The 72,089-nt window shown below is 39.5% G+C and overlaps 1 protein-coding gene across 1 annotated transcript; it reads right to left on the bottom strand.

Annotated features, from left to right (window-relative positions):
* Window positions 1-36,745: 36,745 nt before the first annotated feature.
* Window positions 36,746-55,288, bottom strand: LOC128222314 (uncharacterized). The gene is made up of 15 exons (XM_052931295.1): window positions 55,246-55,288; window positions 53,811-54,067; window positions 52,775-52,861; window positions 51,918-52,296; window positions 50,176-50,213; window positions 48,892-48,971; window positions 46,957-47,035; window positions 45,648-45,731; window positions 44,513-44,670; window positions 42,982-43,134; window positions 42,171-42,347; window positions 40,508-40,646; window positions 39,298-39,411; window positions 37,447-37,675; window positions 36,746-37,236 (listed from the first exon to the last, which is right to left on the bottom strand). Exons 1-15 carry the CDS (start codon window positions 55,286-55,288, stop codon window positions 36,995-36,997), a joined length of 2,259 nt encoding a protein of 752 aa, XP_052787255.1. The 3' UTR covers window positions 36,746-36,994.
* Window positions 55,289-72,089: the final 16,801 nt, after the last annotated feature.

Below are 72,089 nucleotides of genomic sequence, written 5' to 3' on the forward strand. Positions count from 1 at the left end.
TTCATATGATGAACTTACATACTATAGCAAACTATCAACATAAACATACTTTGTGAGATTAAACAATCAACTGAATCGATGTGAATGTATTCACATTCATATGCGCACGTATCATTCGTGCTTATAAACGCCACCTGGCGGTTATTACACAATAAAAATGATTTCCTTCTCAAAGGAAACACAAAACCCGAACGTAAACAGTTAAACATAGTGTTATTCAAAATCTTGTGTGTTTTTACTCATTTTATCATTCAGTTATAATGGGATAAGAGTTGATGTGCAGATACATAATGTGACAACCTAGCTTAGGACTGCTTTTGACGGAGTGAGATTAGGGTCAAAGTCACTGTAACATAAAAAAAAGGTTTCGCCCAATTGCTTTAGGCAGCTTCCTTTTCCTGACTCATACAAGAATATAATTTCGAAATTCTAATCACCCATATTAAAAGCCTTGTTTCGTATTGTGGCGTTTCAAGTTCAATATTAACATTTGTATTTAAATAACATTCTTGTTGGCGATCTTTGTATCATAGCTGGAATTATATATGTTTGTGAAATGTTTGGGAATAGTGTTCCTTATTGATCGATGTACATAAGAAACATGAGGACAGACATACGCAATAAAATATCCCGGGTAGGAAATGACGTTTAGCGTTCCGTGATGTCATATCCCGGACTATTATACTGATTTGTGGTGATATAAACACATAACTATATACATTAATGTATTACTAGAGATTAAATGTATGTGTGCATATACGTGACAGAGGCTTTCAACTATCCGGGAATACGGGATGATGTTAACCGATGATAGATGTCATATCCCGGATTGCAATGCTGATTCGTGATAAGTACGTATGCAAATATTTGATGTAGGGTTATAAATAACAGACATTTTGATAAATAACCGTTTCAAATGGCAACATTCAAGAAATGATACTTATTCATTAATAGAATAGTATTTTGTCAACATATAATTCTATTCTTTTTTAACATAATTCATTCAAGAATGTACATATTGGTTACATTGGTTAATGATAATGGTAATGTTAGCACACTCAAACTAAAAGTAAATATATTGGATACTCAACAACACTATTTAACTAAAAATCCTTTGTTCCCCTCAACGCCCACCATTTACTCTACTACACCTGTGTTTAGCATTGAAGGCAAATTTTGGCATTTTCTGTTTTTAAAAATATTTTATGCTACTGTTTCTGCTGAACAGGTAATATTTTGCTACTGTTTCTTTTATTTTGAGCATTTTTTTCGAACGTGGTGGACACACCCTCGAATTCGAATCTGCGCCTAGGCTTCGAACCTGTTGTCTGCTAGCCGGTGTTTATCAATCTCGTACGCAGTATTTACCCTTGAAAAGCAGAATGGACAACTGCATATGGCTCGAACTCAACTATAGTCATTTTAATTGCCTTTTCTTCCCTTTTCTGTTTTGGTAGTTTTGACCAAAGCGCAATTATCCTTAGGATTTTTGTAAAAAAAACAATAGAAAATACATTACTTACAAGTCTTTAACAATTTTATTTACCGAAATGATTTCGGGATTTGCATGGTGTATGCTAAAACACCTTAGAAATGCACAAAGAAATATTGACATACTTAATGCACCCAAACCAGAGTTTTCCCAGCACATGTGAGGTTGAAGTGTTGCCAAATGCCTTCCACCCTGGCATAGTGGCGATACCCATGATTGTCTCACGTGCACGTGTCAATGCCTCGAACATGACCCATAGCAGCCTATTTAGCGATGCATAAGGCAATGTCACGTGCTTAATGCGCCCAAGCCCATTCGCGACACCCATGATTGTTTCACGTGCACCTGTTACGACAGGCAACATCGGCTACATAGACTGCACGTTGCACGCTGTTTACTACACAGGCTAAATCGGCTGCATAGGATGCACGTTGCAGCCTGTTTACTACACAGGCTAAATCGGCTGCATAGGATGCACGTTGCAGCCTGTTTACTACACAGGCTAAATCGGCTGCATAGGATGCACGTTGCAGCCTGTTTACTACACAGGCTAAATCGGCTGCATAGGATGCACGTTGCAGCCTGTTTACTACACAGGCTAAATGGGCCACAAAGGCTACATAGGCTAACTTCACAAACATATCAGAAACTTGAATAAACGTGTTTGCCAAACGAAAATGATCGATAGATAAACGTGTTTTCGTTTCGTGAATAGCCAATTAACTATTTTGTATGGCCTAAATCTAGGAATTGTGTTATATTTATATAGCTATTCCGTTTATCGACGGCTTTCCTCGATTACCCCGTGCAGTTCGACCAAACCATTTTAGAACTTAGGGTAAAGTGAAAATAAAAAAATAGATGCAATGTCATTGAATTTACACAAAAGTTGAGTTAATCTTCTTTATAAAAGATAAAGTAAGTTAATCCATTTACCTTGTCTTTATTATTTCACTAGTTGTTCGCAGAACTTTGAAGTTTTCAAAAAAAAAGTGAAATATTCTGGCACCCCTATGCAAAATAATGGAAGTGTTCCGCCTGATTATAACCAGTTTTAATGTCATCATAGTTGCCGGGTCTGTACGTGACGACGATAAGATGGAGGGACTCCTGTGTATGATCATACTGCTGGGTTGTTTAGGTAAGTCCTTGTTTGTACCTTTATAATGCGTTTACCTTGGTTCAATATTCAACTAGGAGTCTATTTTTTATAATTATACAGGTAAATATATCTTTTTTGCGTATCGTCTGCAACATAATACCGTGTTAATTCAGCTGTTTCATAGAATTGGTATGGTCTACCATTGTACACTTATCATAAAGAAATGTACTCGAAGGATGTAAAGAATAATTCATATACAGTATTTTGATAAAATTTATCAAATTATAACTGTTTGTTCAGTCTATGGCCGATTCGATGATTTGAAATTAGAAAACGGGGTGGGTTGAGTGAGGGGTGGGGGTGGGTGTGGAGTGGGGGAGGGAGTACGTTGTACAAACTCTAGTCCACAATGGTGTATTTTGATGTTATCATACTTTTGTTTCTACTATAAGTTATAACTTCAAGTCAACTGAACAATTTTCGAAGGCGCCTACTGCAAGCTATTAACGAAAAGCAATCATTCTGGCATTTATTTTTCAATGCTCATTTGGTTAACATTTTCACGCAAGGGGGACGGGTGGGAGTGGGGCTACACCATCATATAGGAATACAGGAGTTCACTGCCGTCAATTTAGGATGAACGGGTAGGGGGAAGGTGGCTCATATTGTACTTACCCTTTTACAGAACCATTTTAACGGTATATTTTTAACCAGGTTTTCACATAGTGAAACCTGGTTATTAGAATGGCGAACGTCGTTGTTCGGGCGGGCGGGCGGGCGGGAGGCCGGGCGGCGTCAAACTCACCTTTGACACAGAATAACTTTATTAAGGGTTGATATATCTTGACCAAACTTGGTCTACAAAAAGAGCTTATGGGTACCTTTCATGGGATTGCGTTTGGGGTCCCAAGGGTCAAGGTCAATGTCACTGTTACTAAAAATATAAAAACAGTTGAAACTGAATAACTTAAGTTGGGATTGACATATCTTGACCAAACTTGGTCTATAGGAAGAGTTTAGTGATACCTTTCATGGGATTGCATTTGGGGTCCCTAGGGTCAAGGTCACTGTTACTAAAAATAGAAAAATGGTTCAAACTGAATATCTTTAGTTAGTGTTGACATATCTTGAGCAAACTTGGTCTATAGTAAGAGTTTATGGATACTTTCATGGGATTGCGTTTTGGGGTCCCTAGATTCAAGGTCAAGGTCAGTGTAACTAAAAATAGAAAAACAGTTGACACTGAATAATTTAAGACAGGGTCTACATATCTTGACCAAACTAGGTATAAAGGAAGAGTTTATGGATACCTTTCATGGGATTGCGATTGGGGTCCCTAGATTCAAGGTCAAGGTCACTGTTACTAAAAATAGAAAAATGGTTGAAACTGAATAACTTAAGTTAGGGTTGACATATCCTAACACAACTTGGTATATAGGAAGAGTTTATGGATACCTTTCAATGGATTGCATGTGGGGTCCCTAGGGTCAAGGTCACTGTTACTAAAAATAGAAAACAGACTGAAGTTCTTCTGTCAATCATTAAAAACCTGGTTTCGTCGCATTGCGGCGTTTCTTGTTATTCTTAAATTCAATAATTTCCTTTCATAGGTTTCTCCTGGTAAAAAGTGTCATGCGTATATTCTGAATTTAGTCCTAAAGCTTTTGGAAATGAAACTATCATTCAGTGACATTATACTTAAAAATGCTTTCGTCAAAAACATAACAATTCAAAAGTGTGTTTTTGAGTAAAAATATCTTAAGATTTTCTGAAGATGCTTCGTTAACGTGCAATGAACTTTATTGTTTTTTAAAGATGCACTATTACTCCCAAATACTGTTTAACACATTTTATACTATTGTTTTAATATTCCAAAAAGGATTAATAAATGTCGTAAACAATGGTTCTTATGAAGGATACTGGGTTTAATTTGAAAGGAATGAGCATAATACACGGTATTTCTACCATATGAGACTATGGTAGACCGCAGTAAATCTTTTAGCATTCACCAATCATTTAATATTTTTTGCGCTTTCTGCTATTAAGTATACGGTTACAATTTTTTTAACAGTAATTAATATTTTCCATGTATGCATTATTCAGTAAGTAGTTAAAGGTGTGAAGGATGAGTAAAAATGTATGTTTGTTATACTTGTGAATGTGTGGATTTTGAATAAGAGTGTCACTTTAACTATAGCAGATAATTTTCTGACCAAAATTTGGCGAACATGCCCCATTCGTAGTGCTAAAACGTACATGTTTTACCCAATGTATGTATATTAAAAAAAGATAAATTAAAAGCATGGATTTTGTTTTGTTTTATAAAAGGAAATAAAACAAACTCATTCTCTAATATTTGTTTATAGCTTTAAAAAAGTACCATGCACAATTGAAATTCCCAGTTTAGTTCAAAAATGGCGCATTTTTCCTAATCATACCCCCACCCCCTCCCCGACCCCATTTAAAAGAGGTGGAGAAAACAACACTAAAACTAGTTAATAATAACGAATCGTTAATATCAACCTCCAATATTGATATAGGATCAATATATCCTATATTGAGGGATATAGGATTAACATTTTAATCCTATAAATTTTTCGATTTTCATTTTTCACTATGTAGGTTTTAGCCGCCAGGATGAGACCGTGTATTTGCGCGAGGTCGACTCTGCGGGTTCCATGGGGGCTAGACAGTCGGGTCCTAACCGCCGCCACTTTCCGGCCAGTCTCCAGCTGGCGTTCTACAAGCGCGGACGGATGGGCCCGGTGATGCTCACGCTGGAGGAGAATAGACGCTTGAATGCGAACGCCCCTGTATACACGACGGTGACCAGAAACGGGAGACAAATGGTGGAACGTGTAGCCAGCGGACCTTTAACGGTGAGACATGAGTTTCATACCTACTCCATGCGTTGATCAATAGTGAATTTGTAAATTAATGTTGTAATTACGATGTAGCAAAGCCAGATAAAATGTAAACGCAAGTTCCGAGAGAGATGAGATGCTTCGTCATACCGTTTTTCATCAAGGCGTGCATTTCTATGTTCGCGACAACTGTTGTAATCCACCAGATATGACAATTTTGTTAAATAAGATGGTAAGCGCTATTTACCTTTCATGCCTGCGCGACGCACACACCCAGCACATTTGATACTGTTAAATTGTAGCATGCATGAGGTTGTTTGAGGTAGCAAAGGTCAGATTTAATGTTTGGTAATGTTGTCCATGAAAGATCATTTAAACTTTGTCAATTCACCTAATCCACGAAAGCGTACATTCCTAAAGTCAAATTTCTTTATATCGAACTCTGTTATCTCGATGTTCTGGTTATGTCGAACTGTTTTCCAGTGAACTGTGTTTAGTTAAACATTTTTTTTGTATTTCGGTTATATCGAATGTTCCGTCATTTCAAAGAAGTTCCTGAGGTCCGACGGACTTCGACATAGCGAGTTTTGACTATGGACGCGTTTGTTTTTTAAAGTTGCACTCTCACAGATATACCGTTTTTCCAACTTTTTTTATTTTTTGTCTTGGAAAGAGCAATATTTTGCGTTTATATCTGCAAACCAATGAAAAAAGATTGCTGACAGAAGATCAGATCGCAGGTTTTTATATTCTGTTCGAAAATTAATGTTTTATTGCTAACGGTTTAAGAAAAATGCATAAAACCTCATTTTTTTTGTTCTTAAATATAAAAATCTGCGATCTGATCTTTTGTCAGCAGAATTATATAACTGATTTTCATATATTTTCACAAAAAATGCCTCGTTCCAAGACAAAAAATAAAAAAAGTTGTCGAAACGTTGAATCTGTGAGAGTGCAGCTTTAACACCAATTACGATTTTATTAGTTATTTAAGGTATGAACAGGATTAATACCAAATTGTTTGTTTAGCGCCAACCCTTAGTACGTTAACCTATCAAGCTATCCTGAAAAAACAAACCCCTCGAAAAAACAAACCCCTCGGAAAAAAACCTCGAAAAAAACAAACCCCTCGAAAAAACAAACCCCTCGGAAAAACAAACCCCTCGAAAAAACAAAGCCCTCGAAAAAAACAAACCCCTCGAAAAAAAAACCTCAAAAAAAAAAAAAAAAACCTCGAAAAAACAAACCCCTTAAAAAAACAAACCCCTCGAAAAAACAAACCCCTCGAAAAAACAAACCCCTCGAAAAAACAAACCCCTCAAAAAAACAAACCCCTCGAAAAAACAAACCCCTCAAAAAAAACAAACCCCTCGAAAAAACAAACGAATACCAATGCTCTGTTTCATTTTAGGATGTCCGGTTTTACCAGGACATGCGCCACGGCGGATCGTTCATGTACCGGAAACGATGTGTCGGATCAGCGTGCCCACTTTATGTAGTAAGAAGTCCTTTTTATTTAAAGTGACACTCCTATTTAAAATCAGTACATACACATGTATAACAAACAAAAACTTTAGGTGATAAAGCTTTATTTCCTTGCTAAAAATGCATTTGAGAAAACCATCAATTACTGATAACAAAATTGTAACAGTGTATTTTTAGTATATGAAAACGCACAAATATTAAATGACTGGTGGGTCCTAAAAGATTCAGTGGTCAACTATCGTCTCTTATGGTAGAAATACGGTGTTTAAAAGCACGCACTTTGGGGGTATATGCCTGTCGAAAATTGCGCATCCCCGCCCCCTTAATTTACACTCGCGGACCCCGTGGGACGCACCCAGCGCTAGCCCTCCAACACTGAAAAACAAACTACCCAACTTACAAAATACTAGTAACGACTAAAATTCTGTATATATTGCATTGCAGGAGGGTAACTTTTACATGGACGGTACAAATTACGATATCTCCCCCGTGGTCCGGGGCGGGCGCTTATCCACGCGCATGAGTGGTCGTCACGGAACACCGCACGTGCTGAGGGAGGCACGTGTGGATGTAGACCGGAAGTACACATCTTACTTAAAAGCGAACAGAGAGTTCGTGGATGATACTATGATCCCACCACCAGGGTCGGGAAGGACTGTCGTCGATGATACAAGGATACCGCCACCAGGGTCGCGAAGAATAGTCGTCGATGATACCATAATACCGCCACCAGGAGTGCGAAGGACTGTCGTCGATGATACAAGGATACCACCACCAGGGTCGGGAAAGGACTTCGTTGATACGATTATACCGCCACTAGGGGATCGAAGGACTTTCGTCGACGATACAAGGATACCGCCATCAGGGTCTGGAAGGACTTTCGTCGACGATACACGGATACCGCCATCAGGGTCTGGAAGGACTGTCGTCGACGATACACGGATACCGCCACCAGGGTCAGGAAATATCTTGATTGATGATACGAGGATACCGCCGGAAGCCGCAAATAACAGTATGTATTTTTAGATACATGTACTATGAAAAGCTACGGTTGCTTGAGATGTCATGCTTTTGAAATAACAAATCCAGGCACTGTCGTTGCATTGATGCCGTCGTTGTTGTTTGTGATGGTGTCAGCATGGGGACATTTAAAAAGTTGTTTAAAGTGACTTTCATTCAAACTCAATACATAAACATTTATAACATACATCAATTTTGACTGTTAAACATTTGACTACTTACTAAATAATGCGTTTATGGCAAACTTTTATTACTGATGAAAATATTGTAGCCTTGTTTCTAATAACAGAAAGCGCAAAAAAAAACATTTTAACGTTTGGTGAATGCTTAAAAGAATTGCAGTGGTCTACTTTAGTCTCATAGGTAGAAATACCATGGTTTATGCTCTTTTTTAAATAAAACACGGTGTCCTTCATAAGAACCATTGTTTTGACATTTATTATCGTTTTGGAATATTAAAACAATATTATTAAATGGAATTCGATCTTATTTGGGAGTAAGAGTGCATCTTTGAAACTGACCTTGTGTTATTGACACGAAACCTTGAATACATGTTTATTCCGTTAATTAGTGTATATGCGTATCAAGGGTCGAAGTAACTTGGCGCATGCGTAACACGGGTAGAAGTAACTTGGCGCATGCGTAACACGGGTAGAAGTAACTCGGCGCATGTGTAACATGAGTAGAAGTAACTTTAGGCTTGCGTAACACGGGTAGAAGTAACTTGGCGCATGCGTAACACGAGTAAAAGTAACTTGGCGCATGCGTCACACAGTCAGAAGTAACCTGGCGCATACCTTACACGGGTAGAAGTAACTTGGCGCATGCCTTACACGGGGAGAAGTAACTTGGCGCATGCGTCACACGGTTAGAAGTAACTTGGCGCATGCCTTACACGGGTAGAAGTAACTTGGCGCATGCCTTACACGGGTAGAAGTAACTTGGCGCATGCGTAACACGAGTAGAAGCAACTTGGCGCATGCGTCACACAGTCAGAAGTAACCTGGCGCATACCTTACACGGGTAGAAGTAACTTGGCGCATGCCTTACACGGGGAGAAGTAACTTGGCGCATGCGTCACACGGGTAGAAGTAACTTGGCGCATGCCTTACACGGGTAGAAGTAACTTGGCGCATGCGTAACACGGGAAGAAGTAACTTGGCGCATGCCTTACACGGGTAGAAGTAACTTGGCGCATGCGTAACACGGGTAGAAGTAACTTGGCGCATGCCTTACACGGGTAGAAGTAACTTGGCGCATGCGTCACACGGTTAGAAGTAACTTGGCGCATGCGTCACACGGGTAGAAGTAACTTGGCGCATGCGTAACACGGGTAGAAGTAACTTGGCGCATGCGTCACACGGGTAGAAGTAACTTGGCGCATGCGTAACACGGGTAGAAGTAACTTGTCGCATGCGTCACACGGGTAGAAGTAACTTGGCGCATGCGTAACACGGGTAGAAGTAACTTGGCGCATGCGTCACACGGGTAGAAGTAACTTGGCGCATGCCTTACACGAGTAGAAGTAACTTGGCGCATGCGTAACACGAGTAGAAGTAACTTGGCGCATGCGTAACACGGGTAGAAGTAACTTGGCGCATGCGTAACACGAGTAGAAGTAACTTGGCGCATGCGTAACACGAGTAAAAGTAACTTGGCGCATGTGTAACGAGAGAAGTTGCTCTAAATTTTATGATAACTTATTTAGTTCATTGATCCGGTGGAATAAGTGAACGAGCAATAGCAATTTGCTACCTTTTGTTACGCTTTCAAAATATATCCAAATTAGACGGCCGAAGGAGAGAAAGCATTTGGTCATAGAAACGTCGTGTCATAATTAAGTGTTTGATACATAGACAATATGCTGGAAGGCGTTATTCTAATAAATATCTGTTGTATATATTAAGTAAATGAATCAAAACAAATTGATAATAATTAAAGCAGTGAAATACTAACATGTTCAATTGCAATATGTTTCAAAATTCTTTTGGATAATTGAACAAAGATTATTTTCTTGTTTTCTGTTCCAGCATTTGAAGATCTGTTTCGCAGAAAATATGGAATTCAAGTAAGTGTTACACGTGAAAAGCAGACTTGGACCAGAACAAAGCTAAGAACCCTTCTACCTACATTTTTACAGCCGTTTTATGCTGAAGAACATGTTTAAAATTAGTACAAAAATTATTTGGTGTAATACACATTGCATAAATTCATAAATATGTTCAATATGTAAATTTAAAGCTACACTCTCACATATTGAACGTTTTGACAACTTTTTAGCTCACCAGAGCTCAGGGTGAGGTATGGTGATTAGTCTTTGTCCGTCGTCCGTCTGTCCGTCCGTCCGTCCGTCCGTAAACAATTGCTTAAAAAAACAACTCCTCTGAAACGACCTGGCCAAATTCAATGAAACTTCCTTGGGTGTCCCTTTATAAAAATATAACAAGGGGTCACAATTTACAGCAACAACGAAATGGCCACTTCCTGTTTTTTCTTTAAAATACATCTCTTCTGAGACTACCATTCCAAATTCACTGAAACTTTACAGGAAGACTCGCCACATGAACCTGTACAAAAATAAATCTTCTAGGCTTCATTTAAGGAATGAATTACGGGTTGATGTCATTATCGGGGTATGAACGCAATTGGGCTGGTCAAAGTGTGTGGAGTCCGCTTCTAGGCTTCATTGCTTTATAATTAACTTTGTAACCTCATTAATTAAGAACCTACATCAAATAAAACTGTAAGGGCATATAAACCATTATGTTACACAAAAACCAAATTTAAAATAATAATCTCGATTCTATCATAACTAAGCATTGCCATCGTCTTCGCCGTATTTGTCTTCCGTAATCACGATAAGAGGACCTGGATGTATTACAGTTATAGACTAGACATTACAAACATGTTATTCACGTAACTGTAACGAACGTGCTTCGATTCGTTTGTTTGAGCAATATTGTTCACATGATCACGTGATCCTTAATTTCACAATTGTAAACATGCGCTCACGTGTTCCCCACTGGTAACTATCTATTACAGTCGAACCCCCTTGGCTGGAACTCTAGGGATCGGCGAAATTACCTCGAGCCCCGGAATATTCGAGCCAAGCGGGAATTCTTACCTTCAGTATAATGAAATGGGTCCTTTACATCCAATTTGAGCCAACGATGCATTCGAGCCAAACGAGTTCGAGTTAATGGGATTCGACTGTATAGGACTATTGCTGTCTCACAGTGCGGTACGGGATTCTGTTTCAGGTCAATGAGTACAGAAACAAGAGGCAAGCAAACGGAGACGCCCTCGCTGTTGAATTGCTGGTGGTTTTGGACGAATATATCTGGAGCAAGTAAGTTTGTGCCTCTTGCGTGGGGTTGTGTTTCTGTGGGGTTAAGGTGGTGGGGTTATTACTGTGTAGTTATAACATTAAGTTTAGAGTGTATGCCCAAATGCCGGATATCTTGTTCCGTAAACGGACACCTACATATATGTAGGACGGATTGTAATCCTGGTTACCGACCCCCTTGTTGTTTTCACAGTAGATTGATTTGAATGATCTCCAGCTTTGATGTCATATCTAGATATTCAGATTTTTCTGACTTTATACGTTACTTCATGTCAGATAATCTCGCAATGCCTATATATCAAATATCAGTTACTTAATGTTGACAGGTCATAACACACCATAAGCAGAAGTTTATTCCAATCAAACTACTGTGGTTATTTTCGAAATCTTTATCACTTGCACGCGTGTGTCCTGATTAATGATCCCTTTAACATTTCAATAATTGTGTGACGGGGATCGAATTTGTGATGTCGGTAATAGCAGTAATGATGTGACGTCAGTTATCGTCAATCGTGTGACGGGGATCGAATTTGTGATGTCGGTAATAGCAGTAATGATGTGACGTCAGTTATCGTCAATCGTGTGACGGGGATCGAATTTGTGATGTCGGTAATAGCAGTAATGATGTGACGTCAGTTATCGTCAATCGTGTGACGGGGATCGAATTTGTGATGTCGGTAATAGCAGTAATGATGTGACGTCAGTTATCGTCAATCGTGTGACGGGGATCGAATTTGTGATGTCGGTAATAGCAGTAATGATGTGACGTCAGTTATCGTCAATCGTGTGACGGGGATCGAATTTGTGATGTCGGTAATAGCAGTAATGATGTGACGTCAGTTATCGTCAATCGTGTGACGGGGATCGAACTTGTGATGTCGGTAATAGCAGTAATGATGTGACGTCAGTTATCGTCAATCGTGTGACGGGAATCGAACTTGTGATGTCGGTAATAGCAGTAATGATGTGACGTCAGTTATCGTCAATCGTGTGACGGGGATCGAATTTGTGATGTCGGTAACAGCAGTAATGATGTGATGTCAGTTATCGTCAATTGTGTGGCGGGGATCGAATTTGTGATGTCGGTAATGGCAGTAATGATGTGACGTCAGTTATATCAGAAATCGTGTGACGGGGATCGACCTTGTGACGTCGGCCATGCCAGTAATAATGTGACGTCAGATATATCAGAAATCGTGTGACGGGGATCGAATTTGTGATGTCGGTCATGTCAGTAATGTGACGTCGGCCATGCCAGTAATAATGTGACGTCTGATATATCAGAAATCGTGTGACGGGGATCGACCTTGTGATGTAGGCCATGTCAGTAATGTTGTGACGTCAGATATATCAGGAATCGTGTGGACGGGGATCGAACTTGTGACGTCGACCATGCCAGTAATAATGTGACGTCAGATATATCAGAAATCGCGTGACGGGGATCGAACTTGTGACTAAGGCCATGTCAGTAATGTTGTGACGTCAGCCATGTCGGTAATCACGTGACAGGGCTCGAACCTATGACGCACTCGGAATGCAACCAAATACTATATATCGCTGCACAGTGGACCACGGGCCAACTGGTAAGATAGAAGGGAGAGGGTTGACGTGACCATAGGAATGGGATACCGACAAGTTCCGACTTTTTAAGTTTTAACTAGGCCAAAAATGGTTTGGTAAGGGTTACATCCTTCTCAATAACAGGTAGGATGGAATGGCTTTCTGTTAATTTTAATATCCCCCGCCGATTCGTAGGTTTCGGGAGGGGGATTTGTTTTGGGTTGTCCGTCCGTCCTTCCTTCCTTCCGCCCGTCCGTCCTTCCTTCCTTCCGTCCGTCCGTCCGATACAATATCTTGGTAGGCATTGATCAAAAATGTTCAAACTTAGTCAGAATGTTCCCCTTGATCATATCTCGACCACTTGTAAAAGTGGGTTATATGGGTCAAAAACTAGGTCACTAGGTCATACCTTACATATATCTTGGGGACTCTCTAGAGGCAATACTTATGCACTAATTTCCATGAAATTTAATTAAAATGACTCGATGAAATCATGGAATAGTTTGAAACTTGTAGGTGATGTGGGGTCAAAAATGAGGTAACTGAGTCAAATCTTAAAAAAAACTTGTGGACACTCTAGAGGCTATATTTTTTGCAATATATCTGGACCAATTTTCACGTAACTCGATCAGAATATTTGCCTAGATGAAATCATTACATTAGTTTGGAACTGGGTAACATGGCGTCATAAACTAGGTTTCTTGGTCAATTCTTAATGTTACATTATATACATTTTTTTATATTTCAAACAGTTGCAATTAAACTCAAACTCATATATATATATATATATATATATATATATATATATATATATATATATATATATATATATATTTCACCAACAATTGATTTCCATTCCTTGACTTAGCCCAATCAGGCGGGGATATCAATTCAATGAATTTGCTTGTTATATTAGGCTTTGAATAAGAAGGTAACTCATCTTTAGAATGGTTTAAAAGTAATCTTCTGAATAACGGTTTTAAAGTTTTAAACAACATATTAAAAGAAGACTTAATTATTCTTATTTTTTTACCAACTGACTATAAAAAACGGTAGGATCGGCGCCGATTTCGTAGGTAGGGAAGAGTAGCCCGAACAAAATGTATTCTTAGGCCCTAGAGTGATTATTGTAACATGCCCTTTTCTGATTGTTTTGGAATAATGTATAACTTAAGTTGCCGATGGGAATTTATCAAAATGTGTTACCCACTGTAGATGATCAGAAAACAGTTAGTTTGTAAATGATTGTTTATTCATTTATTTTCCAGATATGCGGTATTCGACAACAACGACGAAAATCTCACGCTCAAACGAATTCGGGAACGCTTCGCTCACGTCATTAACGGGGTAAACTATTTTAACAGTATCCGGACATTTTGGCCCCTCAATATTTCGACCCCATACCATGTCGGCACCTGAGCAATTTCGGCCCTGTTTTATTGAATAGTCTTAACTCTTCTGATAAATTTAACTGAAGTTCCTTGAACAAATAAATGTTTTCGTGTTTGAAATGATATTCTACTATATTTTGATTTAAAAGCAAATTTAAAATAATTTCCAAATTGGTAGAAAAATTGCTTCTGTAATATGGCCATTCTCAGTGTGACCAATTCCGGCAATCGTAATTATTCGGCCATCTCCGTCATTCCCAATATGTGACGTATTTCGGCAATCGTAACTATTCGTCCATCTCCGTAAATCCCAATGTGTGACCTATTCTGGTAATCATAACTATTCGGCCATCTCCGGCAACCTCTTTGAATAATAGCCGATGATATTCCGATTGCTATTTTGCAGGTTTCGTTGCAATACCAGTCGATTATGAACTTCGATCCCAGCTTAAACATTTATGTGACAATTTCTGGGTTCCACATTACTAAGGTGAGTTTTTCTTTCTTAGGGTTATCGACCCCTTATGTGATTAAGCTTTTCAGGCTGTTGAAATGCCTGGTAGTCCATATTCGATTCAAGTCCCGGTTCTATTTAACATGATTAAGCTAAGCCTTCTATTATTTTTTTGATATATAAATCGCGTAATTTTCGAACAGTAAATATTTTAGACCTAACCCATTCTCGTACACCACAGTGATGATACTATGCGTTAGATATATAATTATCAAACTTTTTTAATGAATGAAAATGGTCATAACCATAATACTGTGTTTTTTGGCGAATAAAATCAAGTTTAGACAAGAAGTTTGGAAAAAACGAATATTCTGACTAACCTTGTTAAAGTTAATCTATTTTTCTTGAATACGGCCCTATGCCTCCTCAGGTCACTCGAGGTGTTCAGTCGAACCCTGGCGTTATCAGAATTCCGTTTAAGGTCGGGGCCCTGGCGTCTTTGGATAACTCCGTTTTAGGTCGGGGTTCTGGCAACCTCGGGTCACTCGAGGTTTAGGGCCGGAGCCTTGTCGAACTCGGATAACTCGGAAGATTTAGATCGGATAATGGCGTTCTTGAGTTATCTCAGTATTATTTTTTTCAAATTCAGCCAGGTCAAACTGGTACTTCAAACAGTCCAATTCCATCGGACGCGGGTATTATAGAAACAGAGGGGCGACGATATGTAGACGCAGACAAATACCTAGATAACTTGCAGCCGTGGGCCGCAGGACTCTCAGACCTCCCTGACGTCGACCACATTATGGCTTTTACAGCGTATGGTGTCTTGTTAATCAAGTGGTATTGCCTAAGGTTTGATCAGCATCGTCGGCGTCATTGTGCAAAATCTTTTGCCATATTTTTAAAACTCGGTTCATTATATTTAAAAGAAGTTTGGTTCACTGTACCAAGATACAGTCGAATCCCGTTGCCTCGAACACGCTTGGCTCGATTTTCTCTGGTTCGAAATGGATATAAAGAACCGATATCTTTAAACTGAAAGATAAGCATTCCCGCTTGGCTGGAATTTCACGAGCTTGAGGTATTTTCGCCCGTGGGATGGGGATTTTGAGCCATCGGGATTTGACTGTACAATGCGCATGTTGGAAGCAAGACTTATAACTCGGGCTTTGATAAATGTAAACACACTACAAATTTACTTGTTTAATGTGGTCATGATTTAAATTTGTCTGGCATATAATTGTCGAAACATAAATGGCAGCCATTTCCGGCCAAAACTTTGAAAGTCGGTCTGGCTACAATGCAGATAAAAATATCGGGTGGCGTGAATTAGAAAAAGCGAAACTTTTCAGGTTGGATATATATAGCGGTGCCCTGCCGGACGGCGCTGCAGTAGTTGGCATGGCTTGGATGCGGAGAGCGTGTACATCGATGAAAAATTCCCTCAACGAAGATGTGGGATATGTACAGACCACTGCCGTTGCCGCCCATGAACTAGGACATAAGTATATGGAGCTAAAACTTCATTATTTAAAGTAACACCTGTATTCAAAATCAATCCATAGATATATATAACAAACATATATTTTGAGTGATAAACCTTTCACAACTTACTTAATAATGCTTTAACGGAGAATATTAATAAATGATAAGATTGAAACCATGTATTTACTAGCTGAGGTCCGTAGTCGCTTCATTAAAGGACCGTTGACGCTTCATTAAAGGACCGTAGTCGCTTCATTAAAGGACCGTAGTCGCTTCATTAAAGGACCGTAGTCGCTTCATTAAAGGACCGTAGTCGCTTCATTAAAGGACCGTAGTCGCTTCATTAAAGGACCGTTGACGCTTTATTAAAGGACCGTTGATGCTTCATTAAAGGACCGTAGTCGCTTCATTAAAAGACCGTAGTCGCTTCATTAAAGGACCGTAGTCGCTTCATTAAAAGACCGTTGACGCTTCATTAAAGGACCGTTGATCCTTTATTCAAGGACCGTAGTCACTTCATTAAAGGGCAATAGTCGCTTTATTAAAGGGCCATAGTCGCTTCATTAAAGGGCCGTAGTCACTTCATTCAAGGGCCATAGTCGCTTCATTAAAGGGCCATAGTCGCTTCATTAAAGGGCCATAGTCGCTTCATTAAAGGACCGTAGTCGCTTCATTAAAGGACCGTAGTCGTTTCATTAAAGGGCCATAGTCGCTTCATTAAAGGACCTTAGTCGCTTCATTAAAGGACCGTAGTCGCTTCATTAAAGGAACATAGTCGCTTCATTAAAGGGGCCGTAGTCGCTTCATTAAAGGGCCATAGTCGCTTCATTAAAGGGCCGTAGTCACTTCATTCAAGGACCTTAGTCGCTTCATTAAAGGGCCATAGTCGCTCCATTAAAGGGCCATAGTCGCTTCATTAAAGGGCCATAGTCGCCTCATTAAAGGACCGTAGTCGCTTCATTAAAGGACCGTAGTCGTTTCATTAAAGGGCCATAGTCGCTTCATTAAAGGACCTTAGTCGCTTCATTAAAGGACCGTAGTCGCTTCATTAAAGGACCATAGTCGCTTCATTAAAGGGCCGTAGTCGCTTCATTAAAGGGCCATAGTCGCTTCATTAAAGGGCCGTAGTCGCTTCATTAAAGGACGGTAGTCGTTTCATTAAAGGACCGTAGTCGTTTCATTAAAGGGCCATAGTCGCTTCATTAAAGTACCGTAGTCGCTTCATTAAAGGGCCATAGTCACTTCATTTAAGGGCCGTAGTCGCTTCATTAAAGGACCGTTGTCGCTTCATTAAAGGGCCATAGTCGCTTCATTAAAGTACCGTAGTCGCTTCATTAAAGGGCCATAGTCACTTCATTTAAGGGCCGTAGTCGCTTCATTAAAGGACCGTTGTCGCTTCATTAAAGGGCCATAGTCGCTTCATTAAATGGCCGTAGTCGCTTCATCAAAGGACCGTAGTCGCTTCATTAAAGGGCCGTAGTCGCTTCATTAAAGGGCCATAGTCGCATCATTAAAGGACCGTAGTCGCTTCATTAAAGGGCCGTAGTCGCTTCATTAAAGGGCCGTAGTCGCTTCATTAAAGGACCGTAGTCGCTTCATTAAAGGGCCGTAGTCACTTCATTAAAGGACCATAGTCGCTTCATTAAAGGGCCGTAGTCGCTTCATTAAAGGGCCATAGTCGCTTCATTAAAGAGCCGTAGTCGCTTCATTAAAGGGCCGTAGTCGCTTCATTAAAGGACAGTAGTCGCTTCATTAAAGGGCCGTAGCGGTTTCATTAAAGGGCCGTAGTCGCTTCATTAAAAGGCCGTAGTCGCTTCATTAAAGGGCCATAGTCGCTTCATTAAAGGACCGTAGTCGCTTCATTAAAGGGCCGTAGTGGCTTCATTAAAGGACCGTAGTCGCTTCATTAAAGTGCCGTAGTCGCTTCATTAAAGGACCGTAGTCGTTTCATTAAAGGACCGTAGTCGCTTCATTAAAGGACCGTAGTCGCTTCATTAAAGGACAGTAGTCGCTTCATTAAAGGGCCGTAGTGGTTTCATTAAAGGGCCGTAGTCGCTTCATTAAAAGGCCGTAGTCGCTTCATTAAAGGGCCATAGTCGCTTCATTAAAGGACCGTAGTCGCTTCATTAAAGGGCCGTAGTGGCTTCATTAACGGACCGTAGTCGCTTCATTAAAGTGCCGTAGTCGCTTCATTAAAGGACCGTAGTCGTTTCATTAAAGGACCGTAGTCGCTTCATTAAAGGGCCGTAGTCGCTTCATTAAAGGACCGAAGTCGCTTCATTAAAGGGCCGTAGTCGCTTCATTAAAGGACGGTAGTCGCTTCATTAAAGGACCGTAGTCGCTTATTAAAGGACCGTAGTCGCTTCATTAAAGAACCGTAGTCGCTTCATTAAAAGACCGTAGTCACTTCCTTAAAGGGCCGTAGTCGCTTCATTAAAGGACCGTAGTCGCTTCATTAAAGGGCCGTAGTCTCTTCATTAAAGGGCCGTAGTCGTTTCATTAAAGGCCGTAGTCGCTTCATTAAAGAGCCGTAGTCGCTTCATTAAAGGACCGTAGTCGCTTCATTAAAGGGCCGTAGTCGTTTCATTAAAGGGCCGTAGTCGTTTCATTAAAGGACCATAGTCGCTTCATTAAAGGGCCGTAGTCGTTTCATTAAAGGGCCATAGTCGTCTCATTAAAGGACCGTAGTCGCTTCATTAAAGGGCCGTAGTCGTTTCATTAAAGGACCATAGTCGCTTCATTAAAGGACCTTAGTCGCTTCATTAAAGGACCGTAGTCGCTTCATTAAAGGACCATAGTCGCTTCATTAAAGGACGGTAGTCGCTTAATTAAAGGACCGCAGTCGCTTCATTAAAGGACCGTTGTCGCTTCCTTAAAAAACCGTAGTCGCTTCATTAAAGGGCCGTAGTCGCTTCATTAAAGGGCCGTAGTCGCTTCATTAAAGGACCATAATCGCTTCATTAAAGGACCGTTGTCGCTTCATTAAAGGCCGTAGTCGCTTCATTAAAGGGCCGTAGTCGCTTCATTTAAGGGCCGTAGTCGCTTCATTAAAGGACCGTAGTCTCTTCATTAAAGGGCCATAGTCGCTTCATTAAAGGGCTGTAGTCGCTTCATTAAAGGACCGTAGTCGCTTCATTAAAGGACCGTAGTCGCTTCATTAAAGGGCCGTAGTCGCTTCATTAAAGGGCCATAGTCGCTTCATTAAAGGGCCGTAGTCGCTTCATTAAAGGACCGTAGTCGCTTCATTAAAGGGCCGTAGTCGCTTCATTAAAGGACCGTAGTCGCTTCATTAAAGGGCCGTAGTCGCTTCATTAAAGGACAGTAGTCGCTTCATTAAAGGGCCGTAGTGGTTTCATTAAAGGGCCGTAGTCGCTTCATTAAAAGGCCGTAGTCGCTTCATTAAAGGGCCATAGTCGCTTCATTAAAGGACCGTAGTCGCTTCATTAAAGGACCGTAGTGGCTTCATTAAAGGACCGTAGTCGCTTCATTAAAGTGCCGTAGTCGCTTCATTAAAGGACCGTAGTCGTTTCATTAAAGGACCGTAGTCGCTTCATTAAAGGGCCGTAGTCGCTTCATTAAAGGACCGAAGTCGCTTCATTAAAGGGCCGTAGTCGCTTCATTAAAGGACGGTAGTCGCTTCATTAAAGGACCGTAGTCGCTTATTAAAGGACCGTAGTCGCTTCATTAAAAGACCGTAGTCACTTCCTTAAAGGGCCGTAGTCGCTTCATTAAAGGACCGTTGTCGCTTCATTAAAGGGCCGTAGTCTCTTCATTAAAGGGCCGTAGTCGTTTCATTAAAGGCCGTAGTCGCTTCATTAAAGAGCCGTAGTCGCTTCATTAAAGGGCCGTAGTCGTTTCATTAAAGGGCCGTAGTCGTTTCATTAAAGGACCATAGTCGCTTCATTAAAGGGCCGTAGTCGTTTCATTAAAGGGCCATAGTCGTCTCATTAAAGGACCGTAGTCGCTTCATTAAAGGGCCGTAGTCGTTTCATTAAAGGACCATAGTCGCTTCATTAAAGGACCTTAGTCGCTTCATTAAAGGACCGTAGTCGCTTCATTAAAGGACCATAGTCGCTTCATTAAAGGACGGTAGTCGCTTAATTAAAGGACCGCAGTCGCTTCATTAAAGGACCGTTGTCGCTTCCTTAAAAAACCGTAGTCGCTTCATTAAAGGGCCGTAGTCGCTTCATTAAAGGGCCGTAGTCGCTTCATTAAAGGACCATAATCGCTTCATTAAAGGACCGTTGTCGCTTCATTAAAGGGCCGTAGTCGCTTCATTAAAGGGCCGTAGTCGCTTCATTTAAGGGCCGTAGTCGCTTCATTAAAGGACCGTAGTCTCTTCATTAAAGGGCCATAGTCGCTTCATTAAAGGGCTGTAGTCGCTTCATTAAAGGGCCGTAGTCGCTTCATTTAAGGGCCGTAGTCGCTTCATTAAAGGACCGTAGTCTCTTCATTAAAGGGCCATAGTCGCTTCATTAAAGGGCTGTAGTCGCTTCATTAAAGGACCGTAGTCGCTTCATTAAATGACCGTAGTCGCTTCATTAAAGGGCCGTAGTCGCTTCATTAAAGGGCCATAGTCGCTTCATTAAAGGGCCGTAGTCGCTTCATTAAAGGACCGTAGTCGCTTCATTAAAGGGCCGTAGTCGCTTCATTTAAGGGCCATAGTCGCTTCATTAAAGGGCCGTAGTCGCTTCATTAAAGGGCCATAGTCGTTTCATTTAAGGGCCATAGTCGCTTCATTAAAGGGCCGTAGTCGCTTCATTAAAGGGCCGTAGTCGCTTCATTAAAGGACCGTAGTCGCTTCATTAAAGGGCCGTAGTCGTTTCATTAAAGGGCCATAGTCGCTTCATTAAAGGGCCGTAGTCGCTTCATTAAAGGACCGTAGTCGTTTCATTAAAGGACCGTAGTCGCTTCATTAAAGGGCCATAGTCGCTTCATTAAAGGGTAGTAGTCGCTTCATTAAAGGGCCGTTGATGCTTCATTAAATGGCCGTAGTCGCTTCATTAAAGGGCCGTAGTCGCTTCATTAAAGGACCGTAGTCGCTTCATTAAAGGGCCGTAGTCGCTTCATTAAAGGGCCGTAGTCGTTTCATTAAAGGGCCATAGTCGCTTCATTAAAGGGCCATAGTCGCTTCATTAAAAGGCCGTAGTGTTTTCATTAAAGGGCCATAGTCGCTTCATTAAAGGGCCGTAGTCACTTCATTAAAGGACCTTAGTCGCTTCATTAAAGGACCGTAGTCGCTTCATTAAAGGACCGTAGTCGCTTCATTAAAGGGCCATAGTCGCTTCATTAAAGGACCGTAGTCGCTTCATTAAAGGACCGTAGTCGCTTCATTAAAGGACCGTAGTCGCTTCATTAAAGAACCGTAGTCGTTTCATTAAAGGACCGTAGTCGCTTCATTAAAGGACCGTAGTCGCTTCATTAAAGGACCGTAGTCGCTTCTAAAGGGCCGTAGTCACTTCATTAAAGGACTGTTGACGCTTCACGCTTCATTTTAGGGCCGTAGTCACTTCATTAAAGGGCCGTAGTCTCTTCATTAAAGGACCGTAGTGGTTTCATTGTACAATATCAAAATGCCGAAGGTATAAAAGTTCCGCAATTTTTTTAATAATGTTAGTCATGTTGAATATATTTTTTTTTTTTTTTGCATTTTGCTTTGACTAAAATATCAGTCTCAATATATTTGACCACAGCTTGGGAGCGCCACATGACGGGCAGGACACATCGACGGGTTGTCCTGGTGACGCTATGTTTCTTATGGCGCCTTACATTGCGGCCTTCTACCCAGGGGAAGCATACAACCCCAACCCCTGGACCTTTTCCACGTGCTCAGTGGCGGCGTTTAAGGATTATTTCAACGATCTAGGGAAGTATGTTAACAATTCACACGATCTTTAGGAACAAATCCCTTGTTTTCACATAGTACACTGTGCAGGGGTTTAAGGATTATTTGAAATAGTAAGGGAGGTACGTTAACCATTTTACACACTATTTATAGTGAAAAATTCCCCTTTCCCCCCCGAGTGCAGCTTTCAAACGAAGCCCCTTGTGACGTTTTCCAGGGACGTAGCTAGTCCTCTCTTCATGTCGATTCATAATTCTGCTAAGGGCGTTTATCAACAAATTAGAAAAACATTGTGCAATCTGGTGCATTCTGGGCGTTCTGAGGTGCTTTATTTTGTACTGGAATATGGACAGTTTTAGGAGCATGTAGTCGAGTACGCATACTGCAACTTTGGCTCTTTTTTTTGGAAATTGTAGTCAGAACCGTGTGGTTTCAGCTACGTGCCTGTTTTCTACATTTTTTCCAAACGTTTAGAATTATTTGATCTTAAGGAAGGTAGGTTAACCATTTTACACACGATTTATAATGACAAATCCTATTCACAAGCTCCCGTAACGGACATGACTAACCTATAGACGTTTTCTACCATTCATGCAGGCGTTTAGCCTAAGTAATGCAAATTATTAATTGTTAAACAAACTATGAATTCAGTACAAAACCTTCAATTTGGATTTACTAACATTCTTGCAGCTTGACGCACAAGTCTATGTAACCAGTATGGGTTCGCCATGAATGGAAGATCAATAAATCAGCATTCGGAACTCCTCGGTCATTTTTATCGAAAACAACCTCGGATGTATATGGACGATTTACAATGTCAGAAATCGGGTCTTTTTAAAGTAAATCGCGTAGTAATTTAATTTAACAGTTCAACTTACAGACCTAATTCTTTGGAATCTTAATTACCTTTGCAATAAAACACATCCCTGGCAATCAATTTAAACTTAGATTAACAAATACATGCTAAAACACTAATGAAAATAATGATATAATTCAATATTTTACGAACTACTTTTACTGATGCACCGGCATACATCCGAGGTTGTTTTCGGTCAAAATGGCCAAGGAGTTCCGAATGATAGACCAAAGAGCAAACAAACATGAATATATCAACAGTGTGTGTATACCACGTGATAAATTACGTCATATATGCTACATTGAAAGGCAACATTTTACTTAAAATAAAGACTTAAAACATTTTTTTTCTTCTACTAAACTTTTTAAAATGAAACAAATGTATGTTCCGTCAGACGGCCGTTTGGAGAAAAGGTTTGTCGAAGTGTTTTAAGAAACTAACTGTAATAAAACGAAGGCGGGGTTCGTTGGGTGGCATGGACTGCCCTTTGTTATCTCCCGTCGAATCAAAGGTTTCGGGAGAGGGATATTGTTTTGGCGTTGTCCGTCCTTCATACCGTCCGTCCTTCAGTCCGTCCGTCCGTCCGGTACCATATCTTGGTAGGCATTGATCAGAAAATGTTCAAACTTGGTCAGAATGTCCCCTTCATCAAATCTCGACCACTTGTAAAAGTGGGTCACATGGGGTCAAAAAAACGAGGTCACTAGGTCATATCTTATCCATATCATGGAATGTTTGGTCAAGTTATGTTCAAACTTTGTCATGATGTACCCCTTGATGAAATATGAACCACTCCAAAAGGTGGGTCGCATGTCGTCAAAAACTAGATCACTAGGTCAAATCTTAGAAAAATCTTTGGAACATATTTGAGGCATTATACATGATCAAATATTCATAAAACTTCATCAGATTGTTTTCCTTGATGAACTCCTGGACTTATTTAAAACTGGGTCACATATGATCGAAAATTAGGTCACTAGGTCAAATCTTTTTTGTCCGGAATGAAAATGATTGGTAGGATTGTGTTCAAACTTGGTCATGATGTACTTCTTGATGAAATACGGACCGCTTGTACAAGTGGGGCACATGGGGTCAAAAACTAGGTCACTAGGTCATATCTTAGAAAAATCTTTGAAACACAGTAGAGGCATTATGTATGGTCTTATATTCATGAAACTTGATCAGAATGTTTTCCTTGATAAACTCTTGGACTTGTTTTAAACTAGGTCACATGTGATAAAAAATTAGGTCACTAGTTACTGTTATCACTTCAGACATATCTGAACTTTCACTTTGAAATCATTCAAGTTCATAGAAACTATTACAGATGTTACTCTATATACAAAAAAATATTTCAGTTAATTCCAAACAAACTCAAACTTATATCCAACGTTCATAACGGTCCATTTCTCTGCAGCCATATTACATGTTTATGTAGGAATATTCCACCTACTTTTCATTTCCAATCCACGAACTTTGCCTAATCAGCGGGGGATATCAATTCAACGAATTTGCTTGTTTCATTTGAAATGATGAAGAAAAAGCGATGTGTTTGAAGTCATCCGATGTAACATTTATGACGTTATTTTTCACGTGGTATACACACACTGATCAGGAGTTGAAATATATATTACTGGATAAGAGTGTTTCAAAATCCGTTCCAGTGCGATGTATTACATGGAAAATGTATGATGCTTCAGTGAGTGAGTTTTCTTAGGAGAATAATGAAAGATTGTATTTATTGCTTAAATTAATTGGATTTGAACTGAATTATATGGAAATATCATCATAGGCACCTCAGCGTATCATAACCTATATGATACCCTGGACAAATTGGCTATGAAAACTTAACAAATCTTGAATATTCATAAGCATTTTTCGACCAATGAAATAGCCGATAACAAAAAGGAAAGAATCTCCTTTAGGAAGAGCTATCGGCATATTTAATATCCTAAAACGATTTGTAAGCCGTAATCTCATTGGATCATTTTGAACCGATATTACATCCGTAACTTCTCGGCCATTTCCGCACCGCATGAAGTGTGTCTCATGCGACCAATCAAGCGGCTGGATTTCACCTTATTATTTATACGTACAAAAGCAAATATCATATAGGTTATACGCTGGAGTGCCGAGGATGAGGAAATACGGTTTTCAATAAATGAACGTGAAATCGGATTTTTTCACGTCTGAAGTTTTCCATTCAAGTGTAAATTAATAAGTAGCTTTTGTCTGGAGACTTTAGTGATGGTCCTTTTCCACCTGGGCAGAGGGGCTGGTGCGCCCCTTCATGGATTTGGTCAGTGCTAACATTGATTATTATTTATTCACAGCTCAAACTGCCTCAGAGACCGAGGGGACTACTTTGATGAGGAGGAATGGAACGAACACCAGAAGTCACTTCCGGGAGAGATTTACTCCCTGGACGAGCAGTGTGCACTGATTTTGGGGAATGGGTACAGGAACTGTCAGGTATAATAATAGTATGTTTTATTAAAGTCCTTTAAATATTTATTTTGTATTTTTTCTTTTATCAGTTGTATTTTTTCACCTATTCCAGGTGCATAATGACTGTACGCAGTTGCGTAATGCAATTTTGACAGGTCGAAGTTTTTGGCATACCAAAACCCCCGAATTTGAAATAAAAACCGACGGGGGGAAGGGGATGAAGGGGTTAATATTCCCCAAGGCATCGATCTCCGTAATCCCAAATTGGTCCTAGCTACGCGCTTGTTTTCATTTGCAAGAACTACTTTTACAAGGCATTGAGGGGACATTGCATATACCGACACTTTTTTAAATCTACTGGTATTTACGTGATGGACATACCAAGTAAATTTCGAATTGGAAAAATACACAAAATCTGCGAAAAATACAGGATTCGTTAGCAATATGATGCATTAGTAAATCAGATTTAATGCGATACCGATTTTATCTAAGTTTTTGACAATTGCCTTTTCTTATTGCAATTGTATTATCGAGCCTCTAAACTAGCATTGAGATGCTTGGTGCGGATTTGAATGTCGAGTAACATAGTGCCATCATTAAAAACGTGTCCACTGGCTGTAGTCCGAAAACGCGTGTCATCATTAAAAACGTGTCCACTGGCTGTAGTCCGAAAACTCGTGCCATCATTAAAAACGTGTCCACTGGCTGTAGTCCGAAAACGCGTGTCATCATTAAAAACGTGTCCACTAGATACCGTAAACACGAGTCATGCTTAAATATTTGCATCAATCCATTATGAAATTAAATGACGTTTTCCATTCAAATGGAAGATTTTCCAAATCGAAAACGCCTTTAAATGTCTTTTGACATTAATCTCCTTCGTCCATAGTAAATCGAACATGCTTTAACATATATTACTGCAACGCCATCAATCGAACACGCTTTTTTAACTTTACATTATTTTAGCCACAGTCTGGCGATGTTAACATCTGTCTTCACATGCACTGCATTGGGCCAAACGGGGGAAGTTGCAGTGGCTACCACGCAGCGGCTCGCGGATCTCCCTGTGGCCAAAACAAGGTTAGTTATCCACACCTGTATACATGTATTATGTTGATTAATCTGCCACTGTTACTATACAACGGTTCGCGGATCCCCCTGTGGTCAAAACAAGGTTAGTTATCCACGCGTGCATGTATTCTGTTGATTATGCTGCCACTGTTACTATACAGCGGCTCGCGGATCCCCCTGTGGTCAAAACAAGGTTAGTTATCCACGCGTGCATGTATTCTGTTGATTAATCTGTCATGGCTACTATACAGCGGCTCGCGGATCCCCCTGTGGTATAAACAAGGTAAGTTACCCACGCGTGCATGTATTCTGTTGATTAATCTGCAATGGCTACTATACAGTGGTTCGCGGATCCCCCTGTGGTATAAACAAGGTAAGTTACCCATGCGTGCATGTATTCTGTTGATTAAGTTGCCATGGCTACTATACAGCGGCTCGCGGATCCCTATGTGGTCAGAACAAGGTTAGTTACCCACGTGTGCATGTATTCTGTTGATTAAGTTGCCATGGCTACTATACAGCGGTCAGGTTTATCAAAGTTAGTTTTCCAAGCAAGAATGTCAATGATTAATGATGTTGCGGGAACCATTCAGTGGCTGGCGGATCCCCATAATGCATGTATTCCGATGGTTAAGATGCTGGGTCGTTCTACGATCGCCCCAACCCCCAACCCTCCGGTGATGGGCAGATCAAAACAAGGTTAGTTATCGAAGCAAGGAAAGGTAGTTACCCACGTGGTATCGTTCGATACTGGTACCCGTCTTGTAGAATAGTCAAGAGTGATTACTGGGAACCAGGACCTCTGGAGAGCTGAGTCGAAACCGAGGCTTCAGGCCAGGAGCATGCTTGCTGTGGTTGGAGGTAAAAAGCCGCCTTATTAGACGAATATACGGCTTATGCATATATCTTAGGTCCGGCAATTGTCCCAAATAACCTATGCACAATGGTATATTAAAGTAGGCTGAATAAAACACCACACCCAGTAAAAACAAAAGTGGTTTTGAAACAGTACCGGTACGCGTACATGTGCGGTGATTTTTGTGTTCCAACTTCCATGTCATCAATGTATGAGTACATTATACACTTTAAGACAATCGGAACACCTCGGCCATTTTCAATCAAAAACAACATGGATATACGGTGTATGGACGATTTACAATGTTCGAATTCTTAAGTTAAATTCTTTAAGTATATCGCGTAATGTATTTATATCTTATCTATTCAATATAACACTTCATTGGCAGTTAATTTGAACTGATGTGTTATTAGTATAAACTTTTTTGCGAACTACTTCTTCTGATGTCCTTGGTAAAAATGGCCGTTTTGTTCCGATGGACTTTTAAAAATTAGAATGACTTACAGTACGATAGCTGTATACAATGTGCGGTACTGATGACAATTTAAATTGAAAACTTTTAAAACTCGTATTTGAATTGTTGATAATTTAATCATTCATACAAGCGTTCTTTACTCAGTTTTTGGAGAACTGTTTTGACCCTGCAAAATGTGAGCGAATTCCTAGTCATGACAGTATTGTTTTGTTCCAGTGGTGTATCAATGGTATATGTGAGGACAAAGCTGGTAACGGCGGTGGAAATGGCGACAATGGAGGTGGAAATGGCGGTGGAAATGGCGACAATGGCGGTGGAAACGGCGGTGGAAATGGCGACAATGGAGGTGGAAGTGGCGGTGGAAATGGCGACAATGGAGGTGGAAATGGCGACAATGGCGGTGGAAACGGCGGCAATGGCGGTGGAAACGGCGGCAATGGCGATGGAAACGGCGGTGGAAATGGCGACGACGGCGATTGGGGTAACGACGATGGAAACGATGATTGGGGAAACGACGATTGGGGAAACGATGATTGGGGAAACGACGATTGGGGAAATGACGGTGGTAACGGCGGCAATGGCGGTGGAAACGGCGGTGGAAATGGCGACGACGGCGATTGGGGTAACGACGATTGGGGAAACGACGATGGAAACGATGATTGGGGAAACGACGATTGGGGAAACGACGATTGGGGAAACGATGGCAATGGCGGTGGTAACGGCGGCAATGGTGGTGGAAACGGCGGTGGAAATGGCGACGACGGCGATTGGGGAAACGACGATTGGGGAAACGATGATTGGGGAAACGATGATTGGGGAAACGACGATGGAAACGACGATTGGGGAAACGACGATTGGGGAAACGGCGGCAATGGCGGTGGTAACGGCGGTGGAAATGGCGACGACGGCGATTGGGGAAACGACGATTGGGGAAGCGATGGCGGTGGTGGAAACGGCGGTGGTGGAAACGGCGGAAGCGGGGGTGGTGGAAACGGCGGTGGTTGGTCTTCTTTAAAATCACTTTTAAAATTAAGACGAAAACAAACTTTTATGTTGATTCTAGTAGTGTTAGAAATTGCATCATTTATGTGAGTTATTACTGATCGATGTCTGTTTATTGAAATAAATAAAATTACCCAATTTGAACACATACAAAATGCCACCGTCATGTTGTATGTATGAGTCTCCTTTCAATTTCAGATGGCTCGTGTACGGACGAATTTTATTGTGATGAAGTTGTTCAATATGTTTACGGCGGAAACCGATACGCGATGTGTACAGACGACTGGGACTGGGACGCTGAATGCTGTAAATTGTGCGCTTACGTCACCGAGGAAGACCAGAAATTCGACTGTGAGGATTTCGATACCACCACCTGTATGATTTGGAAGAACTGGGGATACTGTGACTGTGAATGGTGCTGCAAAACGTGCACCAACTAGATTCTCATGACTTTGTTTATGACGTCATCAATGAAAATCCGGAAGTGACGTAGGAGTAATTTGACACATCGATTTACCAGCTGTGACCGTAATTGGTAGTGCAAATAGTTTTTATGCCTTTTAATGACGTCATCAATGACATACCGGAAATAACGAAAGAGCAATTAACATCTCGGACTAGATTCAGTGGGCGTGGGGCCACTAATAAAAGGCTAAACTTAGACCTTTAAGAACATCGGCCTTACATAGTGTGCTATTACTTTGCTATGTTATTCAAATTTTTGATTTGTTTTTGTATGTTATTAAATTTCTAGCAAGAAAAATTGCTTGATTAGTTGTTTACATTACACTTAAAAACTTGACTGTTGAAATCGAATACAACACGTTTTCAATATGGGCGCCGTCATGATGGACTTAAAAGACCCGTATTATTTATTAGGTCATACATGTTGGATAATGGACGAGGTGTTCCGATAATGGCCGAAGTGGTTTTGGGGAAATGGACAAGTGTTACCATACGATGCCCGCTCGTCTTGGTCTTGGTTTAAACTTGTAAATAATTCGATCGTTTACAGGGCATGGTTTTTCAGTTTATAAAAGGTCGGCCCGCCCCCATTGACTGCATAATTACTAGACCACGCCGTGTCGCATCACGACTTTGGGTACTTGAATGCCAGAAGTGACGGGAGTTATAAGTGACTCCAGATTTCGACTTTGGCACATAAATGTCGTATAAACAGCTTCTGCGTGTCAATTATAGCCCATTTCAGAAAGCTCTCAAATTTTATTGGATGTCCATGGCATTAACACACCCATTCGGAACTCATCGGCCATTTTTATCGAAAACAACCTCGGATGTATGCCGGTACATCAGTTGAAGTAGTTCGTAATAATTCTAATTATATCATTAATTAAATCAAGTGTTTAAGTTTGGTTTTACTGATCTTAGTTTAAATTGGTTGCCAGTTAAGTGTATTTTTGCAAACATAATTTAGATTCACAAGAGTAAAGTCATTAAGCTCAACTGCTTAATAAAATTGCTACGATATCTACTTGCAGCGGACTTGAACAACCAATTTCTGAGTATGTAAACCGTCCATTTACATCCTAGCTTGTTTTCGATAAAAATGGCCGAGGAGCTCCGAATGATAAAATGCATACCAAGTAAACAATGAAACAAATAATTTGATCTGCATACGTATATAAAGGACCGGAAGTGTGTCCTGTTAGTGCTTTAGTTATCGCACTCGCATCCCACCAAGTCCAAGGTGTCTCGTGTTCGATTTCCGGACTGGGTTTTGTTGGTGTTCACCAAGCCGGAGATGTGCGTTTTCACCGGATACTCCAGTTTCCTAAACAACTTAAGACCTCGCGCAGCATCATGTCAACGAGTGAATTAGTAATAGTTTGATAACATGAAGTTACATTTTAACGATTAAGAATGGACCGAATGAGTAAGAATGGGCCGAATGAGCGCAGTGAGAGTAGTAATCGTTAAAATCTTATTTCAGGTGATCTTACTGTCTTAGAATATTACCTCATCAGCTGACACATTGTCATCGCAAACTCTGACGCAGGGAGTGTGTATCGGACGAGTGGCAGTAGGCGGACCTTTAAACATCCACGGAAGCTGAAATTCTTAATGATTGCCTATCTGTAATTTCATTGGCTGAAGATAAAGGTTGTTTTCTAAATATTTTGATTATATTACTTTCTTCACAATCGTTGTAAAAAAATAAAAATTAAACTAAGAGCAGTTTAAAACAAAAAAGTGTGTATTCATTCTGCCATGAAGATCATTATATAACCTCCGATAGAGAACAACAAATTCAATACCATATTAATGTTATTTTTTATTGATTCATGTATACGCGCATTTAGAGTTTAAAAAATGGGTATATTATATCGCTATGTTATTCGAAGACAAGTGAAAACAAATTTCATAATTCATATGATGAACTTACATACTATAGCAAACTATCAACATTTACATACTTTGTAAGATTAAACAATCAACTGAATCGATGTGAATGTATTCATTCATATGCGCACGTATCATTCGTGCTTATAAACGCCACCTGGCGGTTATTACACAATAAAAATGATTTCCTTCTCAAAGGAAACACAAAACTCAAACGTAAACAGTGTTATTCAAAATCTTGTATGTTTTTACTCATTTTAAAATCATATTTTCCTTTTAAATCTGTTGATAAAAACATTTTTTTCAATATTCTGAAGAAAATTAGTTCTTGAACTAAAATAACAAACGTGAGTTATTCAGTACCTCAATCACGCTGAGAGAAATGCTCGAGACAAAATGGTCTGGAAATGATGAAGGGGAAATAACTTAAGATATGCTGTAGGCAGAGTTATGGTTCCTGGCTACTGCACTTCGCCACAATAATATAAATAAATGTGTATCTGCATATTAAATGTGGTATCAATATATCAAAGACTGGGAACAATGCCTCGAAACAAAGTATTAACAGGAACAAAATGAAACAAGGGAGATGACTGCGTAGGAGATTGAGAAACATATAGGAGGATCGTTGATAACTCGGACCTTAGAGCTTTATAGTTTGAAAGAAAGGTAATAAAAATACAATACCATGATTCTCAAAATAAATGCAATATATACCGTATTATTTAAGCCAATCCGGAACACCTTATCAATTTTCCATCCATTATACCTACACCAAACGACCCGCCATAAATTTAGTACATCTTTTTTTGCTATGAATATTCGGCCATTTTCCATCCAAAATAACCTCGGATGTATATGGATGGGCTACAATGTCAGAAATCTTTACATTGAACTACGTTGCAAGTATATCTCGTATTAATTGCAATTTAGTAGTTCAACTTAATGGCTGTACTCTTGTGAATCTTAATCATCTATACAATTATACACTTCACTGGTAATCACTTTAAACTCAGTAAAACAAAATACACGTCAAAACAATACAACTAATTAATACCATACTTCATTTTTTACGAACTGTCTCTGCCGATGTACTGGCATAAATCCGAGGTTATTTTCGATAAGAACTGCCTCATTAATTTAATCAAGTGTTTAAGTTTGTTTTTACTGATCTTAGTTTAAATTGGTTGCCAGTTAAGTGTATTTTTGCAAACATAATTTAGATTCACAAGAGTAAAGTCATTAAGTTCAACTGCTTAATAAAATTGCTACGCGATCTACTTGCAGCGGACTTGAACAACCAATTTCTGAGTATGTAAACCGTCCATTTACATCCTAGCTTGTTTTCGATAAAAATGGCCGAGGAGCTCCGAATGATAAAATGCATACCAAGTAAACAATGAAACAAATAATTTGATCTGCATACGTATATAAAGGACCGGAAGTGTGTCCTGTTAGTGCTTTATTTATCGCACTCGCATCCCACCAAGTCCAAGGTGTCTCGTGTTCGATTTCCGGACTGGGTTTTGTTGGTGTTCACCAAGCCGGAGATGTGCGTTTTCACCGGATACTCCAGTTTCTTAAACTACTTAAGACCTCGCGCAGCATCATCTCAACGAGTGAATTAGTAATAGTTTGATAACATGAAGTAACATTTTAACGATTAAGAATGGACCGAATGAGTAAGAATGGGCCGAATGAGCGCAGTGAGAGTAGTAATCGTTAAAATCTTATTTCAGGTGATCTTACTGTCTTAGAATATTACCCCATCAGCTGACACATTGTCATCGCAAACTCTGACGCAGGGAGTGTGTATCGGACGAGTGGCAGTAGGCGGACCTTTAAACATCCACGGAAGCTGAAATTCTTAATGATTGCCTATCTGTAATTTCATTGGCTGAAGATAAAGGTTGTTTTCTAAATATTTTGATTATATTACTTTCTTCACAATCGTTGTAAAAAAATAAAGATTAAACTAAGAGCAGTTTAAAACAAAAGGTGTGTATTCATTCTGCAATGAAGACCATTATATAACCTCCGATAGAAAACAACAAATTCAATACCATATTAATGTTATTTTTTATTGATTCATGTATACGCGCATTTAGAGTTAAAAAATGGGTATATTATATCGCTATGTTATTCGAAGACAAGTGAAAACAAATTTCATAATTCATATGATGAACTTACATACTATAGCAAACTATCAACCTAAACATACTTTGTGAGATTAAACAATCAACTGAATCGATGTGAATGTATTCATTCATATGCGCACGTATCATTCGTGCTTATAAACGCCACCTGGCGGTTATTACACAATAAAAATGATTTCCTTCTCAAAGGAAACACAAAACTCAAACGTAAACAGTGTTATTCAAAATCTTGTATGTTTTTACTCATTTTAAAATCATATTTTCCTTTTAAATCTGTTGATAAAAACATTTTTTCAATATTCTGAAGAAAATTAGTTCTTGAGCTAAAATAATAAACGTGAGTTATCCAGTAACTCAATCACGCTGAGAGAAATGCTCGAGACAAAATGGTCTGGAAATGATGAAGGGGAAATAACTTAAGATATGCTGTAGGCAGAGTTATGGTTCCTGGCTACTGCACTTCGCCACAATAATATAAATAAATGTGTATCTGCATATTAAATGTGGTATCAATATATCAAAGACTGGGAACAATGCCTCGAAACAAAGTATTAACAGGAACAAAATGAAACAAGGGAGATGACTGCGTAGGAGATTGAGAAACATATAGGAGGATCGTTGATAACTCGGACCTTAGAGCTTTATAGTTTGAAAGAAAGGTAATAAAAATACAATACCATGATTCTCAAAATAAATGCAATATATACCGTATTATTTAAGCCAATCCGGAACACCTTATCAATTTTCCATCCATTATACCTACACCAAACGACCCGCCATAAATTTAGTACATCTTTTTTTGCTATGAATATTCGGCCATTTTCCATCCAAAATAACCTCGGATGTATATGGATGGGCTACAATGTCAGAAATCTTTACATTGAACTACGTTGCAAGTATATCTCGTATTAATTGCAATTTAGTAGTTCAACTTAATGGCTGTACTCTTGTGAATCTTAATCATCTATACAATTATACACTTCACTGGTAATCACTTTAAACTCAGTAAAACAAAATACACGTCAAAACAATACAACTAATTAATACCATACTTCCGTTTTTACGAACTGTCTCTGCCGATGTACTGGCATAAATCCGAGGTTATTTTCGATAAGAACTGCCTCGGAGTTCCTCATGTAATTTCAAATATCAACTTCCCTAAATAAATAAAGGTTACACAGTACTATTACAATCTCCTATATGTTTCTCAATCTCCTACTCAGTAATCTCCCTTGTATCATTTTGTTCCTGATCATACTTCTTTCGAAGCATTGTTCCCAGTCTTTGATATATTGATACCATATTTAACATGCAGATACACATGTGTATTTATATTATTGAGGCAAAGTGTAGTGCCCAGGAACCATACCTCTGTCTACAGCATTTCTTAAGTTATTGCCCCTTCATACCTCACTATTGTCTCGAGCATATCTCTCAAGGTGATTGAGGTACTGAATTACTCAAGTTTATTATTTTAGGTCAAGAACTAATTTTCTTCGGAATATTGACAAAATATTTTTATCAACAGATTTTAATGGAAAATATTATATACAAGATTTTGAATAACACTATGTTTAACTGTTTACGTTTGAGTTTTGTGTTTCCTTTGAGAAGGAAATCATTTTATTGTGTAATAACCGCAAGGTGGCGTTTATAAGCACGAATGATACGTGCGCATATGAATGTGAATACATTCACATCGATTCAGTTGATTGTTTAATATCACAAAGTATGTTTAGGTTGATAGTTTGCTATAGTATGTAAGTTCATCATATGAATTATGAAATTTGTTTTCACTCGTCTTCGAATAACATAGCGATATAATATACCCATTTTTAAACTCTAAATGCGCGTATACATAAATCAATAAAAAATAACATTAATATGGTATTGAATTTGTTGTTTTCTATCGGAGGTTATATAATGATCTTCATGGCAGAATGAATACACACTTTTTGTTTTAAACTGCTCTTAGTTTAATCTTTATTTTGTTTTACAACGATTGTGAAGAAAGTAATATAATCAAAATATTTAAAAAACAACCTTCATCTCCAGCCAATGAAATTACAGATAGGCAATTATTAAATACTTCGATAAATAAGAATTTCAACTTCCGCGGATGTTTAAAGGTCCGCCTACTGCCACTCGTCCGATACACACTCCCTGCATCAGATTCTGCTGTGACAATGTGTCAGCTGATGAGGTAATATTCTAAGACAGTAAGATCACCTGAAATAAGATTTTAATGATAAAGAAGGGCTTGTTTACTACGCATACTACGCTCACTACGCTCATTCTTAATCATTAAAATGTTACTTCATGTTATCTAACTATTACCAAGTTTCTCTCGTTGACATGATGCTGCATGGGTCTCATGTTTTTAGGAAACTGTAGCATCCGGTGAAAACGCACATCTCCGGCTTGGTGAACACCAACAAAACCCAGTCCGGAAATCGAACACGAGACACCTTGGCTTTGGTGGAATGCGAGTGCGATAAATACTGCACTTACAGGACACACTTCCGGTCTTTTATACGTATGCAGATCAAATTATTTGTTTCATTGTTTACTTAGTATGCATTTTATCATTCGGAGCTCTTCGGCCATTTTATCGAAAACAAGCTAGGATGTAAATGGACGGTTTACATACTCAGAAATTGGTATGTTCAAGTCCGCTGCAAGTAGATCGCGTAGCAATTCTATATAGCAGTTGAACTTAATGACTTAAAACTCTTGTGAATCTAAATTATGTTTGCAAAAATACACTTAACTGGCAACCAATTTAAACTACGATCAGTTAAAACAAACTACACTTGATTTAATTAATGATATAATTAGAATTATTACGAACTACTTCAACTGATGTACCGGCATACATCCGAGGTTGTTTTCGATAAAAATGGCCGATGAGTTCCGAATTGGCGTGAAATAGGACATGGACATCCAATAAAATTTGAGAGCTTTCTGAAATGGGCTATAATTGACACACAGAAGCAGTTTTTACGACATTTATGTGCCAAAGTCGAACTCTCTGGAGTCACTTATAACTCCCGTCACTTCTGGCATTCAAGTACCCAAAGTCGTGATGCGACACGGCGTGGTCTAGTAATTATGCAGTCAATGGGGGCGGGCCGAACTTTTATAAACTGAAAAACCATGCCATGTAAACGATCGAATTATTTACAAGTTTAAACCAAGACGAGCGGGCATCGTATGGTAACACTTGTCCATTTCCTCAAAACCACTTCGGCCATTATCCAACATGTATGACCTCAAATAATACGGGTCTTTTAAGTCCATCAAAAAAAAGTCCATCATGGCGGCGCCCATATTGAAAACGTGTTGTATTCGATTTCAACAGTCAAGTTTTAATTGTAATGTAAAACAACTAATCAAGCATTTTTTCTTGCTAGAAATTTAATAACATACAAAAAAATATCAAAAATTTGAATAATATAGCAAAGTAATAGCACACTATGTAAGGCCGATGTTCTTAAAGGTCTAAGTTTCGCCTTTTATTAGTGGCCCCACGCCCACTGTGAATCTAGTCCGAGATGTTAATTGCTCTTTCGTCATTTCCGGTATGTCATTGATGACGTCATTAAAAGGCATAAACACTATTTGCACTACCAATCACGGTCACAGCTGGTAAATCGATGTGTCAAATTACTCCTACGTCACTTCCGGATTTTCATTGATGACGTCATAAACAAAGTCATGAGAATCTAGTTGGTGCACGTTTTGCAGCACCATTCATTGTCACAGTATCCCCAGTTCTTCCAAATGGTACAGGTGGTGGTATCGAAATCCTCACAGTCGAATTTCTTGTCTTCCTCGGTGACGTTAGCGCACGTTTTACAGCAGTCAGAGTCCCAGTCCCAGTCGTCTGTACACATCGCGTATCGATTTCCGGCGTAAACATATTGAACAACTTCATCACAATAAAATTCGTCCTTACACGAGCCATCTAAAATTGAAAGGAGACTCCTTACATACAACATGACGGTGACATTTTGTATGTGTTCAAATTGGGTAATTTTATTTATTTATTTAAATAAAGAGACATCGATCAGTAATAACTCCATGAACTGAAATAATGCAATTTCTAACACTACTAGAATCACCATAAAAGTTTGTTTTCGTCTTAATTTGAAAAGTGATTTTAAAGAAGACCAACCACCGCCGTTTCCACCACCCCCGCTTCCGCCGTTTCCACCACCGCCGTTTCCACCGCCATTGTCGCCGTTTCCACCGCCATTGTCGCCGTTTCCACCGCCATTGTCGCCGTTTCCACCGCCATTACCACCACCATTTCCACCGCCACTTCCACCTCCATTATCGCCATTTCCACCGCCATTACCACCGCCGTTACCAGTTTTGTCCTCACATTTACCATTGATACACCACTGGAACAAAACAATACTGTCATGACTAGGAATTCGCTCACATTTTGCAGGGTCAAAACAGTTCTCCAAAAACTGAGTAAAGAACGCTTGTATGAATGATTAAATTATCAACAATTCAAATACGAGTTTTAAAAGTTTTCAATTTAAATTGTCATCAGTACCGTACATTGTATGCAGCTATCGTACTGTAAGTCATTCTAATTTTCAAAAGTCCATCGGAACAAAACGGCCATTTTTACCAAGGACATCAGTAGTTGTTTGCCAAAAAAAATATACTAATAATAATCACTTCAGTTCAAATTAATTGCCAGTAAAGTGTTATATTGAATAGATAAGATATAAATATATTACGCGATATACTTAAAGAATTTAACTTAAGAATTCTGACACTGTAAATCGTCCATACACTGTATATCCATGTTGTTTTCGATTGAAAATGGCCGAGGTGTTCCGATTGTCTTAAAGTGTATAATGTACTCATACATTGATGACATGGAAGCTGGAACACAAAAAGCACCGCACATGTACGCGTACTGGTACTGTTTCAAAACCACTTTTGTTTTTACTGGGTGTGGTGTTTTATTCAGCCTACTTTAATATACCATTGTGCATAGGTTATTTGGGACAATTACCGTACCTTCGTCTAAGAAAGCGACTTTTTACCTTCAACCACAGCAAGCATGCTCCTGGCCTGAATCCTCGATGTTGTCTCAGCTCTCCAGAAGTCCTGGTTCCCAGTTATCACTCTTGGGCTATAGTAGCCATTGCAGATTAATCAACAGAATACATGCACGCGTGGGTAACTTACCTTGTTTTGACCACAGGTGGATCCGCGAGCCGCTGTATAGTAGCCATTGCAGATTAATCAACATAATACATGCACGCGTGGGTAACTAACATTGTGTATACCACAAGGGGATCCGCGAGCCGCTGTATAGTAGTCATTGCAACTCAATCAACAGAATACATGCACGCGTGGGTAACTAACCTTGTTTATACAACAGGGGGATCCGCGAGCCGCTGTATAGTAGCTATTGCAGATTAATCAACAGAATACATGCACGCGTGGGTAACTAACCTTGTTTTGACCACAGGGGGGTCTGCAAGCCGCTGTATAGTAGCCATTGCAGATTAATCAACAGAATACATGCACGCGTGGGTAACTAACCTTGTTTTGACCACAGGGGGATCCGCGAGCCGCTGTATAGTAGCCATTGCAGATTAATCAACAGAATACATGCACGCGTGGGTAACTAACCTTGTTTATACCACAGGGGGATCCGCGAGCCGCTGTATAGTAGCCATTGCAGATTAATCAACAGAATACATGCACGCGTGGATAACTAACCTTGTTTTGACCACAGGGGGATCCGCGAGCCGCTGTATAGTAACAGTGGCAGCATAATCGACAGAATACATGCACGCGTGGGTAACTAACCTTGTTTATACCACAAGGGGATCCTCGAGCCGCTGTATAGTAGCCATGACAGCTTAATCAACAGAATACATGCACGCGTGGATAACTAACCTTGTTTTGACCACAGGGGGATCCGCGAGCCGTTGTATAGTAACAGTGGCAGATTAATCAACATAATACATGTATACAGGTGTGGGTAACTGACCTTGTTTTGACCACAGGGAGATCCGCGAGCCGCTGCGTGGTAGCCACTGCAACTTCCTCCGTTTGGCCCAATGCAGTGCATGTGGAGACAGATGTTAACATTGCCAGACTGTGGCTGAAATGTAAAGTAAAAAAGGCGTGTTCGATTGGTGGTGTTGGGGTAATGGATGTTAAAGGCGTGTTCGATTGTTGGTGTTGGGGTAATGGATGTTAAAGGCGTGTTCGATTGTTGGTGTTGGGGTAATGGATGTTAAAGGCGTGTTCGATTGGTGGTGTTGGGGTAATGGATGTTAAAGGCGTGTTCGATTGTTGGTGTTGGGGTAATGGATGTTAAAGGCGTGTTCAATTGGTGTTGCAGTTATGTATGTTAAAGGCGTGTTCGATTGATGGTGTTGCAGTAATGTATGTTAAAATTGATGGTGTTGAAGTAATGTATGTTAAAGGCGTGTTCGATTGATGGTGTTGAAGTAATGTATGTTAAAGGCGTGTTCGATTGATGGTGTTGAAGTAATGTATGCTAAAGGCGTGTTCTATTGATGGTGTTGAAGTAATGTATGTTAAAGGCGTGTTCGATTGACGGTGTTAAAGTAATGTACTTTGAAGGCGTGTTCGATTGATGGTGTTGAAGTAATGGCTGTTTAAGGCGTGTTCGATTGACGGTGTTGAAGTAATGTACGTTAAAGTCGTGTTCGATTGATGGTGTTGAAGTAATGGCTGTTTAAGGCGTGTTCGATTGACGGTGTTGAAGTAATGTACATTAAAGTCGTGTTCGATTGATGGTTGATTGCTGCGATCTACTTTCGTCTCATAAGGTAGAAATATGAGATTGTTATCAATTTCATCACTTAAGCACAAAAAGCAATGTGTGAGAAATAAAAGAAAAATCAGCATGTTATTTCACGATTGTTGTACTATGGAAGTGGAGACAATGTCCTCGCAAACTAGATGCCTTGTAAAAGTAATACAAGCGCGTAGCTAGGACCAATTTGGGATTACGGAGATCGATGCCTTGGGGAATATTAACCCCTTCAATCCATACCCCTTTTGTAACAGTTTTTTATTTCAATTTCGCAGTTTTTGGTATGACAAAAACTTCGACCTGTCAAAATTGCATTACGCAACTGGAATAGGTGAAAAAAAATACAACTGATAAAAGAAAAATTACAAAATAAATGTTTAAAGGACTTTAATAAAACAAACTATTATTATACCCGACAGTTCTTGTGCCCATTCCCCAAGATCAGTGAACACTGCTGGTCCAGGGAGTAAATCTCTCCCGGAAGTGACTTCTGGTGTTCGTCCCACTCTTCCTTATCAAAGTAGTCCCCGTGGTCTCTGAGGCAGTTTGAGCTGTGAATAAATAAGATTCAATCTTAGCACTGACCATAAGGACGTGGCTTATCAGCCCCTCTACCCAGGTGGAAAAGGGCCAGCAGTTTGGTTGTATGGTTCGCTTCATCCGGATAAAAAGAATTTGTCACTAAAGATTGTGCATTATAATGAAAATAACCGTCAATATCAATTAAGTCTCCAGACAAAAGATACTTATTAATTTACATTTAAATGGAAAACTCCAGACGCGAAATTTCCGATATCCGGTACATTTATGCGAAAACCATATTTCCATATCACTCTTGATACTCTGGGCAAATCAGCTGTAAAAATCTCTTACTCATGAATATTTAATTAGGTGAAATCAAACCGCTTGATTGGTCGCATGAGACGCACCTCATGCGGTGCGGAAATGGCCGAGAAGTTAGGCATGTAATCTCGGTTCAAAATGATCCAATGAGATCACGGCTTACAAATCGTTTTAGGCAGGATAATAAATATGCCGATAGCTCTTCACAAAGGAGATTCTTTCCTATTTGTTATCGGCTATTTCATTGGTCGGAAAATGCTTATGAATATTCAAGATTTGTTAAGTTTTATAGCCAATTTGTCCAGGGTATAATATAGGTTATGATACGCTGAGGTGCCGAGGATGATATTTCCATATAATTCAGTTCATTTAAGTTGTTTTCGATAAAAATGACCCAAGGATCACCGAATTCTGATCTATTGATATTCCATTAATGGCAAACCCATACTGGTTACCTTGACTTGTGCGTCAAGCTGCAAGAATGTTAAATTGAAGGTTTTGTTTTGCTTAACTTAGGCACAGCGCAGTTTGGGAAAAGGGGATTTGTCAATATAGATCGTGTGTAAAATGGACAAACTTCCTCCCTTACTAGTTCAAATAATCCTTAGTGTTTGCCCTACAGTGTCAGCCAATCAGGTGCGCTAGATTTTTAAAATGTTCAGTTTCTTATTTGTGAAAAATCGTTACTTATTGCTGAAGACAACACTACATGAATAAGTAAATTCTTATAACTGCGCATGCGCATATAGTGTTTTCATATGCAAATTCGCGATTTCAGTGTCAACGCTGATATAAATGACGTCACACTATCTCGCATTGATTGACATGTCTTTTTTCGACAGGCGTATATTCTTAAGGTGGTGCGATTTGGCAGGGGCTCACACAAAGTCGGTTAGAATTTATTTATTTCTTCGCGAATCAGAAACCACGGTCGCTTTGCTGCTCTCCGCTTCCTTGGGTTACTTATTCACACAGAGATGTTACTTTGACCAGTCCAATTGCGTTCATATTCCCGATAATGTGAAATTGTTAACATATTTCCCAAAATAGCTGAAATATTCCCTAAACCCCTGCAAAGCGCACTTTGGGAAAACGGGGATTTGTCACAATAGATCGTGTGTAAAATGGTTAACGTACCTCATTTACTATTTCAAGTAATAGTGCGAATTCACAGTGCACTTTGGGAAAATGGGGATTTTGGCAATAAAGATCGTGTGAAATTGTTAACATACTTTCCTAGACCGTTCAAATAATCCTTAAACGCCGCCACCGAGCACGTGGAAAAGGTCCAGGGGTTGGGGCTGTACGATTCTTCTGGTTGGAAGTTTGCAACGTAAGGCGCCATCAGAAACATAGCCTCACCAGAACATCTCGTACTTGTTTCATCCCCGTCATGTGGCGCTCCCAAGCTGGTAAAAAAATAGTCCGGCTGATATTTTAGTAAAAGCAAATTGCGAAACCAAATTTGTTAAATTACATTTAACATTACTTTAACATTATTCAAGAAACTTGCAGAACTATAATCCTTCGGCAGTTAAATAGTGTACAATGAAGCGACTAAGGTCCTTTAATGAAGCGACTACGGTCCTTTAATGAAGCGACTACGGTCCTTTAATGAAGCGACTACGGTCCTTTAATGAAGCGACTACGGTCCTTTAATGAAGCGACTACGGTCCTTTAATGAAGCGACTACGGTCCTTTAATGAAGCGACTACGGTCCTTTAATGAAGCGACTACGGTCCTTTAATGAAGCGACTAAGGTCCTTTAATGAAGCGACTAAGGTCCTTTTAATGAAGCGACTACGGTCCTTTAATGAAGCGACTACGGTCCTTTAATGAAGCGACTAAGGTCCTTTAATGAAGCGACTACGGTCCTTTAATGAAGCGACTAAGGTCCTTTAATGAAGCGACTAAGGTTCTATAATAAAAGGTAGGTTGGTACTAAAAGGTTTATCACTCAAAATGAATGTTTGCTTTACATGTTTATGCATTCATTTTGAATAAGAGTGTCACTTAAAATAATTAAGTTTTAGCTCCAAATACTTATGTCCTAGTTCGTGGGCGGCTGTGGAAGTGGTCTGTATAAATCCCATGTCTTCGTTGATGGAATTTTTCTCCGATGTACACGCTTTACGCATCCAAGCCATACCCACTACTCCGGCGCCTTCCGGAAGGGAACCACTATATAAATCCAACCTAAAAAAATAACGGTTTTGTAATTCATGCATACCGATAGTTTTATCTGCAGTGTAGCGAGAAAGACTTTCAAAGTATTGGCCGGAAATGGCCGTCATATATGCTTCGACAACTATATGGCAGACAAATTTATTAAAAACGTTTATCAGTGTGTGTATACCACGTGATAAATTGCGTCATAAATGTTACGTCGGAAGGCAATATTTTGCTTTCTATGAAGACTTTAGACGAGGATAACTTCACGATAACTTCACGATTTCTTCACCATTTTAAATCAAACATTGCCCAGTCTACGCCGCTTACGGAGTCACGCATTAGGTCTTTTACCAGAGTTTGGTTTCTTCAAACACTTTCGCAATACTGCCGTCTGACGGAGCACTGTCAAAACATTATTTTTGAAGCATGTTTGCCGAAGTGTTTGATGAACACCTTATCAAATTTCAGTAATTAAACGAATGCGGGGCTCTTTAAGCGGCATAGACTGCCCTTTGTTTTATTTAAAATGGTGTAGTAAAAGATTCTTTGATTTAAGTCTTAATTTTAAACAAAATGTTGCCTTCCGACGTAGCATATATGACGTAATTTATCACGTGGTATACATACACTGTTTATTGGCAGTGTTTCCGGATCGAATGACAAAATAAAAAACAACATTTTTATTTTTTGTCTTGGAAAGAGCAGTTTTGCGTAAATATTTGCAAACCGATGATATAAAATTGCTTACAAAAAAATCAGATCGCAGATTGTCATATTTCCGTTCGAAAATTAATGTTGAACTTAAGCATAAAAATCTGCGATCTATTTTTTGTCAGCAGCCTTATATGACTGGTTTCCATAGATTTTCCCAAATATTTGCTCGTTCCAAGACAAAAAAATAAAAAAGTAGTCAAAACGTTCAATCTGTGAGAGTGCAGCTGTAAATTTAAGATGAGAAACTTAAGTGTTTTGATTGGTTTGTATATTTTAGCTGACCAATAGGTTTAATGGAATAATTGAGGCATGTCTAAGGATAAGGATAACATCAATATTGAATACTGGTTGTTTTGTCATGTAGGTCATGCTGTGAAAAAATTGGCATAACTTAACATTAAAGTCAAGAGTTGTTGCTACAAACATGCGGGTAGGGACCGGCGAAAAAAACTTTAGCTCGGGAAACTCCAGTCAAGCGGGAATGCATAGCTTTAGTACAAAGAAATTGGTCCTTCGCATCTAGTTCGAGCCTAAGAGAACATTGAGCCACGCGAGCTCGAGCTAACGGGGTTCGACTTTATCTTGGTACAAACTTGGCAAAAGATTTTGCACAATGACGCCGACGATGCTTATCAAAGTTTTGGCAATACCACGCCTTTATCTTTGATTAATAGACTAGACACACTACCCTGTGAAAGCCATAATGTGGTCAACGTCTGGGAGGTTCGAGAGTCCTGCGGCCCATGGCTTCAAGTTGTTTAGGTATTTATCAGCGTCTATAAATCTTCGCCCGTCCTTTTCTATAATCCGCGCATTCGATGGCATTGGACTGCTAGAACTACCAGGCTGAAATTATAAATACTGCGATAACTAGAGCACGCCATTACCCGATCTAAAACCTCTAAAACGGAGTTATCCGAAGACGCCAGGGCCCCCTCCTGAAACGGAGTTATCCGAAGACGCCAGGGCGCCATCCTGAAACGGAGTTATCCGAAGACGCCAGGGCCCCGACCTTAAACCTCGAGTGATCTGAGGAGGCAAGGGCCCTGACCTTAAACCTCGAGTGATCTGAGGAGGCAAGGGCCCTGACCTTAAACCTCGAGTGATCTGAGGAGGCAAGGGCCCCGACCTTAAACCTCGAGTGATCTGAGGAGGCAAGGGCCCCGACCTTAAACCTCGAGTGATCTGAGGAGGCAAGGGCCCCGACCTTAAACCTCGAGTGATCTGAGGAGGCAAGGGCCCCGACCTTAAACCTCGAGTGATCTGAGGAGGCAAGGGGCCTGACCTTAAACCTAGAGTGATCTGAGGAGGCAAGGGCCCCGACCTTAAACCTCGAGTGATCTGAGGAGGCAAGGGCCCCGACCTTAAACCTCGAGTGATCTGAGGAGGCAAGGGCCCCGACCTTAAACCTCGAGTGATCTGAGGAGGCAAGGGGCCGTATTCAAGAAGTAACTTAGACCTTTACAAGGTTAGTCAGAATATTCGTTTTTTCCAAACTTTTTATCTAAACTTGGATTGTATTCGCCAAAAAAACACAGTATCATGGTTATGACCATTTGAATTCATCAGAGGTTTGATAATTATAAATCTAACGCATAGTATCATCACTCTGGTGTACGAAAATTGGTTATATCTGAAAAATCTTTAGAATTCGAAAATTTCAAAATTTATATATAAAACTGATAAAAGACGGCTTAGCTTAATCCTGTTAATATGAAATTGTTTTGAGTAACTAGGGCATGAATAGGGATAACCAGGCATTTCATCAGCCTGAAAACGTTAATCACATAAGGGGTCAATAACCTAAAGTAGGAAAAACTTACCTTAGAAATGTGGAACCCAGAAATGGTCACATAAATGTTTAAGCTGGGATCGAAGTTCATAATCGACTGGTATTGCAACGAAATCTGGAAAACAGCAATCAGAACATCATTGGCTATTATTCAAAGAGGTTGCCGGAGATGGCCGAATATTTTTTACCAAAATAGGTCACACATTGGGATTAACGGAGATGGACGAATAGTTACGATTGCCAAAATAGGTCACATATTGGGATTGACGGAGATGGACGAATAGTTACGGTTGCCAAATAGGCCACACATTGGGATTAACGGAAATGGTCGAATAGTTACGATTGCCAAATAGGCCACACATTGGGATTGACGGAGATTGACGAATAGTTACGATTGCAAAAAATAGGTCACACATTGGGATTGACGGAGATGGCCGAATAGTTACGATTGCCAAATAGGCCACACATTGGGATTGACGGAGATTGACGAATAGTTACGATTGCAAAAAATAGGTCACACATTGGGATTGACGGAGATGGCCGAATAGTTACGATTGCCAAAATAGGTCACACATTGGGATTGACGGAGATGGACGAATAGTTACGATTGCCGAAATAGGTCACACATTGGGATTGACGGAGATGGACGAATAGTTACGATTGCCGAAATAGGTCACACATTGAGAATTGACCGTATTACAGAAGCAAATCTTTTTCCATTCGGAAATTATTTTAAATGTTTTTACACAGATGGAAGGAGACGGTGTGTTGTGTTGCGTGTTTACTGTTTAAGCGAAAGTAAAATTTCATTTTAAACACGAAAGCATTTATTTGTTCAGGGAACATCACTTTAATTTAGCAGAAGATTAAAGACGTTTTAATAAAACAAGGCCGAAATTGCTCAGGGGCCGACGTGGTATGGGGTCGAAATATTGAGGGACCAAAATGTCCCGGTATGGTTAAAGATGCACTCTAACTCGCAAATAAGATTAACCAGAATAATAATATTGTTTAAATATTCCAAAGAGGATGAATACATGTCGGAAACAATAGTTCTTATGTAGGATACCGACTTGAATTTGAAAGAAATGATCGTAAAACACGGTATTTCTACCTTTTGAGACTATAGTAGACCACAGTAAATCTTTAAACATTCAATCATTAATATTTTTTTAGTTTTCAGCTATTAAATACACGGTTACAATCTTGTTATCAGTAATTAATAGTTTCCATTAAATATGCATTATTTAGTAAGTAGTTAAAGGTTTATCAGTCAAAATGGTTGTTTTTATACATGTGTATGTATTGATTTTGAATAAGCGTGTCACTTAATACTTTACCCCGTTAACGACGTGAGCGAAGCGTTCCCGAAGTCGTTTGAGCGTGAGATCTTCGTTGTTGTTGTCGAATACCGCATATCTGGAAAACAAATGGATAAACAATTATTTACAAACTTACTGTAATCTGATCATCTACAGGGGGTAACACATTTTAATAAAATCCCCATCGGCAACTTACTCCATTTCACATTCCAATGTAAGCATTTTAGTTATTCATTATCCCAAAACAATCAGAAAAGGGCATGTTACACAAATAACTTTAGAGCCAAACAATTCATTTTATTCGGGTTACCCGACCCCTCATAAGATTGCGCCGATCTTACCGTTTTTTTAGTCAGTTTGTAAAAAAATAATAATTAAAAAAAAAAAGGTTTTAGTTTTTTTATAGTCAGTTGGTAATTTTTTTTAATTAAATCTGTGTTTTAATATGCTGGTTAAAACTTTAAAAGCTTGATTCAGAAATTACTTTAACACCATTCTAAAGATGACAATTGCGTTCTTATTTAAAGCCTAAAATAATAAAATAAATATTAAGCCAACCTACCATACCTGTTGTTTAAGAATGATGTCACTCTCACAAAAAAACATATTTTGGCCTAGTTAAAAGTTTAAAAGTAGAGAGTAGTCGGTATCCCTCTCCTGTCACTTTTTTCATCTTATCAGTTGAATCCGCGATTCACTGTGCAGCAATATAAAGCATTTGGCTGGATTCCGGGTACGTCATAGGTTCGACCCCTGTCACGTGATTTCTAACATGGCTGACGTCACAGCATTACTGTCCTGACTAACATTACAAGTTCGATCCCGGTCACGTGGTTTCTAACATGGCTGACGTCACAGCATTACTGTCCTGACTAACATTACAAGTTCGATCCCGGTCACGTGGTTTCTAACATGGCTGACGTCACAGCATTACTGTCCTGACTAACATTACAAGTTTGACCCCTGTCACACGAATTTCTGATATATCGGATGTCACATCATTATTGACATGGCCGACACCACAAGTTCACTCCCCGTCACACGATTTCTGATATATCTGACGTAACATCATTACCGACATGGCTGACGTCACAACATTACTGACATGGCCGACACCACAAGTTCACTCCCCGTCACACGATTTCTGATATATCTGACGTAACATCATTACCGACATGGCTGACGTCACAACATTACTGACATGGCCGACACCACAAGTTCACTCCCCGTCACACGATTTCTGATATATCTGACGTAACATTATTACCGACATGGCTGACGTCACAACATTACTGACATGGCCGACACCACAAGTTCACTCCCCGTCACACGATTTCTGATATATCTGACGTAACATCATTACCGACATGGCTGACGTCACAACATTACTGACATGGCCGACACCACAAGTTCACTCCCCGTCAAACGATTTCTGATATATCTGACGTAACATCATTACCGACATGGCTGACGTCACAACATTACTGACATGGCCGACACCACAAGTTCACTCCCCGTCAAACGATTTCTGATATACCTGACGTACTCCCCGTCAAACGATTTCTGATATATCTGACGTCACATCATTACCGACATTACCGACGTCACAACATAACTGACATCACCGACATCACCGGTTCGATCACCAACAGACAACACACCAAAATTGATATGACTGACTAACGTCAACAGGCTTGTAAACCGGGAGACACGTGTTCGAGTGATACAACATGGCTAAAGATTTTGAAAACAACAAGGTGAAGCGGTTGCCAGGACTACGACCAGTCTTGCATATATGATGGTGTCCGTCTACGGAACAAGATATCCGGCGTTGAGGCATACGCTCTTAATTTATTGTTATAACTACTTAGTTATCCAGTTCTCTAAACCCCCACCCGTAACCCCCACCACTTACGAAAATAAAATACAACCCCATCCAAGAGTCTAACTTACTTGCTCCAGATGTATTCGTCCAAAACCACCAGCAATTCAACAGCGAGGGCGTCACCGTTGGCTTGCCTCTTGTTTCTGACCTGAAACAGAAACGTCCCGCTTTGTGTGACAACAAAATTCCTATACAGTCGAACCCCATTAACTCGAACTCGTTTGGCTAGAATACGTCGTTGGCTCGAAATGGATGTAAAGGACCCATTTCGTTGTACTGAAGGTAAGAATTCCCGCTTGGCTCGAATATTCCGGGGCTCGAGGTATTTTCGCCGATCCCTCGGAGTTCCAGCCAAGGGGGTTCGACTGTAGTACATAGTTTTAAGTGGGGAGCACGTGAACGCATGTTCACAATTGTGAAATTTAGGATCACGTGATCATGTGAAATTTTATCTCAAACAAACGAATCGAAGCACGTTTGTTACAGTTCTGTGAATAACATGTTTGTAATGTCTAGTCCATAACTGTAATACATCCAGGTCCTCTTATCGTGATTACGGAAGACAAATACGGCGAAGACGATGGCAATGCTTAGTTATGATAGAATCGAGATTATTTTTTTTCAATTTGGTCTTTTGAGTAACATAATTGTTTATATGCCCTTACAGTTTTATTTCATGTAGGTTCTTAATTAATGAGGTTACAACGTTAATTATAAAGCAATGAAGCCTAGAAGCGGACTCCACACACTTTGACCAGCCTTATTGCGTTCATACCCCGATAATGACATCAACCCGTAATTCATTCCTTAAATGAAGCCTAGATGAAGCCGTATATAGTTTTGTACAGGTTCATGCGAGGAGTCTTCCTGTAAAGTTTCAGTGAATTTGGACTGGTAGTCTCAGAAGAGATGTATTTTAAAGAAAAAACAGGAAGTGGCCATTTCGTTGTTGTTGCTGTTAATCGTGACCCCTGGTTATATTTTTATAAAGGGACACCCAAGGAAGCTTCATTGAATTTGGCCAGGTCGTTTCAGAGGAGTTGTTTCTTAACTAAGTGTTAACGAACAGACTGATGGACGGACAGACGAACAAAGACCGATCACCATACCTCACCCTGAGCACGTCGTGCTCTGGTGAGCTAAAAAGTTGTCAAAACGTTCAATTTGGAGAGAGTGCAGCTTTAAATTTACATATTGAACACAATTATGAATTTATGCAATATGTATTACACCAAATAATTTTTGTACTGATTTTAAACATGTTCTTCAGCATAAAACGGCTGTAAAAATGTAGGTTGAAGGGTTCTTAGCTTTGTTCTGGTCCAAGTCTGCTTTTCACGTGTAACACTTACTTGAATTCCATATTTTCTGCGAAACAGATCTTCAAATGCTGGAACAGAAAACAAGAAAATAATCTTTGTTCAATTATCCAAAAGCCTTTTGAAACATATTGCAATTGAACATGTTAGTATTTCACTGCTTTAATTATTATAAATTTGTTTTGATTCATTTACTTAATATATACAATAGATATTTATTAAAATAACGCCTTCCAGCATATTGCCTATGTATCAAACACTTAATTATGACACGGCGTTTCTATGGCCAAATGCTTTCTCTCCTTCGGCCGTCTAATTTGGATATATTTTGAAAGCGTAACAAAAGGTAACCAATTGCTATTGTTAGTTCACTTATCCCACCGGATCAATGAACTAAATAAGTTATCATAAAATTTAGAGCGACTTCTCTGTTACGAATGCGCCAAATTACGTCTACTCGTGTTACGCACGCGCCAAGTTACTTCTACCCGTGTTACGCAAGCGCCAAGTTACTTCTACTCGTGTTACGCATGCGCCAAGTTACTTCTACCCGTGTGACGCATGCGCCAAGTTACTTCTACCCGTGTTACGCATGCGCCAAGTTACTTCTACTCGTGTTACGCATGCGCCAAGTTACTTCTACTCGTGTTACACGTGCGCCAAGTTACTTCTACTCGTGTTACACGTGCGCCAAGTTACTTCTACCCGTGTGAGGCATGCGCCAAGTTACTTCTACTCGTGTTACGCATGCGCCAAGTTACTTCTACTCGTGTAAGGCATGCGCCAAGTTACTTCTTCCCGTGTAAGGCATGCGCCAAGTTACTTCTACCCGTGTGACGCATTCGCCAAGTTACTTCTACCCGTTTAAGGCATGCGCCAAGTTACTTCTACCCGTGTGACGCATTCGCCAAGTTACTTCTACCCGTTTAAGGCATTCGCCAAGTTACTTCTACCCGTTTAAGGCATGCGCCAAGTTACTTCCTTCCCGTGTTACGCATGCGCCAAGTTACTTCCTACCCGTGTTGCGCATGCGCCAAGTTACTTCCTACCCGTGTTACGCATGCGCCAAGTTACTTCTACCCGTGTGACGCATTCGCCAAGTTACTTCTACCCGTGTAAGGCATTCGCCAAGTTACTTCTACCCGTGTGACGCATGCGCCAAGTTACTTCTACCCGTGTGACGCATGCGCCAAGTTACTTCTACCCGTGTGACGCATGCGCCAAGTTACTTCTACCCGTGTAAGGCATGCGCCAAGTTACTTCTACCCGTTTAAGGCATGCGCCAAGTTACTTCCTTCCCGTGTTACGCATGCGCCAAGTTACTTCCTACCCGTGTTGCGCATGCGCCAAGTTACTTCTAACCGTGTGACGCATGCGCCAAGTTACTTCTACCCGTGTTACGCATGCGCCAAGTTACTTCTACCCGTGTTACGCATGCGCCAAGTTACTTCTACCCGTATTACGCATGCGCCAAGTTACTTCTACCCGTGTAACGCATGCGCCAAGTTACTTAGTTACGTATTATTAGTTTGCCATAAACGCATTATTTAGTAAGTAGTCTAATGTTTAACAGTCAAAATTGATGTATGCTATACATGTTTATGTATTGAGTTTGAATGAAAGTCACTTTAAAAAACTTTTTAAATGTCCCCATGCTGACACCATCACAAAAAAACAACGACGGCATCAATGCAACGACATTGCCTGGATTTGTTATTTCAAAAGCATGACATCTCAAGCAACCGTAGCTTTTCATAGTATCTAAAAATACATACTGTTATTTGCGGCTTCCGGTGGTATCCTCGTATCATCAATCAAGATATTTCCTGACCCTGTTGGCGGTATCCTTGTATCGTCGACGAAAGCCCTTCCAGACCCTGATGGCGGTATCCTTGTATCGTCGACGAAAGTCCTTCGTTCCCCTAGTGGCGGTATAATCGTATCAACGAAGTTCTTTTCCAACCCTTGCGGTGGGATCATAGTATCATCCACGAACTTTCTGTCCGCTTCCGTGTACTTCCGGTCTTCAGCCACAAGCGCCTCCCTCAGCACGTGCGGTGTTCCGTGACGACCACTCATGCGCGTGGATAAGCGCCCGCCCCGGACCACGGGGGAGATGTCGTAATTTGTACCGTCAATGTAAAAGTTACCCTCCTGCAATGCAATATATACAGAATTTTAGTCGTTACTAGTATTTTGTAAGTTGGGTAGTTTGTTTTTCAGTGTTGGAGGGCTAGCGCTGGGTGCGTCCCACGGGGCCCGCGGGTGTAAATTAAGGGGAGGGGGATGCGCAATTTTGGACAGACATAAACACAGTAAACGTTGTTAAATTCTGGTGCATTTCAAGTAAAGGAAACATCTAGAGCGACTTAGTCACGCCCCAAAGTGCGCCCCCTTAAGTAGTTAAAGGTTTATTACTCAATTTATGTTTGTTATACATGTTTATATATATTTTTTGAATAAGAGAGCCACTTAAATACACGGTTATATTTTGTTATCAGTAATTTATACTTTCCTTAAATGCATTATTTAGTACGAAGTTGAGGTTTATCACTCTCAATTTATGTTTGTTATACAGGTGTATGTATTGATTTTAAATAAGAGTCACTTTAAATAAAAAAAAACTTCTTACAACATGAAGTGGGCACGCTGATCCGACACATCGTTTCCGGTACATGAACGATCCACCGTGGCGCATGTCCTGGTAAAACCGGACATCCTGAAATGAAACATATGAAAAAAATGAAAGTTGTATACCAAACGTACTACAGTCGAACCCCGTTGGCTCGAACTCGCTTGGCTCTAATTCCTCGTTGGCTCGAGCTGGATTTTAAGGACAAATTTCTTTAAATTGAAAGTAAGCATTCCCCCTAATTCAAAATTTCCAAGGCTGAGGTATTTTTAGGGTCAACCCTTAATATGAAAACCTATTTAGCTATCCTGAAAAACAAACGATTTTGCTTTGGAGATCTATTAACAATTGAGAATGGACTAATGAGGCTCTAGTGTCTATATTTTACATAGAATGTCACTAATTTAGTATTCTTATGGGTTTTTTTAAAAACATTTTGGTATTTTGCCTTACCTTAATGACTCAAATATCTCGAAAGGGGCGTCAAAGAACGAACGCAAATAACAATGTACTCTTTAGTGAAACGCGAGTATTGGCAAATATTAAAATGATCGTTCTCGGACAACCTTGCCTTACATTTAATTGACCTGTGGTAACTCAAACAACCACAACAAATATTGACTACCATGATAACTTTGTGATTATCGGTCATCTTGCTATTGTGTGTGTTTCTATCAAAATAAATACTGGTTAAAATAAACAACCTCACATATGCTCGACGCACACTTCCTTTGGAGACGCATGCAACAATTTAACAGTAGCAAATGTGCTGGATCTGTGTGCGTCGCGCAGGTATGAAATGTAAATATCGCTTAATATCTTCATTAACAAATTTGTCATAACTAGAGGATTAAAAGTTTTTAATTTAAAACAGATGACATAGAAATGCACGCCTTAATGAAAAACGAGTATGGCAAAGCATCTCTATCGGAACTTGGTGTTTATATTTTTTCTTGCTTTGCTAAATCTAAATGATGATAATTAACAAATTCACACCTGGTCAACGCATGGAGCAGGTATGAAACTCATGTCTCACCGTTAAAGGTCCGCTGGCTACACGTTCCACCATTTGTCTCCCGTTCTTGGTCACCGTCGTGTACACAGGGGCGTTCGCATTCAAGCGTCTGTTCTCCTCCAGCGTGAGCATCACCGGGTCCGTCCGTCCGCGCTTGTAGAACGCCAGCTGGAGACTGGCCGGAAAGTGGCGGCGGTCAGGACCCGACTGTCTAGCCCCCATGGAACCCGCAGAGTCGACCTCGCGCAAATACACGGTCTCATCCTGGCGGCTTAAACCTACATCGTGAAGAACGAAATTCGAAAAATTCGAAAATAAAAGTAGGATGTTGATATAAACGATTCGTTATTACTATTTAGTTTCCACCATTTTCGGAATGGGGTCGCGGATGGGGGGGGGGGGGTATGATTAGGAAAAATGGGTCATTTTCAACAAAATTGGGAATTCCAATTTTGCGTAGAAATTAACAAGAATGCTTTTAAAGCTTGACAGAACAGATAAAAAGATATGACATTTTCTTTCTTTAAGAAAACAAAAACTCTCATTCGATATAGTAAACATATATATTGGGTAATCATATATGTTTGAGCACTGCGAATGGGGCATAATTTTGGCCATAAGATGGTCAGAAAAATGTTGTTATAGTTAATAAACAATAAAGTTCATTGCACGTTACCTAAGCATTCTTACTAATTAAATATAATGTCACAGAATGATTATTTCATTTCCAAAAGCGTTAAGGAACTCAGAATATAAGCATGACACTTTCTACAAGGAAAAGATTTTTGAAGGAAATCATTGAATTGAAGAACAAATCCGTTAAAGTGGTTCTATAAAAGGGTAAGTAAAATATTGAGCCACCTTCCCTCTACCCGTTCATCCTAAATTGACGACAGTGAACTCCTGTATTCCTTTACGAGTCTATATCATGGTGTAGCCCTACCCCCACCCCCACCCCCACCCCTTGTGTGAAAATGATAACGAAATGTAAATTGAAAAATAAATGCCAGAATGATTGCTTTTCGTTAACAGGTTGCAGTGGGCGCCTTCGAAAATTGTTCAGTTGACTTGAAGTTACATTATATAGTAGAAAAAGGTATGATATACATCAAAGTACACCGTTGTGGACTAAAATTTGCCCCCCCCCCCCAACACAGACTCTATTTGTTCGGTCCTGGGGGTAATGCACAAAACGTGCTCCCGCCCGTACGCCCCCGCCCCCTCACTCAGCCCACCCCATCCTCTACATCCCTCCCTTCGAGTACAGTTCTTTATAATAAATGCATATTGGGAGACCATACCACTTCAATGAAACAGCTGAATAAACACGGAATTATGTTGCCAACGACACGCAAAACAGATGTATTTACCTGAATTATTATAAAACATAGACTCATCTGTTAGTTGAATATTGAACCAAGGTAAATAAATGATAAAGGAACAAACAAGGACTTACCTAAACAGCCCACAAGTATGATCATACACAGGAGTCCCTCCATCTTATCGTCGTCACGTACAGACCCGGCAACTATGATGACATGTTCTGGTGTTGAAACTGGTTATAAACAGGCGGAACACTTCCATTATTTTGCACAGGTGTGCCAGAATATATTTTTCTAATATATATATATATAAATCTGTTTTCTGCAAACAACTTGTGAAATAATAAGACGAAGTGAATGGATAAATTTATGATATCTTTTATAAATAGGATTTAATCAACTTTTGTGTAAATTCAATGACATTGCAATTATTTTTTTTATTTTCACTTTACCCTATTTACTGAAGTGGTTTGGTCGAACTGCACGGGGTAATCGAGGAAAGCCGTCGAAAAGCGGAATTGATATATAAATATATCACAATTCCTAGAATTAGGCCATACAAAATAGTTAATTGGGTATTCACGAAACGAAAACACTTTAAACTTAAAACATACTGATAAACGATCATATTTCGTATTGTTAACATGTATATACAAGTATCTGATACACAATTAATTAAATGGGTATTGGATGCCTGGTGCTATAATATTGTTTGGGTATCGTTGGAAAGGTTTTTTCGCTGAAAATAAATATGCAAATATTGTACCTAATATTTTAGTACAAGCAAGCTTGTTTCTAAAGTGTTTAGCTAAGCGCACGGAGTAATCGAGGAAAGCCGGTGAAGACCACAATGTGTATATACATTCCCAAAATTAGGCAATATTTCAATCCTTGATTCAAAAACATGTATATCATTCTTCAATTTTCACTCTGAAAAACGAAAATACTTCGCAACTCTCACATTATTATTGGTGCTATTTGAAATGTTGTTTTGCGCAGTATACCTTATATAATACCACATACAGACTTGTTTAGCCGTGAAATATTGCAAAAGAGGTCCGACTTCACGTCCAATATCAGTTGGTTAAAGAGTCAATAAACAAGTGGTAAGAACTATATTTTACCTATTAGAAAACAGAAAGCAAATGATACCAAAATTACAGTAATGACTGTCGACTTTTGCAGTGTGTGTATACCACGCGATAAATTGCGTCATAAATGCTACGTCGGAAGGCAACATTTTGCTTCGAATGAAGACTTTGAACAAAGATAACCATCTTCACCATTTTAAATGAAACATAGCGCAGTCTTAGCCGCATTCGGAACCCCGCCTTCTATCTTTTACCAGAGTTTGATTTAGAGTTTAGTGTCTTAAAACACTTCGACAAACCTTTTTACAATACGGCCGTCTGACGGAGCACTGTCAAAACATTATTTTGGAAACAGGTTTGTCGAAGTGTTTGATCAAACGAATCACCTTATCAAACTCCGGTAATAAAACGAAGGCGGTGCTCTTTAAACGGCATAGACTGCCCTTTCTTTCATTTAAAATGGTGTAGTAAAAGAACAGTCATCTTTGAAATGAGGCTTCATTTTAAGCAAATGTAGCCTTCCGACGTAGCATATATGACGTAATTTATCACGTGGTATACACACACTGTTTTGTTACGTAATGACTGTCGAATGTCGTTTAGTAAATAATGTCGAATGGTGTTATGCAAATGTCCAGTGTCGTAAACAGAATGTCGAATTTTATGTATGTCGTATGTAATGAATGCCGAATGTCGCTATGTAATAATTGTCAAGTGTCGTATGTGTTGAATGTCGAATGTCGTTAAGAACTTAATGTCAGATGGCGTTATGTAATGAATGCCGAATGTCGCTATGTAATAATTGTCAAGTGTCGTATGTGTTGAATGTCGAATGTCGTTAATAACCGTTAGACCGCGAGACCGCTAACTCTAGGTCACCTGGCGGCTAACTTAACGCCGTTAGACCCCGAGACCGCTAAATCTATGTCACCAGGCGGCTAACTTAACGCCCTTAGACTGGGAGACCGCTTACTGTGGGCCACCATACCGCTAACTGTTCACATCAAGACCGCCATGCCGCTTTCTTCACACCGCCTGTTCACAAGACCAGTAACTTTTTACCGCCTGGCCACCATTTATTTGGCGTCAAAATGAGAAATGGAACTAGGGGTAATTTCAATATGATTAAATTTTGGCTTATAAATGCAGTAGTTTAATTCTACTGAATGATATATAAAAATAAAATTCATTGGCCATCACTTGTTTGAATTGCAACTGTAAATTATTTTATAAACTGAGTTTTTTAATTCATCGATCAAGGGCTGATACAGGAATTAATATTATATAGGGTGTAGCATAAGTACACAACTTTTTGACATTTGCCCCTCCCTCAAAACCAATATTGAATTAGTTTAAAATATTGGCAGGGGTAAGGGGTACTCCGTAAGAAACATTTTAACATTTTCTATTCCGAATGTCGCATTTTATTTGATTTTGTTTTTTTCTCCGGTATTGACATAAACAGTACATAAACACAAATCTCCAGTGTCTCTTTTAGGCTACCATAGTTTGTATATACGCACTCGAGTGTCCACTTTAGGCTACCATAGTTTGTATATACGCACTCGAGTGTCCTCTTTAGGCTACCATAGTTTGTATATACGCACTCGAGTGTCCTCTTTAGGTTACCATTGTTTGTATACACACTCGAGTGTCCACTTTAGACTACCATTGTTTGTATACACACTCGAGTGTCCACATTAGGCTACCATTGTTTGTATACACACTCGAGTGTCCACATTAGGCTACCATTGTTTGTATACACACTCGAGTGTCCACATTAGGCTACCATTGTTTGTATACACACTCGAGTGTCCACATTAGGCTACCATTGTTTGTATACACACTCGAGTGTCCACATTAGGCTACCATTGTTTGTATACACACTCGAGTGTCCACATTAGGCTACCATTGTTTGTATACACACTCGAGTGTCCAATTTAGGCTACCATTGTTTGTATACAAACACTCTAGTGTCCACTTTAGGCTACCATAGTTTGTATACACACACTCGAGTGTCCACTTTAGGCTACCATTGTTTGTATACAAACACTCGAGTGTCCACTTTAGACTACCATTGTTTGTATACAAACACTCGAGTGTCCACTTTAGGCTACCATAGTTGGTATATACACACTCGAGTGTCCACTTTAGGCTACCATAGTTGGTATATACACACTCGAGTGTCCACTTTAGGCTACCATAGTTTGTATATACACACTCGAGTGTCCACTTTAGGCTACCATAGTTTGTATATACGCACTCGAGTGTCCACTTTAGCCTTCCATAGTTTGTATATACGCACTCGAGTGTCCACTTTAGGCTACCATAGTTTGTATATACGCACTCGAGTGTCCACTTTAGGCTACCATAGTTTGTATACACACACTCGATTGTCCACTTTAGGTTACCATAGTTTGCACATACACACTCGAGTGTCCACTTTAGGCTACCATAGTTTGTATATACGCACTCGAGTGTCCACTTTAGACTACCATAGTTTGTATATACGCACTCGAGTGTCCACTTTAGACTACCATAGTTTGTATATACACACTCCAGTGTCTCTTTTAGGCTACCATAGTTTGTATATACACTAATCCTATCACAGTATTGTACATTGTTTTAAACCCTTAAGATACATATATGTGATTAGCTAAAGCACTTCAGCCAACACGTTATATATTACCTTTAGGGATGTTTAATGTGAAGTAAACAAAAAAAATCATCTACATTAAAGTTAGAAGGCAGAATATATGTGCGATGTTAAATCGTTTGTTTTTAATACAGTGTGTTATTAAGCTAATTATATTTTCATGTATCGACACTATACTATTCGGTGTTGACAATTTTAAAGAATTATTCTTTATGATGTCTGATCACCACCGGTTTTCCTCGATTAACCCGTGCCATACCATACCATTTTGTTATGTAGGGTTAACTATAACTAATACTTTATGCAATTACCATCAATTTACAGAAAAGAGTATTAAAATAATTATATTCAATACAGATACTTTTAATGACATCCATGTTCATCGTCTTTTGTTTTTGAACACGGAAATTATCGAAACACAATTTGTGAAATATTTCTTCTGGCACCCCTGTGAAAATAATGGTCAGGACATCTTCTGCCTGGTTATAACCAGTTTCAAAACTAGAACATGTCATCATAGTTGCCGGGTCTGTACGTGACGACGATAAGATGGAGGGACTCCTGTGTATGATCATACTTGTGGGCTGTTTAGGTAAGTCCTTGTTTGTACCTTTATAATGTGTTTACCTCTTTACCTTTGTTTAATATTCAACTAACAGATAAGATGATGGTTGTGATGGTGGTGGTGGTGGTTGTTGTGGTGGTGGTTTTGGTGGTGGTGGTGGTGGTGGTGGCCGTCGTCGTCGTCGTAGTGGTCGTTGTCGTGGTTGTTGTGGTGGGTTCTAGACAAACTGCTGGTAAAATCCCTGCCAAAAGCACCCGCACACTAGGGGCATCCTCGGTTAAGCCCATTCCCCGCTATTTTCGTCGCGAAAACAAAACCACCGCAGTCATTCGGCACTGCGAGGCCACCTGGAAGGTAAAAACACGGCCCACTTCCCCGCTATTCCCCCAGACCTGGGGGTCGGGGGTGCGTGGTTACAATTGACTGGTGCCTTAGTAATTACGGATCATTCATATCAACATCCTATTAATTTATATTTATTTTCGAATTTCGTTCTCCACTATGTAGGTTTAAGCCGCCAGGATGAGACCGTGTATCTGCGCGAGGTCGACTCTGCGGGTTCCATGGGTGCTAGACAGTCGCGTCCTTACCGCCGCCACTTTCCGGCCAGTCTTCAGCTGGCGTTCAGCAAGCGCGGGCGGACGGACCCGGTGATGCTTACACTGGAGGAGAACAGACGCTTGAATGCGAACGCCCCTGTGTACTCGACGGTGACCAGGAACGGGAGACAAATGGTGGAACGTGTAGCAGACGGACCTTTAACGGTGAGACATGAGTGTCAATCATGTTCCATGCGTTGATCAGATGTAAATTTGTTAATTACTATTTTCATTACAATGTAGCACAGCAAGTTAAAATGTAAACGCAAGTTCCGATAGAGATGCGTTGTCAATACCCTTTATTACTAAGGCGTACACTTCTATGTTCGCAACGATTGGTGTAAGCAGCTAGTTATGAGATTATTTTTAATAAAGATAGTGTGCTCCTATGGTATTAAGCCATATTTACCCTGCTCGACGCACCCAGCTGCTACTGTTAAATTGAGAGTGTGTCTCAAGAGGAAGTGAGCGTCTAGCAGGCGTGAGTTTGTTTCGATGGAGCAAAGCATTGATGCTATTGTTAAATTGAGTTTGTGTCTCCAGTGGAAGTGAGCGTCTAGCAGGCGTGAGTTTGTTTCGATGGAGCAAAGCATTGATGCTATTGTTAAATTGAGTTTGTGTCTCCAGTGGAAGTGAGCGTCTAGCAGGCGTGAGTTTGTTTAGATTGAGCCACGCATAGGTGCAATTGTTAAATCGAGTTTGTGTCTCCAGTGGAAGTGAGCGTTAAACAGGCATGAGTATGTTTAAAATGAACATGAAATGCTAGTGCAAATATAAATTTATTTTAAACGTTAATTCTCGCTTTTCACCTAAGCGTTCATTCGCGTTGTTTTGGTACAAGATTATTAATTTTGTAAACTTAAGTAATAGGCTCCTATAGTTAAAAAATGTACGTAATCCAATTTTTGTAGTTAAAGAATGTGTGGCTGTGTTAATACCACGCTGTAGTTACTAGTATATACCATTTATTTAGATTATAAACTTGGTATAAAACTAATATTTCTTAACGGGGCCTGGATCCGATACGGCAAACCTAAGCGGCCAAATGATGCATAGTAGACACACTCGCATGTACTTGTAAAACGGATGGCGCTAAGGGCAGGCGACACATCCGGTTCCGGAAATTCTAGGTTATAAATTGAAACAATTAAGTCTTGAATGTATGTTTATATCGTATTTAGGTCTTACTGACCCTATTTATCATTCCAGGATGTCCGGTTTTACCAGGACAAGCGCCACGGGGGATCGTTCGTGTACAGGAAACGATGTATCGGGTCTGCGTGCCCACTTCATGTGGTAAGTGGTTAAAACAAATGTTTTGAAATTTAATTACATGTTTGTATTTTTCTTGAATAAAAAACTTAACCCTGAAATGAATATCCGATCGTGGATCAATGATGACGCAGCCAGCACGTGCTCCGTTAAAAAACCGTCCATTGAAAGCTTGTACGTCCAGCCTGAAATTTTTGGATTTTGAAACTCGTGCCAAACTCATTGCAGGAGGGTAACTTTTACATCGACGGTACAAATTACGACATCTCCCCTGTGGTCCGGGGCGGGCGCTTAGCCACGCGAATGAGTGGTCGTCACGGAACCCCGCACGTGCTGAGGGAGGCGCGTGTGGATGTAGACAGGAAGTACACACCTTACTTAAAAGCGGACAGAAAGTTCGTGGATGATACTATGATCCCGCCACCAGGGTTGGGAAGGACGGTCGTCGATGATACAAGGATACCATCACCAGGGGCGCGAATGATCGTCGTCGATGATACCATAATACCGCCATCCGGATCGCGAAGGAATGTCGTCGATGATGGGATGGTGCCACATGGAGCCGCAAACTCCTGTAAGTATTTATAAATACTATGGCAGGCAATTTAGCTGATATGTTTTTTGAAGCAGGCCGAGTCAAAGCAGAATGTTAAGTACGTAGAAAATATGCTGATAAGCGTGCTGTATACTGTCAGTTAAGTACAAACGTGTTTTATTAACTGTTTCGTTATATAAATACAATTCTGTAAATATTGCCGTTTTACACGAAAGCTATGAATTTGTCTTTGGATTAAACTATTCCCCGGTCAATTGTAGGTGCTGGTCAATAGTATGAACTGTTTATCTCCCGCGCTACGACGCCATTGGAATAGAACAAATGTTATTTTTAGACGGCATATCATTAACGTTTTTTTCAATGTTTTAACACTTTGTTCAAATAAGTTTTGATCGGCTAATATAACAGTTGTTTCCTTTATTGTTAAGTTAAAATTTTGATCAAGTAATAAAACAGTTGTATCATGGTTATTTGGGTAACAGTGCTGCTGTCCCTTGGTATCGGTGATGACAATTAAATAACTATGAATTAACTGTATTTTATTGCACGATTTTTTTTCAATTGCATTTGGACTTTGTTGGATGGCAAAGAGGGTCATTTTTTCTGTTCCAGCATTTGAAGAACTGTTTCGCAGAAAATACGGAAGCCAAGTAAGTGTTACACCTGACAGCAGGCAGACCTGGGTCATAGTTGTTCAAATATAAAACACTTTTACCTACCTTTTTACATTTAAAAAAAACTTTTGAGGGTTGAACACTTACTTTTTGCACAAAACACATAAATAATGTTTAATCAGTAAAAAATAATTATCATGCGTTTTTGACGAGCATGGAAAATATCCAACACCGCGCAGTGTTACTTAATTACAGTACTTTAATCACCGCCACCATGCAAATCACGTGATTATATATCATATAGGTAAAGATTTCAAATTATCTTTTGTTTATGTGTGTGTGTATTTTTACTTTAATGCACCTAGAATAACTTAAATTTGTTTAAAATACCACAGCTGAACTCCAGCTATATATATAATCTCTCATGGTGACAGGGATATAAGTATTCTGCTTGCCAGGGGAGATCAATGCGTAGGAGATGGGAGAAATGTTTGAGTAAAATTGACCCCAAAGTAGTTGTAAGTCGCATGTTTACTGGACCACAACTCCGAGCGACTATTTTCTCAAAAATCACCCCATCAACACCATGGTTATCATCATCATCGTCATCATCGCCATCGTCTTCACTGTCATCAACATTGTCATCAACAGAAAAAGACTTTACTGGACTGCATTGCTAGACCACAACAACAAACCCATGTATTTCAAAGAATTATGTAAAATTCACATACATGAACATACGTACTTCAATCCGTGTTTAAAGCACAGTTTTCACACGATCACGAGAGCTTACATTTCACAACTGTGAAAATACACGTACACTAAATCCCCTCTATTCATACCTTCTAATTTAACATGTGATTTATCAAAAGAGAGTGAATGAAGTGGTCGTATTACTTAATAACGGGATGCCCGTTTTCCGGGGTTTCCGACCATTGATATATTGAGGATAAAGATCGGTTCTGAAAATAAAAATCGGTCTCATTAGCAGGGTGGTCGTGAAAACGGGGTGGTCGTGAAAACGGGGTGGTCGCATTGAGGTTTTTCTGTACAATCACATTTCACCCACTTGCGATGGTGTATTATATGAATATTGTTGTCTTACAATGAGGTACGGATTTTTGTTTCAGCTCCATGCTAACAGATACAGAAGACAACAAAATGGCGAAACCCTCGCTGTCGAAGTGCTGGTGGTCTTGGACGAGTATATCTGGCGCAGGTACGTCGAGGCGGGCAGGGTGGGGTATGGTAATAGAATGGAAAAAAGAGTGTTTGTCCTAACACCGGACCGGCAGACGCCACACATTTGAAATCATATGCATTAGATTCAACGTGCCGGCAGGAATATGATTCAAACAATTAAATTGGAAAATGAAATTCCAGAAGTATCTTGCCGATTCGAATTCAGACGCATAGCTGATTGTACGCAAATACGCAGTTGCGTTATGAAACTTTGACAGGTCGAGGTTTTTGTCATACCAAAAACCCCGGATTTGAAATAAAACCGAATGGGGTAGGGGTGAGGGGGTAGGCATCGATCTGTGTAATCCAAAATTGACCCTACCTACCCGCCTTGGATTTGACTGTTTGACATGCAGATGTTTTGAAAAAAAAAAAAAAACGGTTTGTCTACGAAAATCATTGTTGATATGTTTCAGATACAAGAATTTCGACAACAATGACCAGGCCACCCGCTATCGCCTTCGGGAACGCTTTGCTCACGTCATTAACGGGGTAACCTATTTTCAGTAGTATCCAGACATTTCGACTCCTTGCCATTTCGATCCTTTGCTATTTTGGCCTCTTCTAAATTTCGGCCTTGTTTATTGAATATTGCATTATAAGTTTTGATAAACACTGATGTAATACGGTCTTCATCGGGCAGTGATTTGGTATGCCAATCGTAACTACTCGGCCATCTCCGTCAAACTCAATTTGGGATATATTTTGCCTATCGAAACTACTCGGCCATCTCCGTCAAACTCAATTTGGGATCTATTTTGCCAATCGTAACTACTCGGCAATCTCCGTCAAGCTCACTGCGGTATCTATTTTGCCAATCGTAACTACTCGGCAATCTCCGTCAAGCTCATTGTGGTATCTATTATGCCTATCGTAACTACTCGGCAATCTCCGTCAAGTTCATTGCATAATGGCCGAGTGAATTCCGATTGCTCTTTTGCAGGTTTCGATGCGCTACCAGTCAATTATTGATTTTGATCCCAGCTTTGACATTTATGTGACCCTTTCTGGATTCCTCATTTATGAGGTAAGCTTCTTGAAGGTAGGGAGACAACCCTTGATAAGGTAAGCTTCTTGGAGGTAGGGAGACAACCCTTGATAAGGTAAGCTTCTTGAAGGTAAGGAGACAACCCTTGATAAGGTAAGCTTCTTGAAGGTAAGGAGACAACCCTTGATAAGGTAAGCTTCTTGAAGGTAAGGAGACAACCCTTGATAAGGTAAGCTTCTTGAAGGTAAGGAGACAACCCTTGATAAGGTAAGCTTCTTGAAGGTAAGGAATAAACCCTTGATAAGGTAAGCTTCTTGAAGGTAAGGAGAAAACCCTTGATAAGGTAAGCTTCTTGAAGGTAAGGAGACAACCCTTGATGAGGTAAGCTTCTTGAAGGTAAGGAGACAACCCTTGATGAGGTAAGCTTCTTGGAGGTAAGGAGACAACCCTTGATGAGGTAAGCTTCTTGGAGGTAAGGAGACAACCCTTGATAAGGTAAGCTTCTTGGAGGTAAGGAGACAACCCTTGATAAGGTAAGCTTCTTGGAGGTAAGGAGACAACCCTTGATAAGGTAAGCTTCTTGGAGGTAAGGAGACAACCCTTGATAAGGTAAGCTTCTTGAAGGTAAGGAGACAACCCTTGATAAGGTAAGCTTCTTGAAGGTAAGGAGACAACCCTTGATAAGGTAAGCTTCTTGAAGGTAAGGAGACAACCCTTGATGAGGTAAGCTTCTTGGAGGTAAGGAGACAACCCTTGATGAGGTAAGCTTCTTGGAGGTAAGGAGACAACCCTTGATGAGGTAAGCTTCTTGGAGGTAAGGAGACAACCCTTGATGAGGTAAGCTTCTTGGAGGTAAGGAGACAACCCTTGATGAGGTAAGCTTCTTGGAGGTAAGGAGACAACCCTTGATGAGGTAAGCTTCTTGGAGGTAAGGAGACAACCCTTGATGAGGTAAGCTTCTTGAAGGTAAGGAGACAACCCTTGATAAGGTAAGCTTCTTGAAGGTAAGGAGACAACCCTTGATGTGAATTCACTTTTCAAGCTGGTGAAACGCCTGGTAATCCCATGTTAAGTCCTGCACCAATTTACCGAAATATAAGTCCATTATAACTGGATTAAGCTTAGCTCATTATTTATTTTTTTGTATATAACGTACTATCTTTCTCCTTTTAAGGTAGCACATCCCTAATGAAAACCTCCACTTGAAACTCTTAAATTTTAATGCTTTAGCCTATGTTGTTAAGCACAGGACTACAAATCTTTTTAGGGTTTCGTGGTATCGATTCGAATTCCATCTAAAAGCACATTTCTTTCAGTACCTAACATTTTTTACAGAAGTTTATACAGTATTTTCATTAAAAATATTAATTTAATTTCTTGACATATATATAAGCTTAATCGAAGATTGTTTTATCAATTATTAACTATTTTTCTATGTTTTGGTTGAATACAGTTTAAGCAAGAATTTTGGCAACAGGAAACATAACAATGTACCTTAAATTGTTACGATTTTAATATTTCGAGAAATTCGTGCCACGGATGCGTTGCTTTTAAAAGTTGTATAATATTTGATTGGTTAATAAGAACTGTTGAGACATTTATTGGATACATATTGACCAATAAATAAAGTTTTCGGCTGACATTGACCAAACCAAAGATTTAACCACTTTTCTACAATTGGCTGCTGAAACAAAAATATACTTCGTTTGCCGATAAGGTCTAGCTTAATTTATTCTATGTATATTGTATTCGGTGGATAGGTTTTTCAAAATTCAAAATGCTATGCTAAACAATTAACGGTTTATATAGTTAATATAATACTGAAATACTTGCTGGGGTTGCAACGTTACACAGACGGGGAGAAATACAACTCCTTTCCGATTTTTATTGTACATGTAATAAAAATCAAATACTTGTTACATGTATACTTATTTTACTATGTATAATAACATTGAAAATTGGAAACTCGGCAAAACATCGGATAACTCGAGGTTTTATGTCATGTTATAGTGTCCTCGAGTTATCAAAGTTTTCTTTAAATTCAGCCTAAAAAAATCTTGTAAAAAAATGTATTCTTAGTTTACTCTGTATATCAACATGGAAAAATGGAAACTCGGGATAACTCGAAACACCGGATAACTCGATGTTTTATTTCATGTTATAATGTCCTCGGTTATCGCAGATTTCTTTGAATTCAGCCTGGTCGTTCCGGCGGTCCAATTCCCTCGAATGCGAATATCATAGATAGGGCGGGGCGACGTTATTTTGACGCAGGAAAATACCTAGATTACATGAAGCCGTGGGTCTCGAGACTCTCCAATCTCCCTGACGCCGATCACATTATGGCTTTCACAGGGTATGTTGTCATGTCTGTAAATAAAAGATAAAAGCCAGGTATTGGCATAGCTTTGATTGGCATCATCGGCGTCTTTGTACAAAACTTATGCCATAGTTCTTAAAGATGCACTCTTACTCCCAAATAAGATTTACCATTAATACAAATGTTTTAACATACTAAAAAGGATGGATAAATGTCGAAAACAATGGTTCTTATGAAGGATACAGAGTTTATTTTGAAATAAAAGTGCAGAAAACACGATATTTCTACCTTTTGAGAAGATAGATCACAGTAAATCTTTTAGCACTCACCAATCATTTAATAATTTTGCGTTTTCAGCTATTAAATACACGGTTACAATCTTGTTATCAGTAAAGAGTATTTTCCACACATCGTTATTCAGTAAGAATTTCAAAGTTTATCACTTAAAATATTCGATATACTTGTGTGTGTATTGATTTTGAATAAGAGTGAAACTTTTGAAGCTTGTTAAAGATATTCCAATAGATTTGATACACATATTGTAAGATACAATACGCGTATTGTTCGACAGAAAAGGCTGAACTGCCGACCATATCTTGACTTTCACCGGATATGACGTTGTGGTTTTTATTTCGATCATGAACTATTTTTCCACTGAATATAACGGTATAACAGTGAGTCCGCTATGCGTTTGTCAGGCAGATAAACAGGTCAAAACAAAATAACAGCCTTTTAGTGAGTATGACAACAGCTTGTTAAAGGGTGGCATGAATTACAAAATCCATATACTTCAGGCAGGATCTCTACACCGGAGACCTGCCGGATAAGATAAGATAAGATAAGATAAGATTTATTTAAAGTCGGCAAGACAGATATACAGACAACATAAGCTCTGATGAGCTTTTATAACTGACTATTTAATAAATGTATATGGATAACATATATAAAGCAGCTACAAAAGAGTAAAACTCACATAATTACAGCATAAAAACCGTGGGAGACATGCTAATCTTACCAAAAGAGGTTTAAAAGAGCTTAAAAAAGTATTAGTACAAGACAAAAACTGTAAATGATACAAGTGTGTATTTTTTAAAAATGGCATACGAAATCAAAGTATCAGCTCAAATCAGATTTGAAGTGACCTGATTAGCATGTTACTCATAGTAAGTTAAATCAGTTGGTATAAGTTATTAAATATTATATTAATTACTGACATGGTACACAGAAAATCACAATAATGCTGGGTTACAGGTATCCAGGTTATACAAGATAAACAGTCATGCGTGATGTTTTCTAAAGCAGCTAAACAAAACGGGCACTGAGAAGCTGATTTGCTGAGTGACGTGTTTGGTATGTTTTTGTCTGACATGTTATTGTCAAAGGAAAGATGGCAGCCTGTTTGTGAGTAGGTAAAACCTAATACATATATAGCTGAGTAAGGTTTGCACGAATTACAAAATCCATATATTTCAGGCTTGATTTATACACCGGAGAGATATCGGATGGCGCCGATTTGGTCGGGTTGGCTGAGTTGGGGGCCGTGTGTACGCCGGACAAACATTCCATCAACGAAGACGAGGGCTATTTCGTGACTACAACCCTAGCAAGCCACGAACTTGGCCATAAGTATGTCAAGTTAAAACCTAGTTGTTTAAAAAGGCTTGTTAACCAGGTTATCGCAACATAATATCATCGCGTCTCGTTGGCACGGCACGTTATATTGCAGCGACATTCGGAGCTCCTCGGCCATTTTTTTCTTCTCAAAAACAACCTCGGATGTATTTGGACGGTTTACATACTCAAAAGTAGTACGTTTAAGTCCGCTGCAAATATATCGCGTAGTGATCTTATTTAGCAGTTAAACTTTATGACTTAACTCTTAGGAATCTTAATTATGTTTGCAATAAAACACTTCACTGGCAATCAATTTAAACTGCGATCAATAAATACAACTCTTAAACACTACATTTAATTAATGATTTTATTCAAAAATATACGAACTACTTCAACTGATGTACCGGCATACATCCGAGGTTGTTTTCGATAAAATGCCGAGGAGTTCCGATTGATTGCAGCGAATGTGGTTTTGTAACCGGATTAACCGGAGGTTACCCACTTGACCGGTTTAGTGACAAGAAAAACACTTCCACAATGCATCATGATTACGTCAGAGCGCATAAGGTCTCGATGATAGTGGTGTTTGTCTGGCAATTCTAGTGGTTAGCGCACTCGGTTCTCTGCTCACAAAGGAGTCTGGAGTTCGACACCTGGAAAGTTCCAAGAGCACATGTATTGGTAATTGTTGTCGAAAAGCCGGACAAGGAGGATTCCTCAGGTTGCTCAACGTTTCTTCACTCCTTTTTTCTAAAGAATGAAAACGTGAAGTGAGCAGATGTTTCTTTTATTATTATTATTATTATTATTATTATTATTAATATTAATATTAATATTAATATTAATATTATTATTATTATTATTATTATTATTATTATTATTATACCCCATTTATATAGCACTTTTATCATAAAAACATACGTTCAAAAGTGCTTAACAAACAAATATACGTATATATACAAAAACATATATAGAAAGAATAAGGCAGATACACATGATAAAAATAAACACTAAGGCTACATACAACCAATCATCAGAAGGTATTAAACAGTATAAAAGATAAGAAGCGATACTAAAACAGTACTTAAAAGACACGGGCCGAGTAAAATTAAGTGTACACACATCATAAACTGTTCTTAAAAATAAAAATAAAAAAAATAAATAAAAAAAATAAACAAACGTAAAAAAATGACAGGTTAAGGATAACTGTGTATAATGACAATTAGTTCCCATATATTTCAATGAAGAAGTGTGTCTTCAGGGCTCTTTTAAAAGAAGCATACGTGTCACAGTCCCTTATTCCTCTTGGAAGAGAATTCCACAGCTTTGAGGCAGCAGTCACGTAACTTCTGTCACCGTTTAGGCTGTCGGGACTCATTCGGTCTCGTTTTATTAAAGGGCCTTCGTCGTTTTATTTTTAGCATCTAACACAAATGGCAACAAGCAGTACATGTGATTTTACACTTACAAAGTCCTGTAAGGTGCAATGCAACATCTTCGCATTCGTTTTTACCTCCAATTAATTCGCAGGTAACAATTAATTACTGTTCATTTACGTAGTACTTTCAGGTGCCTTAACAGGCGAGTGGTCTATGCTGCTAAATAAATAAATGGTAGAAAAATGGTGGATTTCGCCAGACGGGAAAACATGAGTATGAGCGTCTGTGCATATTTCGGCATTGTTACCTTGCGGAACCAATGAAACAGCCTCATTTATTATTCAAGATTACGAGATTGTCCAAGCCCACTGTACAAAAAGAAGCATAGCGCAGTAGTATATAGGGCGTTTCCGACGGTACATTCAAACAAAACTTGGTTGACACATTTATTAAGCCAATATGCTCATTAATAGAAAGGCCGACAACTCTTGTTGTAATCAGTATTGAGTTATGCCCCTTTATACTGTTAAAGGGAGAAACGAGCATTAACGCTCGCTGTGCGGTGATTTTGTCGGTCTACACGCCGTACACATCTTTCAAAGTGAAAGACATTTTAATGTTATACGGGTTATTAAAGGTTTATAGAAGCATGGACCTATAAACCATGGACTGGCAACTGCCCCATATCGGTGAAACGATAAGAAATAATAATTTACCCACAATCCTTAGCGCGCGCTCGGCAAATATCGGAAAATTCCTCGTATCTCCGATCGGTGATTAACGGCGATCTTCGGTTATTTCCGCCAACACTGCTAATAATGCCTTGTTCGTTATAGATTTAATTATAATTAATAACTGTAATTTTTATCAGATTCAATTGGACTATTATCAACTCAAATGAAAGTACCGCGCATTTGAGTCAATTTTAATTAATGTTTTCCTACATGTATATATTTGGCCGATGTCGGACGTCTAGAAAATGACCACACGGTAAGATCTCGGAATGAAATCCCGCTGCACGCGTGAGTTTGAGATTATCGCTTTAACACAAAGGTCCGTGATAGAAGTCGTCGATATGTTTTACATTTACTTGAAATTAAGCATTAAAATAAATCAGAGCATTTCGGCCATTTTCCGTTGAAAACCACTTCGGATGTATGTCGGTGCATTAGTAGAAGAAATTTGTAAAATGAATAACCATAAGTGTTTGTACGTGTAATTTTTATTTCTTAGTTCAAATTGAAGTGTATCATTGCATAAATTATTTCGATTCATAAGAGTTAAATCCTAGGTTTAACTGTTAAATTAAAATTACTACGCGATCTACTTGTAGCTTAGTTATAAAATATTTATGTAAACCGTCCATATAAATCAGAGGTTGTTTTCGATGGAAAATGGCTGAGGTGTTCCGATTGCATCAATATGTTTGTACTCAGTTTAGGAGCCGAACATGACGGAGCAGGGACATCAAAGGGATGCACTCCTGACGATATGTTTCTGATGGCGCCTACCGTCGCAAGCTTCTCCCCAGATGAGGCATACACGGCGAACCCCTGGACCTTTTCCAAGTGCTCCGTCCAAGCGTTTAAGAAGTATTTGAACTCTTTAGGAAGGTAAGTCAACTATTTTAAACATGCACTTTCACAGATTGACCATTTTGACAACGATTTTACTTGATGTCTTAGAATCAGTCTTTTTTTCATAAATGTCTTGAAACCAGTGATATAAGACTGCGGACAATAGATCAGATCGCAGGATTCCATATTTCCTTCTTTATGCCAAAACAACATATATAAAACATTATTCTTTAACGTAAATATGACAACTGCGATCTGATTTTTTGTTAGCAGTATTATGTCAATAGTTCCCAGAGATTTACGCCAAAACTTGGCTCATTCCAAGACAAAAAATAAAAAGTTGTCAAAACGGTCCATCTGTTGGGATGCAGCGTTAGGCCCACGTTACAGCGACAATTTCCTACCTCAAAGCGTAAGCGATCAACTTTGGGCGGTTTCTATATACGTGCTCCGTGCATGCATATTAGGGTTATTTGGAGACTCTAGGGTGTGTAAGCTTATTTAT

Source organism: Mya arenaria, chromosome 16 (genome assembly GCF_026914265.1).
Source record: "Mya arenaria isolate MELC-2E11 chromosome 16, ASM2691426v1".
NCBI lineage: Eukaryota > Metazoa > Mollusca > Bivalvia > Myida > Myidae > Mya > Mya arenaria.

Coding starts and splice junctions, on each gene's coding strand:
- LOC128222314 (XM_052931295.1), bottom strand. CDS start 55,288: ATGGAGGGACTCCTGTGTATGATCATACTTGTGGGCTGTTTAG. Junction 47,036..48,891: donor GACGAATACATCTGGAGCAA/GTAAGTTAGACT, acceptor TTTGTTTTCCAG/ATATGCGGTATTCGACAACA. Junction 37,237..37,446: donor GGGTGGTGGAAACGGCGGTG/GTTGGTCTTCTT, acceptor TTTCAATTTTAG/ATGGCTCGTGTAAGGACGAA.